The 71891-nt window shown below is 42.4% G+C and overlaps 1 protein-coding gene across 1 annotated transcript; it reads right to left on the bottom strand.

Annotated features, from left to right (window-relative positions):
- Window positions 1–7365: 7365 nt before the first annotated feature.
- MTFR1L (mitochondrial fission regulator 1 like) lies at window positions 7366–60502 on the bottom strand. The gene is made up of 6 exons (XM_073615452.1): window positions 60256–60502; window positions 52895–52999; window positions 16434–16543; window positions 14383–14591; window positions 11977–12280; window positions 7366–11521 (listed from the first exon to the last, which is right to left on the bottom strand). The coding sequence occupies exons 1-6, from the start codon at window positions 60352–60354 to the stop codon at window positions 11410–11412; spliced, it is 939 nt and encodes a 312-aa protein (XP_073471553.1). The 5' UTR covers window positions 60355–60502; the 3' UTR covers window positions 7366–11409.
- Window positions 60503–71891: the final 11389 nt, after the last annotated feature.

The following is a 71891-nucleotide window of genomic DNA, read 5'->3' on the forward strand; positions in this document are numbered from 1 at the left end:
TTCTTTGTAAGTGGGCAAACTTAAAAAATCTGCAGGGGATCAAATAATTCTTTTCCCCACTGTATATACTGGAAGTTTTATTTATTTTATACTACTTATGGCGTTGATCAGTGACTTATAATGGGACTGCGATCGTGCAGTGGACAATCTGACATTAACTTACGCTGGGGAGAACGGACTGCCACTGACATTAATACAGTGATAATACTATACACTGTCACTGTGCTAATTGCATTGGTTGGGGAGGAGTTAACATCTAGGACAATCAAGGGGTTAAATATGTGCCTGTGTGTAATGTGTGCTGCTTTTACTAATTGATCCCTAACCAGAGATTGTTCCATCTGTACAGAGCTCAGGTCTGTAAATGTACAAAGCCGATCAGCAGGTCCAAGCCGCGAATCATTGGCCGGCACAAAAAAAAAAGAAGATTTCAGGGTTGGGTTGGTAAGCCACCAGCTTCTGGATATCAGGCAGATTGGTAAGGGGCATGCAACCAGAATGTTGAGTTGCTATGGTGAGGAGTGAAACTGGGCAAATGGCACACTCTCAAAAAGGAGGCTACCATCAGCCCTTGTTCACACTGAACAGAGCTTTGAAATCGTGTGAGTTCACCTGAACTCGCACAATTTCAAAGCTGTATTTCAGTCCGACGTCAGGGGTGACTTGAAAGACATCTGTGCTGGTTCATGCACAGATGTCTATTGAGATCACCCCCGAAGTCGCCAAAAGTAGTGCAGGAACTACTTTTGGAAATCGGTGCGGCGCTGCAAAGTCGGCATCGCACCAATAGGGATGCTCCTATTGCCAGCAATAAGCTCCGATTTGACCCAGGTGCCCAAAAATGTGCGAAAAAGTATGAAAAAGCTCAAAGAAGCTTGAAAATGCACACAAAAAAAAAAATATAGGCAAAAAGAGCTATGGGGAGGGTTTGTGAAAAAGAAAAACAGTTATGCCCAAAAAAGCTCAAAGGAGCTCAAAAAAGCTCAATAAAAATGTGTAAAAGAGCCCAAAAAAGTACTAGCTTCTTCAAGCTGAAATAAAAGCAACTTTTTTACTTTTTTTTTGAGCTGCAGTGTGCACAAGCCCTTAGTCATCTATTATGGCAGAGATTTTGTTCATGAAACCCCACATAGCTGAAAAACACCTCCCTGGAAAGACCGAAGTGAACTCGGGACAGCTCGGGAAAATAACAAAAACTAAAAACGCACCTGGGTTTTTCACAACCAACTGTGGATGCAGGAGAGATTATAGGAGCAGAAGTGACTAAGTCACTAATAGAACTATTAAACGTAAGTAGTAGTGGGAAACTATCTCAATCTGACAGGAGGGAAGAGGCAGTGTGAAGGGGTACAGCACTTAATTCTCCAGCATGTTAATTTATGCAGGATATAAAGCAAGAAAACAGAGATAACATACTTTGCTTATGTGGGATTATACTCCAGACTTCCTATCATCACAGGTCTGGAAAATGTTTTGCAGCTAACAAGCTCAGTAACTAAGTACTAGAGGGTGCCCATGCAGACCCCAGTGAACATGTCACATTCCAGACAAACTTTGTCTCTACCACGGGAAAACTCCCAATAAAGTCTTCAGGAATCAGCACATTAGAACCTTTATGAATAACAAGCCAGTACACTGTGGGGTTGATTTACTAAAAATGAAGAGTGCAAAATCTGGTGCAGCTCTGCATGGAAACCAATCAGCTTCCAGGTTTAATTGAACAAGCTGAAGTTAGAATCCGATTGACTACCATACACAGCTGCACCAGATTTTTCACTCTTCAGTTTTAGTAAATCAACCATGTGTCTTGAGAACACCATAAGTAGAGCTCAGTGCCCACAATCCTCAGTCCAGCAGGTTCCAGTTACAACCTCCAAAGCAGCGCTGAGGATCAGCCAAAGCACAATGGAGTGAAAGACATACTTGGACAACCAACGGCTTTTTTGCTAGTAGCCAAATCCCCCTGAAATGCACAAGTATAACCCAGTGTTCGCGTATACCTTGATGAAGAAAATGCCTTAGATAGTATGGTAACTTCAGTCGGTACTAAGGCATTTTTTTCTTTAGGTTTTGGATCAAGGAGGGAATGGGTAAAAATCCCTCTTTTTTTTTTTTTGGCCCACTGGGGAGATGTCGCTTCACTTTCTGCCCCAGAGACACAACAGGAACCAAGTGAAAATCCCCTATTAGTTGTCACCAGAACAGATGTCCCCATCCCCGTGCATTGAAGAGGTATCAGTCCCAGCGCTCTCTGATGAATATAGTCAGCACAGATGTCCAAAACAATAAATAACTCGCTCACTCTTTGAAAATGTGGTTTATTTCAAATAAGTATTCTGTACAGCACCTATGTAACAGCAGCATGTAAAAAGTCTTCATACAAGCCACACTAGATGGCCAAGTAGCATCGTATTAGCTTATAATCCATGCTGCCTCCAGCACTATAGACAAAAAAAGCTTATATAATAAAGCAGTGCAAACAATAATGGTTTCAGGCACTAACTGATAGCAACTAATCAGATTTTAGATCAGAAAAAGTTTGGTCCCGATTGGTTGCTATGGGTTACTGCACTTTACCTTATTGAATAAACACAAAACAGGCAGGTTCCTCTGGTTGACAAAGCAATAATCTTCATATATAGCCTGAGTTTGGTAAAATGCACATATCTTCATCTGAATTCAATATAAAAGTACACAGCATAATATATTCTAAATGAAAACACATTTGTGAGGTACATAAAAGACACACTTACAAAATGTAACATTGGGATGTATAATGGTATGGGAAACCTTAATGACAAACACTGTGCCAAATGAAATTATACAGAAGTCCATGCAGCAATATTAGTAAAAACGTAACTTTAAAAATTAGGAATTAGATGGGTTTAAATCTGGGTGTAGCATGTTGCATTTTTTGTACTTTGAAAGCTATCAAAATATTTTTTTTCAGTTAAATACATTGTTGCTTTGTAAATTTATAAAGGCTTGTTAAGCATTACACTGCATTGGCATTTAGTGCACACAATCGGACGCATCAAACCCAAGACTGTAGCACATACAATATCATTCTATTCGTTGCTGCAATCAAACAAGCAGTGGAAGAGCTACAAGTGCACTGGAAATCAATTGCTTTGAACTGAAAAAAAAAAAAAATACAGTAGTGAAGCATTGAAAATGGGTAGTATAACTCAGACACTCATGTACCAGTGTTTATTATCCGAATATGGATTCTATGCACTTCAAAGTATAAGTGTGTCATGATGGTGAACAAAGCAAAGGAGCTGCATTCCTTTTAAAAGCAGAACTAGATTATTTTGAACGCAAACACTCCGAAATTCCAGGTTAGAAATAGTACATATGTCCACTTGCAAAACTATGTGCTTCCCAGCCCAGAGGTCATAGGCTTTCCATACCCCCCATCATTATGCTCCTATACGTATATGCCTAAAGGGCAGTGAAACTATCACAGCAGAGAACAGTGTGGCTCTTCCCAAAAAAAGGGAACAGGAGTTAGGGGGAATTGGGTGCGGTCAGAACTGCCCTAATGCATACCACCCAGTTTCCTACAGAGAACTTCCTGTGAGGGAACGATTACATCATTTTCCTCAGATGGTACTGCGCCATCAACTTCCACTAATGCTGATGAACTAGGCAAGATGGAATTTGGATTGGGCAAAGGGTAACAGATTTGTAATTATAGATGGCGGAGTATGTACCTAGAAAGGTTTTTGCATCAACAGGAGGATGGAATATGGATGAGTGTTGATATTTCTATTGACCAGCATGACTGAATATATAAAAAGGAGGAAATAAAGAAGTCCATGTACACAAGACCATTGTATATCATTAAATAAGGATATATTTAGATTTGTAACATACATGCATGCTTGGCATGTTTTCATTTACTTTTAAAATTGATTGCCACCTGTAAATTCTTAGATCTAGGATATTCCAGATGTTCTTGACAGATATTTGCTCCTTAGTATTTCTGCCATTAAATAAAACAATATGATATCAGATAGGTGAAACTGGGAACTGGAAAATGAACACCTACACATGGAACTCTCAAGTCATAAGTGGCTCTATAATCTGCTAGCATCCAAGCAAAACTGAAATAGATGTTTTCAGTGATCTCGCCTTTCCAAACAGCAAATAAACCATATACTGTATATTTTGAATGTTGTAACAGTTCTCCAATTTGTTCCATAATCAACAAAAACAACACACCTTTCCCATATAAACTGGCTTCTTAAGGGTTCAAGTTGATGGCCATTCTAGTCAAATGGTGTTTTCTATTCAAATGCATGCAGATGCATTCTAATGGAAATGCAGCATTTGATAAGAAAAGGCTGCATTTGACCTGCTTTGCCCGTAGTTTAATTGCACCTTTATAGGCCATACTGGATCCAAAGAATGCAGCACACTACAAAACAGGCCAAACATGGTCTCTGAAAGCCTCGTACACACAATGAGAAGATCTCGTCTGTTTTTTTTTTTTTTTTTGCACGCTAGTCTCATAACGAAAATGAAGAGGTTACTAAAGTTACCAAAATTCTTGTATGACAGAATACAACGTTCAAAGTGATGTAATGCATTGTATTCTTTCACCAAGACTGAGCATGCATGGTTTTGGTCTTACGATTTTTGTAAAAAATACCATAATAAATTAAAAGAAAATTGTTTGTTCCGGTATCGCAGAAAAAAAAAAAAAAAAAAGTTTTGCGTTTGTCCCTTTAGATAATTTCGGATGAACAGTCGCAGTTTTCGAAAGCTGTGTACCAACGATAAGATTATTGTACGATAACTTTGAAAGCGGTATTTTTGATCTGATTTTCTCATTGTGTATATTAGGAGAGGGAGAGAGACACCTCAAGAACCGTATTTCATGAAAAGTCCAGAAAAACATTTGAAGTTTGCAATTCTAATAAGTGCCTAGTACTGATGACAGCTAAGGGACCTGAAATGAATGAACACCAATATAATATATATTAAAAAAAAAAAATGCACCTGAAGTACATATAATTATAGCCCTAAAAAACAGGATTACCTGTTAACGCTCTTTTCCAGGAATCTTTCAGGATGGCTTAAGGAGAGAGAGGCTCCTCCCACCTAGCACAGCAAACACATGATCCACTTTATAAAAGACCGCCCATAGGCGATGGCCCCTCAGTATTAACAAATAACCGAAGGCACAGATAAAATAATAAACACTTCCATTAGTGCAACCAACTTGCTTTACATAATTATTCCTACGAAACAAGGGGGGGGGGGAGTGACGCTGTCCTAGAAGATTCCTGGAAAAGAGCGTTAACAGGTAATAACCCTGTTTTTTCCCAGTCACCCTCCAGGACGGCTTGCAGAGAGGGCAAAATAGAACTACCTGATCAGGGCAGGACCACAGCTTTAAGCACCTTCCACCCAACATCCTGTTTCTGGTTATAGAAAAGGCCTGGTCTTCATGTTCCACGAAGGTTTGGAAGCTGGATCTCTTAGATGTTTAGCAGATCTGGGAAGGAGAAGCGCTGACCTTTTTAGTCAAAGAAGTGGCCCCTGCTCGGTCAAAATGAGCTTTGAGGTTTTCTAGGAGGAGACAGCAATGATGCCTGGCAGGCTTCCATCATTGCATATTTCAATCACCTTGCGATAGTAATATTTTGACGCCCTCTTGCCTTTATATGGGACCCAGAACAGAACAAACTAACTAGAGGTTGATCTGCAAATCTTTAGATCTCACCCTACATAATCTTCAGTCAAGAGGTATCAATAGACATTGTATTTATCCAGCGAGATTTCTGCCACAATGCTATCCATACCCAAAATGCATATGCCCATACCTTTGACCTTTCTCCCTTCTAAATGCTGGTACAGCAACTATGGGTGTTTGGAAAAGAACTGGGTATGACAGGTGCTCTGCCCAAAGAAGAAAGTCTGACTTCCTATGGCACATTGTGATACTGGTGGTAAACTATGCCGATCAATACTTTAGGAGACTGATGTAGGAAAGATGATCCGCACTCCGGTTGTTGCTCTTAAAAAAAATCTTAATTCTATTGAAAAGCCATAGTGCACTAATGCAGATAAAAACAGTTGACGCATTTCAGCCTATAAGGCCTTAGTCATAACCACATTACAGACATGAAACTTTGAAATAAATAGTAGCTCTAAAGATCACAGGCTCCACCCATTAATTGTCTTTAGGCAGGCAATTATACACACATGCACAAGAAGAAAAACACCATAAAATTAAAAAAACAAAACAAACATTAAATAAAAAACTATTTACCTTTTTTTAATTTTTTTTTTCTTGTGTATGAAAATATATATATGTGTTTACATACATGTGCATACTATCACCACAAGGTGTGTGAAAATTAGTGGCATACACATGGATCACCCAGTACATATTGCAGCCGATTCTCTTTTTTTTATAAATTGCCTGCGGTCAATTAAGACAATTAATGGGTGGAGCCTGTGATCTTTAGAGCTACTATTTATTTCAAAGTTTCACGTCTGTAATATTGTTATGACTAAAGCCTTATAGGTTGAAACATGTCAACTGTTTTTATCTGCGTTTGTGCACTATGGCTTTTCAATAAAATGAAGATTTTTTTTAAGAGCAACAACCGGAGTGCGGATCATCTTTCCTACATTACTCATCGAGCACCCAGGAGCTCTGCTACATATATATATATATATATATATATATATATATATATATATATATATATATATATATATATATATATATATATATATATATATATATATACACACACACACACACACACACACATACATACATATACATATATATATATATATATATATATATATATATATATATATATATATATATATGTAAGTATGGGTAGTACCACTGACTTTTCTGTTTATATTTAGGAGACTGACCCTGTAGCAGTTACAGAACATTTTACATTGACTTGCTATACCTGTTCTCTTTTTACACAGCCACCCTAACAGATGTACTGATGTTTTTAACATATACAGAGTACTGATGATTTTAACATAGCCAGTTAGGTATAAGGGTCAGAGTGATAGCAAGATGTGATACCATGTCTAGAGGCCATATTCCTGCCCATTAGTGCTGTAAGGTACGCATCACAAGTGGCTGTCTGCACCTGCAGCAAAAATGGCCCATTATACCACCGGTCATACCAGAGTATACTACTGTATAAATCCTAAACCCTAGGAAAGATTATAGGGACCATACCACTCCAAATAAAGGGCTCAATGTTACAATCGATATAGCTTTACCTATTCAACTACAATGTTAATACCTCCCAGGAGGAAGAACCCCCCCAAAAAAATACGTAACCCATAAAAAAAATAAAGTACCTTGTAGAGTACACAAGGCTAGTATTAAAAGGTATATTCACACCACAAGAAAACTTAAAGAACCCTCTGCCAGGAGAACCAACACCAAAAAAACACTTGTTTTTTTATTACATATCACATATATAATAGTTTGTGGAATTTCTATGTCCGTATAGCCTGAGAGATTGCATAAAAGATACCCAGGTATGGTCTCAGCGACCAGATATTCTCTCTCTCTAAACCATTTACATACCTGGTGTCTTAACATGCATTAAGACAACCTATTGCTGATTGCACAAGACAATGTAAAGGTCAGGTAAAAGCCTCCTAATTCATACAGCCACATATACAAATAGGGCTAAACTTTAAGCAGGTCATTTGAACAATTAGGTTCCGTTTCTACTAGTTGCGACTCGCCATGCGACCCCGGACACAAAGTCGCATGACAAGTCACAGCCCATAGATTACAACAGCAGCCGTTCCAATCTATGCGACTCAAAGTTTCAGCGACCTAGAAAAGTTTCCTGCACTACACCGATGCAACTCCGACCCAGAGACTAAAGTTGGATCAAAGCTGCACCCAAAGTCACATCAAAGTCGCACTTCAAATCACACGACCTTGGGGTCACAACAATGGAAATGTAGCCTCAGAGAGTCAATATATTATATCGCATAGGAGGCATAAACCACCATGGTGCCAAAAGAATATGACCCAAAAAAACACAAGCATAAAACTTCAATGTTGTGTATTTAGATACATAGAGTTATAACATACTTGGAGAAGTACGAGGAAAGAGTTATTATCCAATACCCAAAACCCAGCAATTCTTATGCAATTAATGTCAATGCCACAAAGCCAACAATTCATATAATCACATGTCATAGATATAGCCTAGTCTCTGGCTACCAATCCATTATACATCTATATGGTGGAACCCAGGGAGCTCTGTGTGATAAAAGTCTAAGCACACAAACTGGAGCGCATAGCAAACACTGTTACCCCATAATAGGTACAGCTTCAGCTCCTAGACATAACCAAATATTTTATCTGGAACAGAAGCAAAAGCGAGTCTCCTTAAACTACATATTTAAACAATGTATATTAACAGCGATTGCTGTACACTTAGCTTGCTTTATATAGCGCACACTAAGGTGGGAGATAGACAAAGCTTCCCAGCTCATAAGTCCAAATCTAGTTATAAATGACACCTTCTGACACCTTTGGATAAGCCGTGAAGTGTGCAACTAAAGCAATCAGAAGGCCAACACCTGCAGGTATTAACGAGTAATCATTAAACCCGGGTTTGTCCATGCAGCCCTTGCATGGAGGTTACGCCCAGGAGCCTGCCAATTGAATGTTGCCGGATCTACATCTAATGTTTCCAGTTCAGCTTAGGAGTGGGTTTTTGGCCAAATCAAAGTACAGAAAGTCCTGATTAAACCACAGCAGACCCCACTAGGCTGTCACCTCCCTTTGCTGAAAACAAATGGTGTAATTGATGGTAAACATGGAGTAAGCAGAGCCCAGCACATGCACAAGCATGGTCTAAATGTAGGAAGGAGTTACCAGGTTGCAGCTTCTGCTGATCTCTGAGTTTGCCAGCACCAGCTCTGCAGATTGCAGGTGTAAGGGCCTCTGCTTTCAAATGACCACACTAATGGTGGACAGAACACAAAGCACATTCACCCTGTGTTTGTAGGAGGAGTGCAAACACCAACAGCAACCAATACCCAAAGAGAGGACATCCTCCTAAGGGTAACCACCTTGTGGCCATCTGACAAAATTATAGCAGGTAGCATGGTGGAACCTGAGTACATGTGCAGCTTTACAGACCAAATGAAATCTGCTGTAATACTCCTGGCAAGATCCAAGGTCCACCTACTGCATCATCCCTCACCTGATCGCGCTCCCTCCCTGGTGTCCATTGATGATGGCACCAGGGAATACTTACACAACCACCCTATAGCTGTCCATTCAGCGGGAGCTGCAGCATAGCAGGCTGCATTCTGTCCTGGCTTACCAACATAGTTCACCTGCCTCAGCAGACAAGCGTCCCTCCCCCCATCGGGAAGTAGTCAGGAGTGTTACAGCACTGGAGCTGGTGTCCAGGCAGTAGATAACCTGTACTTGCAGGCTGTGCATCTGTCCCTTAGGCGGTTTCCCTTTTGCTCCCATCCCTTGTCCTACAGGGAGCTGAAACAAGGTAGTATGAGCCTTTTACAAGGAGAGACAGGGTGCAGACGATCACCCTATGACCAGCAGCCAGCCACCTAGTGAGACCCAAATGAAGCCCCACCACCAGTTGGGAAAAGAGGAATACACACAGCCAGACTCCCCAGACCAGCCCTGCTGGTCTGAGGATAGCACAGAGAAACCACCCAAAACCCCTGGTGCCCCCTACACCAGGGCGTAAGAAAAGAGGAACCCCATTTCTTACGTTAGGGCCAGAGTCTGCAGGTGTCCCAGACCTGCTTCCCTGCATACAGTCTCCTCCCTGGTGACTTACCAGCACAGGACAAAATGGTTTCCACCATCTTCTCTGTAGCCCTGAAAGGTCAAGCAATGAGGATCCTGGGCTAGTGCTGTGGATCGGATGCCTCCCCTCGAACAGTGCATGGAGCTTGCAGCCCCGACCACCTGGTTAGTGTTTGCTACCAATAACATATCTGCCTGCAGCATCAGGACATGATGAGTCCGCACTGTCAACCGGAAGACTCACCCTAGTCAAAATCCCACACTTCCAGTGTACCTGAGCCTACAGGCATCTGCCGACAAGACTCCCATGGAGAGAGGGGGTCTCCTGGAGTAAAAATACAAGACTCCCTTTAAGGGCAGCCTGAACGAGCCCAAGCTACATGCCTCCCCAGGTTCACTGCCCCTGTTTTGGGATGCTGTAGCCGGGAGGCCCATGCCACCTAGCATGAAGGCTTAGATAGAAATAACAAACTTCTTCAGAGATCCTGTCTGGCCGCAGGAAACACATATACTGAGGGGCCATGGCTTATGGGAGGTCTTTTATAATGTGGATCGTGTGTTTCCTGTGCTAGGAGCCTCTCCCTCTTCATAAGCCGACCTGGAAGATGACTGGGAAAAATACTGTTTATTTTTTACAACCTTCCTCAGTTATCTCCATCAAGAGAGATATTAACTCAGATGCGGAGGGTACCTCTTTCTAAAAACAACCAGAAAACATGCTAGTCTCCCCACTGAAGTTTAGCGTTAAATATATTTAAAATAAAAAATAAAATAAGTCGGCCTATTTAAAACGTGTAAAGTTGATGCAATTTTATAACAGTTTTTTTTGTGTGACAGATGTCTTAACAGCCAGTGACATAGACTGATGTTGAAGTTCTCTAGCATTCACATTAGCACCTATCACATATTCTCAGCAAAGCTCCTGTATGCCTGGGGCTACAAAAATGTCCCTTTTGAGATTAACAGTTATAAAGCAATCCAAAACCGATGAACAGTGTGCTTCTATGTTTTGAGGATTGCCGTGCAGTACAGCACTTACGGCAGCTACTTGCAGTTTCAATCCATTTAACATCTAAAAGATGCCAAATGAAGGAAATCTAAAGTATGACTAATCCTGGAATAGAAATTTTAGATTACTACAAGAAGGCATTCAAGACTGGTTGTTATATATAGAACTTGCTGTAAAATGCCAAGGCAAGAGTACTTGAAACATTTCACATCCTTAACTGCAGCTAATAGAAATTAGTCATCCCTAGATTTGAAATAGAGCATTTAAAAACTGTGAAAAATGGCATAATTAAGATTTACATTCACAGCACAGGACACCAGTCACTGGCTTCTCTTTAGCGGTTTATAAATCTGTAGTTATAACTACTGGCTATTTAGCATATTACTGTGTACTAGTGACCTATATGTAGCAGCCGTCTGTTGATAGACAAAAACCCACTCAAATGGTTTATCTTCCAGATATACCAAGCTCATTTCAAATGTAATAAAACAAACACAAAAATAATATTTTGAACTCTTGACCTCTTTTTATAACAAAATAAGTGACCTTTATGGAATTTTACTACACGAAGAAAAATAATTTAACTTGATTAAATGTTCTTTTTGTCATCGTGATCACAAAGTGCAAACTTTTGCCTCAGGACCTCTGAAATGAGATTGATGGGATCATCTTCTTTGTGCAGACATTGGTTTCTATTAGACCTAAAAAAAACAAAACAAGTATTACTTTAAACATAACTAAATGATTCAAATACAGTATAAAATATTCACTGCAATGACAGATGAGTCAATAAGAGTCTTCTTGTACATTTTTTTACTCCAAATTTTTCACAGGACTACTTCCTCACATGATCAATTCATGTGGGTTCAAGTTTAAATAATAAAATGGCTTGTATTTAAACTACTAGCCATATCACCAGGAAATTATTTCCCCAATATTAGACAACTGAACCTAAATAAAAAGGGTTTTTTTTTCCCCAATGCCTGCCAATAGGCAAAACATATGTTGTGTAACGGGTTGACCATCTTGTTTTTACAATCATTGAGAGGTGACCCCATTGAGAACATGAAACTCTGGTTGTTTTACCAATATGTGCCAAGTCTGAGCAAGGCTGCTGATACTTCAGTAATGTGAATAAATGGCTCATAGAATTTACCAATCTCTGCTTGTTTTGATTTTGTGAATATCCTTCAGAATTCCCATCATATCTGCAAAACTGTTGGACTTTGAGAGACAAACGGAGTCTTCATCATCAGACATGTTAGCCTCTATTTGCCGCTGGTGAGTAAATGAAGATTCCATTATTGAGGAAGTGGAATATTCTGACACATCAAGCTCATCCTCCTCAGTAATGTCACTAATTACAAATGATGTGGTTGACTGAAAAGTGGGTGCATAGTCAACAAAAGGGGTACTTGTATCTACGTTGCCAGGTAAAGATTCTGTTGAGCCTGAAGTTCCTGAAAAGACAAGTTGTCAGATATCAGTATCAAGAATAAGATGTTGTGTGTAGCCAGCAACAACTGGCAAAAAAATACCATAGAACTATATTCAAGAGCATTTTCACCTTTAAGCTCCACAACAGGGCCTTTTTGGAAAGTTTAAATTAAAGTGGATGTAAACCCAATTCAAGAAATTTGACCTGGGCACATATCTGCAGTGTTTACTTATCTCTCTCCAAAGCCCTGAGTCTCATGTGTTTCTGTGTTTAATTTCATTGTTATCAGCATAACTTCTGACAAGTTTTCTGAAACAGGAGATAAAAGCAGTCTGAAGTTTGTGTTGTGGGAGGTTGCTATAAGTAGATTAGAAGAGAGCTTGTCCTGTCACAGCACAGCTCTGAAAGCCTTTCCTCCAATCAGCTGTCTCCCAGTGCAAGTCAAAACTAGAGGTCGACTGATATGAGTTTTTCTCTGGCCGATGCTGATATTTAGAAATCGGATCGGCCGATGGCTGATATATGATGACGATTTTTGCGGCCGATATTTTAAGCTGATTTTTCTTTTTTTGGCAGGTGGCACTGGTTGCCACTGGCGATTGGCAGGTGGCACTGGTTGGAACTGGCAGGTTTCACACTGAGCCGATTTGTCAGTTTCAGTTACACTATATGTAACTGAATGCAGAGAGCAGCTGTCAGAATTCAGCGTAATATCGGGGGTGGGCAGGACCCGGGGTGGGCAGGGCCCTGCAGCTATCAAACACCAGCCAATGATTGGGCTGCTTAAGAAAGTCGGCAGAGCCACATACAGGTAGCGGCCCGCCCAGATCCCATCCCATTGGCTGGTGTTTGATATCTGGGTCCTGCCCACCCCCGACATCACGCTGAATTCTGACAGCTCCTCTCTCTGCATTCAGTTGCAAATCAGTTTCACACACTGAGCACAGAGCCGCTCAGGGTGTGAAACTGTCAGTGAAGTGTGGGGAAGAGAGGTAATCGGCTGATTTTTGCAAATATCGGCCGATATATCAGTCGACCTCCAGCCAAAACTACACTAAAGCAGAGTTCAGCCAAAAAAAAAAAAAAAATTAAAAGTCAGCAGCTACAAATACTGCAGCTGCTGACTTTTAATATTAGGACACCTACCTGCCCAAGGTTGCCACGTTGAAGTGAACATCTGTCCCTTGGCTCCCGGGTGGAGGCGCCAGCATCTTCAGTAAGGGATTCAGGAAGTGAAGCCTTGCAGCTTCACAGCCTGGTTCCCTACTGCGCTGCGTGATCTCACTGGTCCCTGCTGTCCTTTGGGACCTGTGTGTCTCCCAGAAGACAGCGGGGGGGGGTTTTGGGGCGGTACAGAGGAGGCGCCGAACATGGCGTAGACTGATGCAGATACTACGGCGATCTATGCCTGGAAGTGGGAGCAAATAGCTGGATTATCCAGGTATTTGCTCCCCCCTGAAAAGGTGCCAAATGTGACACCGGAGGGGGGAATCCAAAAAGCGGAAGTTCCATTTTTGGGTGGAACTCGGCTTTAACTACTACTGGTTCAGCAATGTTAAATCTAAACCCCATTACTGAAGTTTCTACAAGTTTTAAGTCTAGTTAGCGTACAAGTCAAAATTTGCTTTCCATCTTTTGAAAACTGCAGCTTTCATTAAAAATACCACCTGGTAATCCTGCCATGAAGGTTCTTGTTCAGGTATTTCAGATTATGGGGTGACAACATTTTCCTAATTGTACCTCTGTGTGGTCACCCCATAACCTGAAATGCCGGAATAAGAACCTTCATGACAGGATTACCAGGTATTATTTTAATGAAAGCTGCAATTTTAAAAGGATTGAAAGCAACTTTTGACTTGTACATTGCCAAATTACAACTTGTAGAAAACTTCAGTAATGGGGTTTAGCTGTACCATTGCCAAACCAGTAGCTACACATAACTTTAACCATGGCACAAGACATTTATCCTCCACATCAGCTGGATAATTACATACACACACACACACACACACACACACACACTCCAAACCTGAAAAGGAAAATGTCAGTAAAATATTACATTGGGTCTACTAAATTTAATCCTGGCTCCTGAGGATTACTGTAAAGTGTGAAGCTCAACAATACCTGCATTTCCAACAACAATTCTAGCAATTTGAGTTCTTAGGAGGCTCAGCTCGTCTTGCAAGTCTGTAGATCTGTTTAGAGACATGCTTGGTTTTTTCAAAGAAAACATTTTCTCCTCTTTCAGTTTAAGATTGGGGACAGATGAATTTCTATGCATTACTAGAAGTGGGCTTGGTCTCCATTTGTGCTTCAGGGGTCTACTGTCACTCCTACATACAGAGAGAGAAAAAAAAAATAATCTTAGCAAATCCAGTCATAGGTTTATTTAAGGGATTAGTGCACTGTAAAACAAAGTACACTTATCCTTGCCCCCCACTGATGACCCCCACAGACTATGTAACCATCTCCGACCTCAAGACACAGCCCCATAGAAGTCTATGGAGAGGTAATGTACAGGCGTGGTCAGGACAGTGAAGACTTCATTGCTTGATGTAAACAAACAGCAGAGCTGTAGCCATCAGATCCAGGCTAGTATGAATCAATGGAGGGGGTAGAGAGGATAGTTGCACTTTGTTGAAACCCCCTTACTGTGGGATGACGTAACAAATATCACTGGCATGTAAAGAAAATTTACAGCTGCAATAGCAGCCATGAGTCTGCTTACTTTTTAACCACTTCAGCCCCGGAAGATTTTACCCCCTTAATGACCAGAGCATTTTTTGCATCATAACACTGCGTCGCTTTGACAATTGTGCGGTCGTGCGATGCTGGACCCAAACAAAATTGACTTCCTCTTTTTTCCCCACAAATAGAGCTTTCTTTTGTTCTTTTGGTGGTATTTGATCACCTCTGCGGTTTTTATTTTTTGCGCTATAAACAAAAAAAACAAAAAAGACAATTTTGGGGAAAAAAAAAAGCAAGATTTTTTACTTTTTGCTATAATAAATATCCCCCCCCCCCCCCCCCCAAAAAAAAAAATTTTTTTTTTTACATATACACTATATATATATATATATATATATATATAAAAAATTTCTTCCTCAGTTTAGGCCGATATGTATTATTCTTTTTTACCAAAATCGCAATAAGTGTATATTGACTGGTTTAAGTAAAAGTTATAGCGTCAACAAAATAGGGGATAGATTTATGGCATTTTTATTAATAATGACGATGATCTGAGATTTTTAATCGGAACTGCGACATTGCGGCGGACAGATCAGACACTTTTGACACTATTTTGGGACCATTGACATTTATACAGATCAGAGTTAAAAATAGCCACTGATTACTGTATAAATGTCACTGGCAGGGAAGGGGTTAAACACGAGGGGGTGATCAAGGGGTTAAGTGTGTTCCCTCAGCATGTTCTAACTGTAGGGGGGGATGGGCTACCACTGGCACGACAGAGATCCCTGTGAGCAGTAGATCCCTGTCATGTCACTAGGCAGAACAGGGAAATGTTTACAGGCATTTCCCCGTTCTGCATCTCCTCACTGAGATTGCGGGCCGCCGGCGGACATCGAGTCTGCGGGACCCGCTCCTGCGGCAGGCGCGCTGCTGCCAGCATGCTTGCGGCTGCTATCCTGCTTTTGCCAACCGACGTACAGGTATGTCAGTTTGCGCAGGAGTCCCATTCTGCCGAAGTATATCGGCGTGAGCTGGTCAGCAAGCGGTTAAGAAAAGCTTGCTGGCTATATACAAGATGTGATCCGGTGGCTATATAGACACCTCAGCACTTCTGCGGTGCATTTTCATGTGCCCCCCCCCCCCCCCCTCCAGAGGGTCCAACCCCTCAGATGACCTCTGATGTCTCCATTGAGAGTACTTAAAGCCCCCACCCATTCAGATATGCACATGACTGCACAGATGTACAAAAATTATGCCTGCGTATGCACAGTATGATCTAAAAGGAGAAGCTCTCACTTTAGAAATCCGATTACGTTCCAATATCTCCTGATATTATGTGCTTATTTTTTGAATAAATGTTTAAGACACATTTGAAATAGAACACGTCAGTAAAAAAAATAAAAAAAATAAATCATAATTGCTCCAGACCTTTTTCAAACAAGTTAATTTGAATTTAAGTTAAACATAAAAAGAATAATAAATACCTGACTCTAGCATAGGTTTCATCATCATCTGCAGCAATCCATTTAATATCAGCCAAAGTGGGCACAAGAGGTGTATCACTGAAATACAAGTCAGAGGTGCTCGGAATAGCCTACAGAAAGAGACACATACCAAATCAATTAAAAAAACAAAAACAAAAAAAACCCCACTAGAATTATTTTATATCTTTGGGACCACTCCGGATAGAAATATGGAAGATGCCATGGTTAACAAGTGTTAAAGGCACAAACTTCAGGATCACCACACTAACCCTTTTGCTGCCAGGCCCTGGGCTCCATTTTGTGCACTCAGGTGGCCAGACCATTTTTGCAATTTTTCCATTGCTTTTTATTTTTCACTTATAGCTTTAAAAGTTTGTAAAAGACCCCCCCCCCCCCCCCCCCCACCATATATTTTCTGAAAGCACATGATCAGTAGAATAAAAAGAAGGCGCTAATGATTTCTAAAGGTCCCATGATATTTGCGCAAATGTTTATCAAAACAATATTTTTGCTAAAAATCCACTAAAATCGTGATTAGCAGATAAATAAATACAGAGCAAATTTTACAAAAGTCCTACTAAATATAAAAGCCTAACCTGTATTGAGTTAATAAATAACAAATATTTGTAACTTTTAAATTGTGCCTTTTTGCAAAATAGTGAAAATTGAACAGACGCAAAAGTGTAAATATTTTTGAATTTCTCTAAAATGTGAAGGTTTTCATTTTTCCCTTTGTGAAAGACCCCCAAAACCACATTTTCTGAAAGCATATGACCTCTGGAATAAAAAGAAGAAGGTGTTACTGATTTTTTTTAGACCCCACGGTATTTGCGCAAACGTTTACCAATACAATCTTATTCACAAAAAATACACTAAAACCATTATTAGGAGATAAACACACAGCCAATTTTACAAAATTCCTGCTAAATCCCTACTAAATATAAAAGCTTAACCTCTATGGAGTTAACCACTTCAGCCCCGGAAAGATTTACCCCCCTCCTGATGAAGCCCTTTTTTGCAATACGGCACTGTCGCTTTAACTGACAATTGCGTGCAACGTTGTACCCAAACATAATTGACGTCCTTTTTCCCCCACAAATAGAGGTTTCTTTTGGTGGTATTTGATCACCTCTGCGGTTCATTTTTTGTGCTATAAACAAAAAACAAAAAAAAACAAAAAAAAGCGACAATTTTGAAAAAAAAAATAAAAAAAACAATAATTTTTTAGTTTTCGCTATAATAAATATCCCCAAAAAATATATTTAAAAAAAACAAAACAAAATTTCTTCCTCAGTTTAGGCAGATATGTATTCTTCTACATATTTTTGACATTTATACAGCGATCAGTGCTATAAAAAATAGGATTTTTATAACAGCTTACCTGTAAAATCCTTTTCTTGGGAGTACATCATGGGATACAGAGCCTTAAGTAATTACTTAATGGGTTATAGGCCACCTTCAGGTGATGGACACTGATTATACCCAATCCAGGAAGTTCACTCCCTATATAACCCATCCTCCTTCCAGGAGCACATCAGTTTTTGTAGCAATATATTTAAATCCCAAAAAAGAGGGGAGGGACCTCTGTGTACCATGATGTACTCCTAGAAAAGGATTTTTACAGGTAAGCTGTTATAAAAATCCTATTTTCTTTATCGTACATCATGGGACACAGAGCCTTAAGTAATTACTTAATGGGACGTCCCATAGCAATGCTACTTGAGAGGAGGGAGACATAACCCGGAGGGTACCCCCAAACTTGAAGATCTATACTGCTGCCTGCAGCACACTGCGCCCGAAGGCGATATCCTCATACCTCCTTACATCCAGCTGATAACATTTTGTGAATGTATGCACTGAAGACCAAGTTGCGGCCTTACAGATCTGAGCCATGGAGGCCTGATGACGCACTGCCCAAGAAGCACTAACCGCCCTGGTAAAGTGCGCCTTAACTTGAAAAGGGGGAATCTTACCCCTTAAATCATAAGTTTGAATTATCACTTGCTGAATCCACTTAGCGACAGTGGATTTCGACGCTGCCTGTCCTTTCTTAGAACCCTCTGGCAGAATAAATAAGATATCAGTCTTACAAATCTGAGCAGTTGCCTTTAAATAGATTTTCACTGCCCTCAACACATCAAGACAATGTAGTGACTTTTTTCCCTGCAACATGGTTTTGGAAAAAACGATGGCAAGAATATCTTGGTTCAGGTGAAAACCTGAAACCACTTTTGGCAAAAAGTCTGGACAAGGGCGCAACACCACTCTGTCCTCATGACAAATCAAATATGGCTCTTTACAAGAGCGAGCAGCCAATTCCGAAACCCTCCTTGCTGAGGATATAGCAACCAAAAATACCAACTTCCTTGTCAGAAGGACTAGGGGAATATGTTGTATTGGTTCAAACGGCTGTTTTTGTAACACAGACAAAACTAAGTTCAAGTCCCAAGGGTTCAAGGGAGGTTTGTCGGGCAGATTAAACCGCGTCACCCCTTGTACCCTGGACTAAAGAATGAGTAGCAAGTGGTCTTTGACATAAGACCAATAAAGCTGAGACTAAAGCTGGCCATACACTATACAATTTTCCTGTTCAACTTTCCTTTAGATTTACCAAAACCATATAATATGAGGTCAAACCTAAACCCTTTCAATTTGTATGCAATCAGACAGGCCCTTGCACTACATAGTTGAAGGTAAATCTAAAGGAAATTGAATCAGAAAATTGTATAGTGTATGGCCAGCCTTAGCCTTTAATAGTACTCAAGGCCAATTTCATTTATACCCCTAATTGTAGAAAGGCAAGAATTCTGCCTATGATATATCTCTGAGGGTGCCAACCCTTGGATTCACACCAGGAAACATAAGCCCTCCAGACTCTATAATATGTAGTTCTGGAAGCTGGTTTCCTTAGCATTAATCAGGGTAGAGATAACTATTGTCGGACTGAATCCTGAAAGGACAATCCCGTAACCTGAAAGTCCAGGCCTTTAGAGCCAGACGATATGTGGAAAAAAGAAAAGAAAAAAAGACGCGCTGTCTTAAAGTGATAAATAATAGCTGCCAGCACAACAGAAATCTGTGAATATGTGAACAAATGGGAAAGTGGTAAAGTGCAGCGCTAAAAGTGAAGGTGAGGAAAAAGGCTTACCAGACAAGTTGAACCCAACTAGGCATACGCCTGATGAGTCAACAGAGCTTGTGGTGTAACACACATCGGAAACCGTGTATGCTTTTTTTCTTTCCTGGGTGTGTTACACCACAAGCTCTGTTGACTCATCAGGCATATGCCTAATCGGGTTCAACTTGTCTGGTAAGCCCCTTTCCTTTTGGTGGTGGATTATCAACAGACAACTAGTTCACAGATTTATCTTGCAAGTCACTTTATATATTGGAGTCACTTTATGGACTTTCATTCTAATATATATATATGCACTGTTGGTTTATGTAAACATAATCATCATTGTTGTTTGTATATTAGAGTAATATTGTATGTATTTTAGCATTGTTTATGCACTTCAGTAATGGTTTGTTACTAGTTTGATTCCGTCAGGCGAATCTCACTTTCACCTTTACTTTTGGCGCTGCACATTACCATTTTCCCCCTTTAGAGCCAGACGTACTGCCCGAATTTCAAGGATATTGATGGGCAAAGTTCTTTCGGTTCTTGACCACCGTCCCTGGACAGTTGCCTTTTCTAGTACTGCTCCCCAGCCTGAAAGGCTGGCATCCGTCGTTACCACTTTCCAGATAATTGGACTGAAGGATTTTCCTTTCAGCAGATTCTGGTTTAGTAACCACCAAGTGAGGCTTTGGGACACTCTTGTGGACAGCTGCATTGGCAAGTCTAAAGCTTGAATTGTTTTGTTCCAAGCAGACATGATACTGTTTTGCAACAGTCTAGAATGAAACTGGGCATAGGGAACTGCTTAGAATGAAGCCACCATGGTTCCTAGCAACCTCATGCAAAGGCGAATGGAGGGATTGCCATTTGACCTGACCATCCGCACCAGCTCTCTTATGGAGTTGATCTTTGCCTGAGGCAAGAACAACTTTTCCAGGGCCGTGTCTATGATCAGACCCAAGTACTCCAGCCTTTTTAGTGGTATTAAGGAAGATTTCTCTAGGTTGAGAATCCAACCAAAACTTTGCAGATAGTTGGTTGTAGTGCGTACGCTTTGCTCCAAACAAGCCACCGACTGATCTATTAGTAATAGATCATCTAGGTACGCTATGACTGTTATGCTCTGTGCCCTTAACCTGGCTAGAGGTGGGGCCAGCACTTTTGTGAACACCTGGGGTGCTGTAGCTAGCCCGAAGGGCAGGGCTACAAACTGAAAATGCTGCTGTTCTAACTTGAACCGCAGAAACTTTTGTTGAGCGGGAAATATAGGGACATGCATCCCTGATGTCGATTGATGCCAGAAGTTCTCCTCCTGGAAGGATAGAAACTACTGACCTGATCGTCTCCATGCGAAAGGAGCGGATCTTCAGGAACTGATTTAGATTTTTTTAGATCTAGAATGGGTCTGAGATCCTCATTTGGTTTTGGTACCATAAAAAGATTTGAATAAAACCCCAGACCTTGCTCTTTTGTGGGGATCTGTACGATTATCCCTTGAGATATTAATCGGTCTAGTGCCTGAAACAGAGATTGTCTTTTCTCTGGATCTTTGGGAACGCTTGACCTCAGGAAGCGAGACGGTGGAAAGTCCCGAAATTCCAGCTTGTACCCCAGTGTTACCGTGGAGATGACCCACCAATTTCCTCTTTCCAGACTTCTGAAAACTGCAGAAGTCTTCCCCCCACCTTGGTGAGGGGGGTTGCCTCTTCATGATGAGGCTTTAGGATTCTGCTTTGCAGATTTCCAACCCCAGGACTTCTTTGGGGCCTGGGTCTGACCCTGAGATTTTCCTCTAGAGTCTGATGGCAGAGGCTGTCGCCACTGCCTAGAGGCGGAAGCCCCTAGCGCAGGGGAAAGAGCATGTTGCCTGTTTAGATGAAGGGCTTTTATATTTTCTTTTGACTGGCAAAAGAGTACTTTTCCCACTAGAAAGTGTTCGGATATATTTGTCCAAGTCTTCTCCAAATAGTCGCTCCCCATGAAAAGGGAACCCAGGTAGGAGGTTTTTACATGGTGCTTCAGCTGACCAATTTTTTAAACACAGGATTCTACGCATATGCACAAGCATAAGCTTAAGGCGGGATGCCTGGTGAATAGAATCTTTAATGGCATTTATGGCAAAGCATTGAGGAATGAGTACAGCACTGCGCCAGAGATATAACAGAAATGGTTATATAGTAAGCAGCTAAAACACCTCTTAGACACAGGTCGAAATAACTAATAGAAAATATATAGTGTAGCGCTATGTGCATAAATGATATAAAATCTTATAGAAAACTAAACAGTGAACTAGACTCTAGCCATCCCTTAAGGGCCAGACAATAGACTGAATGCTTCAGAATTACATATGAAATAAGTGAATGAAATCAAAAGTATACTGAGTGCTTCAAAATAACATTTGGGATATAGTGATTGTAAAAAAACAGTGATAAAAAACAGTGTAGTGTACATGAACGAGTCATAAATAAGTGACAAATCAACCAAAAGAGTCCATAAACGTTGACAATTGTATTCCTGATGGAAATAGAAAACCACCACCAAGAGTCTCTGAGGATTGGATATTGAGAAATGAAACTCCCAAGCTTCCTTTAAAACAAATTAAAAATAAAAAACTTCTGGCAGATGGATAGATAGAAAACCACAGATGAATGGAGGGTCTAGATAGGTGGCGGGACCATCACCGAAGCATCAAGGGAGGCTTACCGGAAACAGGTGACTTGAAAAGACCAACGTCTTACAAGTCTGAGAAAGCTTAATTAGCCACCAGGACTGGCAGGATGAATCGTCAGGTATGCTCGGCTTCAAATGGGGGGAGGGGTCTCACCACAGCTTCAAACGTCCCCAAACGTTCCAACAGGCCAACCGGATGTTTTAAATACCATGAGAGAAATAAAGCTCACATGGCATGATATCGTTTAAAAAACATCGATTTATTAAAATAGTAAAAGAAACACTCACATGATCGGAGAGGAGATCGTAACACAGCTCAAAAAAGATCAGTCGCGGTAATCGTGAGGGGTCCACCCAACATGTTTCGGCTGACGAGCCTTCATCTGGGGTGATGAAGGCTCGTCAGCCGAAACATGTTGGGTGGACCCCTCACGATTACCGCGACTGATCTTTTTTGAGCTGTGTTACGATCTCCTCTCCGATCATGTGAGTGTTTTTTACTATTTTAATAAATCGATGTTTTTTAAACGATATCATGCCATGTGAGCTTTATTTCTCTCATGGTATTTAAAACATCCGGTTGGCCTGTTGGAACGTTTGGGGACGTTTGAAGCTGTGGTGAGACCCCTCCCCCCATTTGAAGCCGAGCATACCTGACGATTCATCCTGCCAGTCCTGGTGGCTAATTAAGCTTTCTCAGACTTGTAAGACGTTGGTCTTTTCAAGTCACCTGTTTCCGGTAAGCCTCCCTTGATGCTTCGGTGATGGTCCCGCCACCTATCTAGACCCTCCATTCATCTGTGGTTTTCTATCTATCCATCTGCCAGAAGTTTATTTTTAATTTGTTTTAAAGGAAGCTTGGGAGTTTCATTTCTCAATATCCAATCCTCAGAGACTCTTGGTGGTGGTTTTCTATTTCCATCAGGAATACAATTGTCAACGTTTATGGACTCTTTTGGTTGATTTGTCACTTATTTATGACTCGTTCATGTACACTACACTGTTTTTTATCACTGATTTTTAACAATCACTATATCCCAAATGTTATTTTGAAGCACTCAGTATACTTTTGATTTCATTCACTTATTTCCTTGTCAAAAGAAGTTTATTGAGTATACAATGTTATAAAGATACATAAAGTAAGTTTACAAGGATCTATAAAGTAAGCTCATTGTTTTACAGTAGGGTTTATATAGGTAAATATCATGAAATTTCAAATATTAAACATTGGGTTCACGTAAACCTAAATTAAAGATATATATCATTTCCTTAGTTACTTTTGTAGGTATTTAAATGATTTATACCTACTATACATATTGTTTACAAGTAGCGTGTATATAGGTCAAATAAATTCTGATAATAAGCTTTAATCGTAAGGTGGAGAAAAGGAAAGAGAAAGAAGAAAAAGGGTTGAAAGGTAGAGGTATGGTCCACAAGGTTGTCCCGCTCGTCAGTTTATTATTCTTTTTAGTTCTCTTTGAAGCCTTAGAATGGGTGTCTCTGTAAGTCATTTAATCTGTTACCATGGCAACAGGACAGAGTAATTGAAGTTTGACAGGAACTGTTGTTTTATCCAAGGATGCCAAAGTTTTTCAAATTTTGGAATTTGATTTTGATCGATGGCTACCATCTTAGCATGGGACATTGTATTATTCATTCTGTGAATTGTTTCTGCTAGTACCAATGTAGGAGATTTCCATGCCTTGGCCACTGTTTGTTTTGCAGCCGATATTAGTTGGATCATAAGTTTGAATTGAGAGAGTGTTAACCATTCTGGTTTTAGATTAAGTAAAGTTAAATATGGATCTGGTTTTATTATTTTTTAAAATATTTTAGATGCAATCACGAAGACTTCCTTCCAGAAGGTTTGGATTACTGGGCACGTCCACCATATGTGTAAATATGTGCCTATTTCTGGGCATCCTCGAAAACAAAGAGCTGAGGTATTAGGTGAATATTTTGCCACTCTAGCGGGTACAAGGTACCAGCGAGTTAGGACTTTATAATTTGTCTCCAGTGCTAAGATGTTGGGTGAAGATGACTTAGATGTGAGCCATATGTTAGACCAGTCCGTGTCTTCTAAAGTTCGTCCCAGGTCCTCCTCCCACCTCTGAACGTAAGAGGGTCTATTAAGATTTGCTACTCCATATAATTGATTATAAAGTGATGAAATTGTACCTTTAGCAAATGGATCTTTTGTACAGATCGATTCAAAAATGGATAATTGGGATAATGGTGTATCCCCCTTTAGGAATGGTGTATAGAAATTTTTGATTTGGAGATATCTAAATATCTCAGAGTTTGGTAGATCATATTTTTCTCTAAGCGATGGGAATGAAAGGAATGATTTAGATGCTATGAAGTCATTTAGTGTCTGAATGCCTGATGTTGTCCAAGCTTTAAAAGAATTTGGGTAGATCCATGCCGGATAAAAGGCCGGATTTCTGATAAAAGAAAGGAGAGGATTGTGTGGAGATTGTAACTGATATTTGGTTTTTAGTTTATCCCAGAGAGATAAGAAGTGTTTAGTTATGGGATTATGAATTTTAAAGCGGTCTTTAGGATCAAGCCATAATACATTTGATATTAATAGAGGGTCAATTTCTGAAGCCTCTATAAATACCCATAATGGGATTTCCTGTTTTGCATGGTATTTGGACAGACTGGCCAAATGTGCTGCTCTGCAGTAGTTAGTAAAATTAGGGTATCCCAGGCCTCCTTTATTTTTGGGAAGATGTAGTGTGTGTATAGGTATACGTGGTTTAGAAGAGCCCCATATAAACGAAGTTGCTCTTTTTTTGTACTATTCTCAAAAAATAGGAAGGAATTGGAATAGGGAGGACTCTGAATAGATAAAGCAATTTGGGTAGAACAGTCATTTTGATTGCATTAATCTTCCCCATCCAAGATAAAGGAAGTTGCGACCATTGTTTTATTAGATTTGTGATCTGTCTTAATACAGGAGGATAATTGGTTGAGAATAAGTCAGAATGAGATGCTGTTAAATAAATTCCAAGATATGGAATTGATTTTTCTGCCCATGTAAATGGGAGTGCAGCCCTAGCCGGGATCAATTCCATGTTTGTGAGTGAAATATTAAGCACTAGGCATTTCTTAGGATTAATCATAAGGCCGGATAGGGCTGCAAATCCATCAAGAGCTGGTATTAAGTTAGGACCAGAGACCTGTGGTGATGATAGAAAAAGTAATATATCGTCTGCAAATATACATAATTTGTGTGTAATACCTCCTACTTCAATGCCAGTTATAGTTTGGTTTGTTCTGATGTATTGGGCCATGGGTTCGAGTATAAGGGCAAATAATAAGGGAGATAATGGGCAACCCTGTCGGGTACCTCTTTCAATATTAAAGGCTTCAGATTTGTATCCAGCATATTTTATATAGGCTTTGGGTTTATTATATAATGCTTTGATCCATGTTAAAAAGTGGGGTCCAAAACCCCATTTTTGTAATGAATATTGCATATATTGCCAGGATACTGTGTCAAATGCCCTCTTAATATCGAGAGATAGAAAACATAAAGGGATTTTCCGTTTTTTAGCAATATGTGCCAATAACACTGCCCTGCGTATATTATCGCCTGCCTGTCTATTTGGCATGAAGCCTACTTGATCTCTATGTATTAATTTTCCTATAATGCTATTGAGGCGTTTTGCTATTATTTTTGCTAATAATTTAATATCGAGGTTTAACAGAGAGATAGGCCGATAATTCACACAGGAAGTATCATCAGAAAGGGGTTTTGGGATCATACAAACAATTGCCATTAGTGTTTCTTGCCGAAAAGAATGTCCATCTAGAAGTTTGTTAAAAGTTTCAGTGAGAATGGGAGAGAGTATTTCTGAGAATGTTTTATAGTATAAAGCCGAGTAGCCGTCTGGGCCTGGTCTTTTGTTAAGTTTTAGGTCTTTTATGGCGTTAGCAACTTCATCTATAGTTATAGGCTCATCCAAACTGCTTTTTTGATTCTGAGATAACTCAGGTAAGGTTATTTTTGAGAAGAAGGATTCAGCCTCTGTAGGATTAAATTCATTGTTTGTCTTGTATAAAGTTGCGAGATGTGAGTGAAATTTATGGACTATTTTAACTGGATTACAAGTGTAAACATTTTTTGATAATTTCAAACGTATTGGTTTGAAAGATTTGTTAGTTGAATTTAATGCCCGAGCCAAATATGTACCTGGTTTGTTTGTATTCATGTAGAAATTGTGTTTGGAGCGTTTGAGGGATTTATCAACTGACTCAGTGAGAAATAGATCGTATTCCAATCTAGATTTTTCCAGATGAGATTTTGTACTCTGAGATGGATTATCTTGAAATGATATGTAGGCTGCATTAAAATTGAGTTCTAGTTTTTTTGCTAGATTTTTGCGTTCCCGTTTAAATAGTGCCATTTGTCTTTGTATTGTACCACGCAAGACAGGCTTATGAGCTTCCCTCAGTGTTATTGGGGAGATGTCTGTTGTATTATTAATTGATATGTATTCCTTTAAAGCTTGTTCAATGGCCATCTGATGTAGTGGGTGTTTGAGCATTATGTCCGGTAAGTACCACGTTGGGTCATGCGCTTTTGGTATGGCTGAGGCTATAGTAATGTATACTGCATTATGGTCAGACCACGGAATCGGAATTATATCTGATGCAATAATTTCTGGTATCATTCCTATTGTTAGAAAAATATGATCTATTCTGGTGAAGGTTTGATGAAGGTGCGAGAAATAAGTGAATTTCTTTTTCATTGGGTTACTTTCTCTCCATGAATCTACCAGATTGTATTTGGAAAGAAGTTGAGAAAAAGGTAATCTAGAGGTTATTTTGGATGGTGTAAAAGGTGATTTATCTAGAAATGGGAGGAGGACCTGGTTCGAATCCCCACACATTATCACTGTTCCTATTTTGTGTGTATTAATCACTTGTAATATATGTGAGAGGAATGGTGTAGGTTGTTTGTTAGGAGCGTAGTAGGAAATCACCGTGATTGCTGTATCCATTATATAACCCATGAGTATCAGGTATCTACCTTCTGGGTCTTTAATTTCTGATAAGGTGAATGGTGTGGATCGGTGAAATGCAATTAGAGTTCCCCTTTGCTTGGTACAGGCAGAAGCCGTGTAAATTTGTTGATAAAAAGGAGAAATGTATTTTGGAGTAGAATCTTTGGTGAAGTGTGTTTCTTGGAGGCATACTATGTGAGCCTTCTTGTTATGGAAAGTACGGAAGGCTTTGGTCCTTTTTTGAGGGACATTTATTCCCTGAACATTCAGGGAAAGTATATTCAGTGGTGCCATGGCAATAGATCAAATAGTTTTGACTTACTTTTTGTTATGCAGAGCTGACTGCGCAGATCAACCTGTGTGGACTGAAGAGATGAATAGATAGAAAAGAAACCAGTGAATTCTGGAGTAAAGAGTAAACAAAAAACATATGAGATTAGATGATACATTGTATAAATTATTTTTTTGCAAGTAATCACAATTTACCCGTGAAAGAGAATAAATATCTCTCTCAGGGGAATAAGTGCCTTCATCACACTCCCACATAATATGGTTGGGAGAATGAGGAGGGCTAATGGGGGTACACGGATCTTCCGCTTACAGGAGAGAAGTGCTATGTCAAAAGACATCAAAATGATGTTTCATTAATTGGAGTGCAGAATATAGTTTTTGTTGAAATTATTTATTCCAGGGTGGTTGTATATGGTTAGTCTTGCCCTAGGCTAAATAATTCAGTTAGAAAGGTACTGTTAATAACTTTGGTATTGATGAAGATAGTTTGAATTATTTTGGGATTTTAACCCTTTTAGAGTAAACAATTACATATTTTATTCATATGTAACTGTTTAGATATGTTAACTCATAAAATTGAGGTTGTATTGCTTCAGATTAGAATAAACAAAAACATAATTCTAGGAACTAGTTAGGTAATAATATATTTGTTTTAAGAAAAGAAAGAAAAAGCTTCCATTACTTCTGGATTATTGAACATATTTGTCCTAAAAAGTAATAAATCTATTGTTATTACCTGATAATATATAACTGAACAAGAATTTCCTTATTTCACTTATATATTCTAAGGCTATATGAATCAGAAGTAATAAGAAATATAACTGGAATGTAACATGATCCCACACAGTGTGTGACTATCAGAATGCAGTTACATTCAGTTATAAATATAGGTTTTTTATAGAGAACCATCTCTTAGTATAATAAATGAAGAGATATCAGGAATTAGGATGTCAGTCCATTGAATCTTCTTGGTCCATGGATGATGTGGCATAACGGCCTCTTTTGTGAGAATGATGATTCCCATTTTGTTCTGAAATTTTCTGGGTGCTGCCTGAAGGTGAAGATGATGCCATTCTTCTGCGTGTGGGAGTGTTGCTGCTTGTGGGTTCTGTCAGATTTAATTTTAAAAGGGTTTGTTGTAGTTCATCTGCTGATCTGCTTCTGTAAATTGTACCTTGGTAGTTAAATCTGACTGAAAAGGGGAAGCCCCATTGATACATAATGTTGTGGCGTTGCAGTTCCATTAGTTGGGGTTTCATGGATCGTCTTTTAGTAATAGTAAGTTGGGATAGGTCAGCAAAAATTTGATAATTGTGTCCTTGAAAATTAAGTTCCTTTTTTTCTCTTGCAGCAATTAGTATTTGTTCTTTCGTTCTGTAATAATGAAATTTTGTGATTATATCACGTGGGGGTCCATCTTTCTTTTTGGCTGTGAGGGCTCTGTGTACTCTGTCCAGTTCTAAACGTTAAATAGGGATATCTGGCTTTAGTTCTTGTAATAGAGCAGTAATAGTAGATTGCAGGTCTGTCACAGTTTCAGGTATTCCCCTTATGCGCAAGTTTGAACGTCTGGCTCTATTTTCGTAATCTTCGAGCTTAGTTTGAAGTATTAAATTCTCTTTTTTTAATAGTTCCAATTCTGTTATATTTTCTTGGGTTGTAATTTCAATTTCATCCATTTTTATTTCTAAGGCTGCGGTGCGGTTTCCCAGCTCTCTTATTTGTTTGGTTAGGCTATTTGTTATTTGGTCTGAGGTTTGTTTTAAAGCCTTATGAAGCATCTTTTCAAATTGTAATAATATTACTGGGGATACTGAGGAGGCTTGTGGAGAAGTTTGTGAGAGGATTTGTTCTGTATCTGACTCAAATGGAGAGTCTTGCTGTGACATTTTCTGTCTGTGAGAGCGCCCTGATGCTGTATCTTGTGAGGTGACTGGAGCTGCTTCAGCTGCAGTGAGTGCCTGTGAGCTCTTTGTGAGGTGATTTTTATTTCTGCCACGGTTTCCTCCCAGTACCATATTTCCTGCCCAAACTTTCACAGTTTGTTCCCTGGGGCAAAAAGGTTCAAATGGATACCTTTTGAGCCTGCAGGCTCCGCTTTGTCCTTCTCTTCTCTCCTCAGCGGTGTGGAGCTCTAACAATGCATGTCTGCTCCGCTAGGCTCCGCCTCCTGCCCCCCCTCATTCACTTATTTCATATGTAATTCTGAAGCATTCAGTCTATTGTCTGGCCCTTAAGGGATGGCTAGAGTCTAGTTCACTGTTTAGTTTTCTATAAGATTTTATATCATTTATGCACATAGCGCTACACTATATATTTTCTATTATTTATTGCAAAGCATAATGCTTTTGGTAGTTCAGCCAAATCCCAAGCTTGTTGTGCAGAAAGCTTACTAAAGGCCTGTTTAAATTCGTCCTTTAGGGATTGACAGACGCCTATTGCAGCGACTGCAGGCTGAGTAAGGACACCTGCCATGGAAAAAGTAGATTTTAACAGGGATTCCAACATTTTATCTGTTGGATCCTTAAGCATTTGTGCATTGTCTACAGGACAAGTTAGCCTTTATTCTCATTGGAAATCGCAGCGTCAACTGCTGGCATTTTCCATCTTTTGGAGAATTTCTCCTCCAGGGGATAGAGAATTGAAAAACTCTTAGGAGGAAGAAAATGCTTCTCCGGGTAATCCCATTCAGCAAAAATAAGCTGTTCTAGTAATGCATGTGCAGGAAACGCACGCAGTGGCTGAGAAGGTTTTAAGGAACCCAAGGCAGAAACTGAGCTTTCAGGAGACTGTGTTAGGGGCAGCATGAAAGTGGAACAAACCATCTCCGTAAGAGTTTGTATCAGCAATTTCTCAGATTGTGAGGCTGAAAAAGGTTCATCTACCGTTGTTTCCTCCACAGAGGAATCATCAGTTTGTTTTTCCTCCAGAATGACTGAATGTAACAGCTCATCCTGAGTAGAGGTCGACCGATATATCGGCCGATATTTGGCATTTTTAAATTAATCCGCATCGGCCGATTGTGCTGATAAAAAAGCCCGATTATAACTTCAGCGCGACTTGCAAATGATTTCTGTAATAGAAGTCAATGCAAGTTGCCTGAAGTCTTCTGTGAAGGGACTTCTCTCCTCTCTGGGCAGCCTGCCAAATCTGATAAAAGAAGCTGAAAAGATACAATGTTTAAACTTATCAATGGACTGAACTATGTGTGTAGAATCTCTCAGTTTAACCATGTAAAGACTAAATCTTTTCTGACACTTGTTGCTTACAAGTAAAAATCCTGTATTTTCCCATAGAAAATCACTTAGAACCCCCAAACATTATATATTTTTTTTAGCAGAGACCCTAGGGAATAAAATAGCGGTTGTTGCAATATTTTATGTCACATGGTATTTGCACAGCGGTCTTTCAAACGCAATTTTTTTTAAAAAAATACACTAATTAAAAAAAAAACTCCACGGTCATCTCCACAGTAACACTGGGGTACAAGCTGGAATTTCGGGACTTTCCACCGTCTCGCTTCCTGAGGTCAAGCTTTCCCAAAGATCCATAGATTTCTAAATATCGGCATCAGCATCGGCCAGAGAAAAACCCATATCGGTCGACCTCTAATCCTGAGCCCACTGTTCCCCTTGCAAAGGTTCTGAAGTGGGGGGGAGGGAGATCTAGCACGCTTCCTATCCATTTGAATGGAGAATGCGATTAAAGCCGCTAATCTTCCTTCCAGACCCTGCAGGGAGGAGGAAAGGACATCTTCAGTCACGTATACAGGGGCTGCGATGTGAGAAGCAGTTGCACCATCAATTTGTTCCAATGGCTCACCCTGGCTTGCCATAACTGGTAATTCAGGCGAGGATAACAGCGTGGAAATGTGACTCGAGATCCTAACGCCTGGGGGTGAAACCTTTACTTTTTTGTGGTGTCTTTTTTGATAGGCATAGTTCCAAGTACAAAAACAGAGGCACTATACAAATTGCACTTAATCGCTGAAAATAGTCATGACATTTAAAGACGCTATAAAGTTCAGCCTAGTGCTGGGAAAAGGGTGTCCTTCCTGTATCAGGAATGCCAGTTTGCAACCCATACGTGTCCCACAGCTCCTGTGTCCGTGTGTTGCAGGCTGCTTGTTTCCTCCTCATCACCCAAGGAGAGACTGTCACAGCTGTAGCTTTATCTGTTTTAGCCTGCCGTGCGTCCTCGTGGACGTTCACGGTGCCACGCTTAGGCCCCACCCCCTCAAATCCTTCAACAGAGATTTAAGTCTCTGAGTCCATCTTGGTGCAAAGCACTAGACCAAAACACGTTTTATCAGCAGTATATACGATTCTTATTGGAAAAAATCATCCCGAGCTCCCAGAATTTACAAATAAATGGGCACTGGATCTTAATGTTGAAATTGGAGCAGAAGAGTGGGAGAAGTCTTTTATCCTCACACATTGTTTGTCACTGGCAACTAAAGCCCAAGAGACAAGCTATAAGCTTGTTTCTCGTTGGTATCAATGCCCAACTTCATTACAGCATATTTTTCCAGACTCATTGGATAACTGTTGGCGATGCCATTCTGCTAAGGGCTCGTTGTTACACATATGGTGGGAATGCCCTCAAATTTGTAAATTCTGGGACAGTATTTTGCAGTTGTATACTATAGTTACAGGGGAGGTAATTTCCAATACACCACAAATTACGCTGTTGTCCATTTTACCAGGCTCATATAAAAATATCAAAAAGGGTTTTCTCAGACATTGGGCGATAGCTGCAAGATTAGTTATTCCGCGCCATTGGCGATCAACACATTCCCCTTCAGTGAATGAATGGGTAGTGGAAATGCATCTGATCATACTGAGAAGACGGAGACCCTCCTGGCATATGAATTGGACATACTTGAAAAATGTCGGCAGATATGGGCCCCCTGGAGGGCCTTCAGGGAATCAACAGGAAACTAAAAGTTTAAGCAGTAACTAGAATAGAACCTAAATATGATCTAATAGGGCTTCAATACAGGATGTATATATGTCAAGGAAAGGGAAAGGAAAGGAATATTTTTTTTTTGTGTTTCATTTTTTTTTTTTTTTGTTTGGGTTTGTTTATGTTAGTTTGTATAAATGTATTTGTAAGATGTTTTGGTGGTATGACAATACTATTAATATATCTATATATGTTATTTGTCTAATAAGTTTTCAATAAAACTAAGATTGAATATACATAAAACCCCCAATTATATATTTACTGAAAGCAGACACCCTAGGACAGTGGTGGTGAACCTCGGCGCCCCGCGTGTTTTGGGGCTGCATTTCCCATGATGCTCATGCACTCTGCAGTGTAGTTCAGCATCATGGGAGATGTGGTTCCGGGACGTCTGGGGTGCCAGGGTTTGCCACCACTGCACTAGAGGATAAAACAATGGTAATCCAATTTTTTTTTGTCACACAATATCACCAAAAAGGTCTAGGAAGCGCAAAATTTCAGTAAAGCTAATTTTAGGGCACATGTGTAGGTGCCCCAATACGTGTGTTTACATTCATACGTATGGATTACGTGAGGGTGGGGAACCTCAAAAATAGACAGACTGTCTAGTCTGTTTTTTCTATACTATTCTGTTATTGTCTATTCTATTGCATTCAAATTTGAATTGATTCTATTTGAATTTTGGGAAATTGTTATATTCAGATTTTCACTCTTTTCCTGTGCCATTGACAACATTTCCTTGAGAGGAAGTGGTGGAAGACTCCTCCAACAGAGGCCTGGATCAGTTTTAACCAGAGATTCAAGGCCTTCATCATTTTTGTCAAGTAGTAATGGGAAGGTGACACAGGAAGTAGTAAGATCCTCACAAAGCTACCTATTCCCACAACTATCCAATTTGTAAATTTCTAAAATCTAAAATTATGGAAGGGATTTTAAAGAAAAAAATAAAAGTAAAACTAAATGTAAAAAAATAAAAAGATAACATAAAATTACAAGTAAAAATAATTAATATAAATAATTCCCAAAAAGGAAGTATTACATTCTGAAAAAGAAAATAATAAAAGCTATACTGTATATGATAGCTCAAAATACATGATCAATAGAGATTTAGGCTCCGTTTCCACTACTGCGAGTTGTGCGACTTGACACATGTGAAGTCAAAATCTATGTATTTCAATGGTCCCGTTCTAGTTGGTGCAACTCAAAAAAGGTTTTTATACTTATTTGTTCCGACTTTTGGTGCGACTTGTTCTCCCATGGTTCTCACCAGTCGCATGACATTGCATCAAAAATTGCATTGCAATGTCGCTCTGGGGTCGCAATAGTGGAAACCTAGCCCAATAGTATTCATAAGACAAGACCAAATAAATTAATTCAATGATTCGTTGTGGGGGAGGGGGAGATAAGTAATTGGAAGCCATGTGGAAATGGACAGATGGTGCCCTAAGCATAACACCATGAGATAGACAGACAGACAGACAGACAGGCAGACATACATTATAATTCCCTCAGTATGTAACCAATAGGTTTACAGACTGAAAAAAAGATGTAGAATGATTGTAGCAAAACAATAAGGAACAATAACGGAGGGGATCTAGATGATACTATGAATCTCTAGACCTTCGTTCAACCCGTTGGGAGATAGAGAGGACAATTTGTAGATCCAGAATGATTCTCGTTTACATAATAAAGGAGAACCTCTCATTATCAGTCAGAGAACCACCCAGGATGCATTCAATGGCTACAACCTTTAGACCAGGGGTCTCAAACTGGTGGCCCGCCAGCTGTCGCGGAACTACAAGTCCCACCATGCCTCTGGGAGTCATGCTTGTAACTGTCAGCCTTGCAATGCCTCATGGGACTTGTAGTTTTGCAACAGCTGGAGGGCCGCCAGTTTGAGACCCCTGCTTTAGACAATGAATGTTTTTAGCACGATAAGTTTTGAAGTGGCGGGGAAAGCTGTGTTCCCATCGGATCTGCATGTCTGTTTTTCAGGCTGGCCCAATTGGACCACCCATTGTTCTCTATTTAGAGGCTGATGTAAATTGACATGTGTCTGTTTACACCCGCCTGCATCCGATCCAGTCCAGCCTGCTAAAAACAGAGGGATGGGGACAGGGCCGTCTTTTTGAGCGGGCACATAATAATAGGTGGAGGCGCAAAAACTTAAGACCATAAGTAACCCAATAAAAGGATCTGTAATAAGTCTGTATAAGATCTGTGAATAATCTGTAATAAATGCACAATCTGTATAAATCTATGTGCAAAAAGGTGGGAAGGGGTTAAAAGTCCAGAGCAAGCAGGGCTGCCATCATATTCGAACAGAAACCGGATTCCAGGAAGCTGCAGGAAAACAAGGAGAGAGGCGCCTCTGGGTGCAGACGTTTAAAACAAGCTTTAATGAATATATAGTAGTCAACTCACATTTTAGCAGAATGTGACAGGCATTATGGTATAAAGACTGTAATGTCAGGGTGGTGATCCTGGATCCTGTTTCCTGGCGATCCTGGATTCTGAGCCTTCTTTTCCTCCGTCAGAACCGTCTTGTCAATGAGACGTCCGCCGCTGAATTGATAAGCCGGCTCCGGAAGACACACTTAGGACGAGACGTGAGGCGCAGGGGATGAAGTCACCAGAAGTGGACGCGTTTCTTGAGCATGCGTGCTGCGATGTACTGGCAAGCCGCGCTCCTTTTTCAACAGACATGTCTGTTGAAAAAGGAGCGCGGCTTGCCAGTACATCGCAGCGCGCATGCTCAAGAAACGTGTCCACTTCTGGTGACGCCATCCTATGCGCCTCATCTCTCGTCCTGAGTTTGTCTTCTGGAGCTGGCTTATCCATCCAGCGGAGGACATCTCATCGACAAAATCATTCTGACAGAGGAAGAGAAGGCTCAGGATCCAGGATTGCCACCCTGACATTACAGTCTTTATACCATAATGCCTGTCACATTCTTTAATGTTCATTAAAGCTTGTTTTAAACGTCTGCACCCAGAGGCTCCGAGAGGGCACAGACCAGGGGCACCAGATGCACACGGGGCCCCATCAGGGCCGGTCGGAACCTCGGTGTGGTCCCAGCTCTCACCTGTGTCCTACTGTCCCCGGAGAACTCAGCACTGACAACGGCCACCAGCCGGAATCCAGACTGGAGCGTCGGAGCCAATCAAAGCAGTGTGGGGGCGAGACTCAAAACGGGGAGAGCGAATCAGGAGCAGACAGGGCGAGTATTTGTATACATGCAACGTATCACACGCAGGTAAATCTTCGGGAAGCCCAAGTCTGAGGATGCAGACCTGAGAGGCCGAAAACACCGCCCATTACTCCGCCTTACATTATAAACGCCCCCCATGACTCTACCCTACATTATAAACACCGCCCATTACTCCACCCTACATTATAAACACCGCCCATTACTCCGCCCTACATTATAAACACCGCCCATTACTCCGCCCTACATTATAAAAACACCACCCATTACTCCGCCCTACATTATAAAAACACCGCCCATTACTCCGCCCTACATTATAAAAACACTGCCCATTACTCCGCCCTACATTATAAAAACACTGCCCATTACTCCGCCCTACATTATAAAAACACTGCCCATTACTCCGCCCTACATTATAAAAACACTGCCCATTACTCCGCCCTACATTATAAAAACACTGCCCATTACTCCGTTCTACATTATAAAAACACTGCCCATTACTCCGTTCTACATTATAAAAACACTGCCCATTACTCCGTTCTACATTATAAAAACACTGCCCATTACTCCGTTCTACATTATAAAAACACTGCCCATTACTCCGTTCTACATTATAAAAACACTGCCCATTACTCCGTTCTACATTATAAAAACACTGCCCATTACTCCGTTCTACATTATAAACACTGCCCATTACTCCGTTCTACATTATAAACACCGCCTATTACTCCGCCCTACATTATAAACACTGCCCATTACTCCGTCCTACATTATAAACACCGCCCATTACTCCACTCTTCACTTTAATAGTTACTGACACGATCTAGAGCGAAGCTATTGGAATTGCCTCCGCTCCTCGCTGTCACACACAGCCCCGCCTCCACCTGACCCCGCGCCTGTGATAGACAGACTGCTGGTCCAATGCTGGGATGTATCCTGTCTATCACAGGCGCGGGGTCAGGAGGTGGGCCTGTGATGGCAAGCATAGCGGAGGAAAGTTCATGTAAGCTGTAACAACGGCTATCCGCTCTGTGATCTCCGGCTCTCCTCTTCCTTCCTCTCCCACAGTGAGGCTGCAATGTTGGGCACAGCGAGGCTGCAATTTTGGGCACAGTGAGGAATTATACTTTAATTCTTGAGAGTAGGTGCGGAAATTGGACAGGCTTGTAGGGGCCCCAGTGCATTACTTTGCCCAGGGGCCCATGATGCTGTTAAGATGGCCCTGGTTGGGGATCCCATTCCTCATCCATCCAGTTGATCGGATCAGATGGTATCCCATGGAACTGGACAGACGGTCCATTTCCATCCGACTGCCCCATAGAGAACAGCGGGCTGTGCAAGTGTCCTTTCTGCATCAGTGGAGTGTACACAGACCTGTCATCCACCTTCTCAGCGGGGATCAGCAGACAGATCCCCCGCTGAGCAGGCAGATCTGCTTGACAGAGTCCATGTAAAAGGGGTCTTACCAGGAGCAACCGGTCCATTAGGGGCGCCGGACTCATATGTTTGTATGATTTTCTTTTTTTTATTTAAGCCACATGATTAGAACCTAAGGCTCTAATTGGCTTGAAAAAGGTTGGACTTGGGGCACAGAGCATTGCACCCCAAACCCACCTACTTGTGACAACAGCAAATATTCGCTATCGGCTTCTCCCGAAGAAGCAGTGGAGGGGTGAGAGCGGGGGTAAACCATCACCGTGGAGGGGTGAGTGCGGGGGGCATCACCGTTGAGAGGCTATGTGCAGGCAGACCTGGGGGAGGGGGGTTGCCCCCCCATCTGGCTCCCTTCCAAGCCCCATGCAGAACCTAAAGTCAGATTATGATGGTAGCTGCGGGGGATCGAATTTGTGGGGGGGGGGTGTCAGATTGGGTGCGGGGGGGTACTCAGTGCTGGGTGTGAAGGGGATAGCAAAGGAGAGTGGGGGGGGGGGCAGTGGGGGGGATGGAGAGGCTTGGGACAGGGATGTGGCGGCATGGAGGGGGACAGTCACCTACCACCTTGGCCACCTGCAGGCACTTCTGGCAGTGAAAGGGTTAAAGCAGATCTCAACTCCCTAGAGTCCCTTTTCCTCCCTGCACTCTCTCTCTCTCCAACCCCCTCCTTCCACCATCCCCATACTGCAGTAAAAACAACAATTAATTTGGTTTGAAGTACAGTACACAGGCTGAATCTTCATAGACCCTGGGTTATAGGCTGCCACCTTCAGGTGACAAGGTTCCCCCTTGTGGGATTTTAAAGGCCCTAGTGGTGATATAGCACCGAAAACTAGTATAAATGATAAATATAGAAAAATAGAAATTGTAGTGTATACAGTAAACAATTTTAGCTCATAAAATGACAACAAACAATGAAGAAATTCATGAAAAAAGACTTGGCTGACACAGTTACAGATCAATACGATACACTTGTTAGATGCTGTAGGAGGTCAGAAGACGCCGCATGGAGTGTAGACTCCATACCCAACGCGTTTCAGAGATTATTTCGGAAGGGGGGGGGGCTGCAGGGGTTTTTTTTTTCCCTTGTGTGTCGTTTGTTTGATGGCTGGTTAGTTTGTTTGGTTGTTTGTTTGTTCTGTTAGGGATGTTAAATTGGTATTCTGGAGATTATCTGTAACTAGAGAGAGGTATTGTAAAGAAATAACGTGTATAATCTGCAGATAATGTAAATTGTTTTGGTGATCTGTTGTACTGTTTGAAAGCTTTAATAATTAAAGAAGATTCAAAAAAAAAATTCTATTTTTCTATATTTATCATTTATACTAGTTTTTGGTGCTATATCACCACTAATATTGCTCTCTCTATATTGTACACAGGGATGTTGGCCCAGCCCCTAGTCCTCTATATCACAACTTCTTTCTGTATACCGTCAGGTGACTGACACTAGCAAAAGCTTTGCTGGGCATGCCCTGAGCATACTCCTATAACTCAACCCCATCCCATGTGTCCTCAGGTTGCAATGCAGAGTAACACAGGAGCAGAGGGGAGGGTAGCCGGTGTTGTGTCCTGTACTCCATGTATGATATTACCAGGCAAGTCAAAATCCCTATTCTCTTAATCGTACAGTGCAGGACAGAGGCTGGATATTCATAGACTCTGGAATTTCCCCTATAAAAACAGAGAGGCGGGCAACAAGGCAGACATAACAGTGCAGACGAGCCCAACAAAACAAACAAGGTCCAAAGACTCAACTCAGAGTGCAGCTGAAGTACTTTGCAGCCAAAGACTGCATCTGCAGAGGGCTAGACATGCACCTGGTTAAACTTGGATAAAGTTTGATCCGAAGACCAGGTGTCTGCCTTACAAAGCTGGACAACAGATGCTTGATGTCGGAAAGCCCAAGAAACTTTAACCAATCAGGCTCCTGCAAGTCGCAAGAAACAGTATTAGCCACCTAGAAACAGTGGACTTAGAAGCAGGGTTTCCTTTATGGAGACCCCGTTGCCAATACAAAGTCAGGTTTTTCAGATAGATGCTATGGCTGTCATGATAGACCTTGACAGCTCTGACCATGGCCATTTCTTTGGGGTGCTTTGGAGCAGGGCACATAGGAGGAAGGACAATGTTTTCATTGGAAGGCTGGTATCACCTTAGGTAGAAAGTCTTGGATGCAAGATCACTTTATCCTTGTGAAAACTCAGAAAAGGCTCTTTACAAAAAGCCACTAATTCAGACACACCTGACAGATATGGCCACCAAGAAGACCACTTTGCAGGAGGTATAACCCAAGGGGAGTTCCCTAATGGGTCCAAAGTGTGGTTTCTGCAGAGCAGAGAGAACCAAGCTGAGATCTCAAGAAGGGTGATATAATGGGGAATTGATCCATGAGCCACGTTGAACAACAAGGGAAAGCAAATTCAATGGTTTATGGAATACAATGAATAAGGCTGAATGAAACCTGTCCTTTAGGAGAACTTAACGCTGGCAAGACCTGACTATAGGAAAACCAGAATGCAAGGTCCAGAGTAATCCATGGGGCTGTTTACCAGGCAAAAAATGAATTGCCGACGTTGCCCTCCTCTCTCTCCCCTAAAAAGGACCCTGCCAGCAGTCATCCAATCAGATGTGTCCACATTTCAGACTCTGATATGGGTACCCGAATTAGGACAGCTACAGGAAGTAAACATAAAAGAGGAGAAGACTTGCGCAGGGGCGGACTGACAACTCATGGGGCCCCCGGGCAATAGGAGATCCTGGGGCCCCCTGTCCCGGCTCATGTGTTCCCACCCACACTCAAGCCACACCCACACAAATCGCCACCTACATTTTGCACTGCCCACACTACATGCGTTTGTCACAGAATTACATTAAAGAAAGTGCAACAACGGTACCTTTCCAAAATTAAAGTGATTGTAAAGGCTCGTTTTTTTTTTTTTTTAAATAACAAACATATCATACTTACCTTCACTGTGCAGCTCGTTTCGCAGAGTGGCCCCGAACCTCGACATCTGGGGGTGGCTCTCGCGGCTCCTCCCCACATCAGATAACTCCCTAGGAGAAGCGCTCTCCCGGGGGGGGGGGGGTTACCTTGCAGGTGGGCTCCTGTGTCCAGCATTTGCGTCTACAGACACATGTTTACATACATGTGCTCATCCTACATAAAGCTTTTCATATAGAGCATGTGCGGGGATCATGGGGGTGCTTTACATTTTTTTTAAAATTATTTTTCTTAACTTTATATAATTTTCACTGATCACCAATGTAAGGAGCATTCTTCCCACTGATCACCAATGTAAGGAACATTCTTCCCACTGATCACCAATGTAAGGAACATTCTTCCCACTGATCACCAATGTAAGGAACATTCTTCCCACTGATCACCAATGTAAGGAACATTCTTCTCACTGACCACCATTGTAAGGAACATTCTTCTCACTGACCACCAATATAAGGAACATTCTTCTCACTGACCACCAATGTAAGGAACATTCTTCCCACTGATCACCAATGTAAGGAACATTCTTCTCACTGACCACCAATGTAAAGAACATTCTTCTCACTGATCACCAATGTAAGGAGCATTCTTCTCACTGACCACCAGTGTAAGGAACATTCTTCCCACTGATCACCAATGTAAGGAACATTCTTCTCACTGACCACCATTGTAAGGAACATTCTTCTCACTGACCACCAATATAAGGAACATTCTTCTCACTGACCACCAATGTAAGGAACATTCTTCCCACTGATCACCAATGTAAGGAACATTCTTCTCACTGACCACCAATGTAAAGAACATTCTTCTCACTGATCACCAATGTAAGGAGCATTCTTCTCACTGACCACCAATGTAAGGAACATTCTTCACACTGATCACCAATGTAAGGAACATTCTTCCCACTGACCACCAATGTAAGGAACATTCTTCCCACTGACCACCAATGTAAGGGGTATTCTTCCCACTGATCACCAATGTAAGGGGTATTCTTCCCACTGATCACCAATGTAAGGGGTATTCTTCCCACTGATCACCAATGTAAGGGGTATTCTTCCCACTGATCACCAATGTAAGGGGTATTCTTCCCACTGATCACCAATGTAAGGAACATTCTTCCCACTGATCACCAATGTAAGGAACATTCTTCCCACTGATCACCAATGTAAGGAACATTCTTCCCACTGATCACCAATGTAAGGAACATTCTTCCCACTGATCACCAATGTAAGGAACATTCTTCCCACTGATCACCAATGTAAGGAACATTCTTCCCACTGATCACCAATGTAAGGGACATTCTTCCCACTGATCACCAATGTAAGGAACATTCTTCCCACTGACCACCAATGTAAAGAACATTCTTCCCACTGACCACCAATGTAAGGGGCATTCTTCCCACTATTTATTTAATCCATATTGAGCACTATATTTGATTGGCTGCTTCTGCTTGGCACACACGCACAATCACAATCACGCACATGATGATGAAGTCATCATCATGTGCGATTGTGCGTGTTTGCCAGGCCTAAGCAGAAGCAAACAGCCAATCAAATATAGTGCTCAATATGGATTCAAGAAATATGCATAGCCATAGATATCATAAATGACTACTACAGATAAAAAGAGACTACGGATGCAACTACAGGAGATGAAACAGATAGGGGATGAGTACAGCGCTGCTACAAAGATGTTGAAAAATAATATTTACACAATAAGCAGCTAACACACCTCTAAGACAAAGAAGTAAAAAATCAACAAGTATATATATATAGTGTAGCGCTATGTGTATGAGTAAATAGGAATGAAATGTTAGAATCGAGCCATCTTGCAATGGCCAGAAAACAAACAAAAAATTTGTTTAGAAAAAGTGACTTAATGAAAAAATTAATAGCACTAATACAAAATCATATAAAGCATAATAGAAATGCACCAGTGAAAAAGTGAAAACAGGATCAAAATATAAATCAACCATAAATAAAGTCCATATGGATAAGATGTGTCCTTGATGAAAATCAAAAACCACCACCAACAGTCTCTGAGGATTAGCTGATGAGGACAACAACAGGGTGTCACTGGTGGGTGAGATGGAGAAACACCAAATCCAATGTGACGTCTATGTGTGTGTCAAAACCACCACCATAACATCTGAGGAGGCTTACCAGACGCAAAGGACTTGAAAAGACATACGTCTAACAAGTCACAAAAAGCTTGTTTAACCACGAGGCTAGCAGGATGAAAACATCGGGTATCCAAAACTTCAATTAGAGGGGAGGAAGGGTCTGTCGACAGCTTCAACCATCCAGACGTATCAGCAGACCAACCGGATGTGTGATTGGAACCATGAGAGAAAGAAGACTCACATGGCGTGATATCGTTTTAAAAGGCATGCATTTATTAAAACAGTAAAAAAGAAACACTCACATGGTATACGATCGTAAACAGCTTAAATAGTATCAAACGCGGTGATCATAGGAGGTCCACCCAACATGTTTCGGCTGATCAGCCTTCATCTGGGGTGTGGACCCCCCTATTTCACCGCTATTTAAAGTAGAAATGACCCCCACTGGGAGTGTCACAACCCCGGAAGTGACCAAATGATGTCACTTCCAGTTCTCAAATATGTATATATAAACTTTATGTAATGTGTTTTTTAAAACAATAATCGCGGTATATATATCACTAATCTACACCATCGGGGTCACAAGTGAGTATAAACTTAAAACTTAAAAGAATGCTGATATTGTAGCCGGACGATCCGGAAGTATTTAGAGTGGAGATCCAAGCCTCCTTCTCAGCATGGCCAGATTCCATAGGACGGAGCGTCATCTCGCTCCGTCATACGACGTTGTGAATGAGAGGCTTGGCTTTGTTTTATTTGAGCAGAGATGTGGGCGGACTCTGGGTGCGGCCACACTCTCGACAAGAGCTATCAAGGTGACACCAGGGGGCGGAGTATAGTGCCCCAACCCGTAGGATTCACTGTTCAAAACGAGGCTTGGTGCGGTGGCGGACTTCCTCTTTATGATTTCCGCTACTGCGCACGTCCTCAATACCCGGTCGATTAGAGGGGGCGGAGCGAGATGACGCTCCGTCCTATGGAATCTGGCCATGCTGAGAAGGAGGCTTGGATCTCCACTCTAAATACTTCCGGATCGTCCGGCTACAATATCAGCATTCTTTTAAGTTTTAAGTTTATACTCACTTGTGACCCCGATGGTGTAGATTAGTGATATATATACCGCGATTATTGTTTTAAAAAACACATTACATAAAGTTTATATATACATATTTGAGAACCGGAAGTGACATCATTTGGTCACTTCCGGGGTTGTGACACTCCCAGTGGGGGTCATTTCTACTTTAAATAGCGGTGAAATAGGGGGGTCCACACCCCAGATGAAGGCTGATCAGCCGAAACATGTTGGGTGGACCTCCTATGATCACCGCGTTTGATACTATTTAAGCTGTTTACGATCGTATACCATGTGAGTGTTTCTTTTTTACTGTTTTAATAAATGCATGCCTTTTAAAACGATATCACGCCATGTGAGTCTTCTTTCTCTCATGGTTCCAATCACACATCCGGTTGGTCTGCTGATACGTCTGGATGGTTGAAGCTGTCGACAGACCCTTCCTCCCCTCTAATTGAAGTTTTGGATACCCGATGTTTTCATCCTGCTAGCCTCGTGGTTAAACAAGCTTTTTGTGACTTGTTAGACGTATGTCTTTTCAAGTCCTTTGCGTCTGGTAAGCCTCCTCAGATGTTATGGTGGTGGTTTTGACACACACATAGACGTCACATTGGATTTGGTGTTTCTCCATCTCACCCACCAGTGACACCCTGTTGTTGTCCTCATCAGCTAATCCTCAGAGACTGTTGGTGGTGGTTTTTGATTTTCATCAAGGACACATCTTATCCATATGGACTTTATTTATGGTTGATTTATATTTTGATCCTGTTTTCACTTTTTCACTGGTGCATTTCTATTATGCTTTATATGATTTTGTATTAGTGCTATTAATTTTTTCATTAAGTCACTTTTTCTAAACAAATTTTTTGTTTGTTTTCTGGCCATTGCAAGATGGCTCGATTCTAACATTTCATTCCTATTTACTCATACACATAGCGCTACACTATATATATACTTGTTAACTACAGGAGATGACCAAAGACTGCGAATGCGACTACAGGAAATAACCAGAGACTGGGGATGCGACTACAGGAGACAACCAGAGACTGCGAATGCGACTACAGGAAATAACCAGACTGCGAATGCGACTACAGGAAATAACCAGAGACTGGGGATGCGACTACAGGAAATAACCAGAGACTGCAAATGCGACTACAGGAAATGACCAGACTGCGAATGCGGCTACAGGAAATGACCAGACTGCGAATGTGACTACAGGAGATAACCAGAGACTGTGAATGCGACTACAGGAAATGATCAGACTGCGAATGCGACTACAGGAGATAACCAGAGACTGGGGATGCGACTACAGGTAATGACCAGACTGGGGATGCGACTACAGGAAATGACCAGACTGGGGATGCGACTACAGGAAATAACCAGAGACTGCGAATGCGACTACGGGAAATGACCAGACTGCGAATGCGACTACGGGAGATAACCAGAGACTGGGGATGCGACTACAGGAAATGACCAGACTGGGGATGCGACTACAGGAAATGACCAGACTGGGGATGCGACTACAGGAAATGACCAGACTGGGGATGCGACTACAGGAAATGACCAGACTGGGGATGCGACTACAGGAAATGACCAGACTGGGGATGCGACTACAGGAAATAACCAGAGACTGCGAATGCGACTACGGGAAATGACCAGACTGCGAATGCGACTACAGGAGATAACCAGAGACTGGGGATGCGACTACAGGAGATAACCAGAGACTGGGGATGCGACTACAGGAGATAACCAGAGACTGGGGATGCGACTACAGGAGACAACCAGAGACTGCGAATGCGACTACAGGAAATAACCAGACTGCGAATGCGACTACAGGAAATAACCAGAGACTGGGGATGCGACTACAGGAAATAACCAGAGACTGCGAATGCGACTACAGGAAATGACCAGACTGCGAATGCGACTACAGGAGATAACCAGAGACTGGGCATGCGACTTCAGGAAATAACCAGAGACTGCGAATGCGACTACAGGAAATAACCAGAGACTTGGGATGCGACTACAGGAGATAACCAGAGACTGCGAATGCGACTACAGGAAATAACCAGACTGCGAATGCGACTACAGGAGATGACCAGAGACTGCGAATGCGACTACAGGAGATGACCAGAGACTGTGAATGCGACTACAGGAAATAACCAGAGACTGGGGATGCGACTACAGGAAATGACCAGACTGGGGATGCAACTACAGGAGATAACCAGAGACTGCAAATGCGACTACAGGAAATGACCAGACTGCGAATGCGACTACAGGAAATGACCAGACTGCGAATGCGACTACAGGAAATGACCAGACAGCGAATGCAACTACAGGAAATGACCAGACAGCGAATGCAACTACAGGAAATGACCAGACAGCGAATGCGACTACAGGAAATGACCAGACAGCGAATGCGACTACAGGAAATGACCAGACTGCGAATGTGACTACAGGAGATAACCAGAGACTGCGAATGCGACTACAGGAAATGACCAGACTGCGAATGCGACTACAGGAGATAACCAGAGACTGGGGATGCGACTACAGGTAATGACCAGACTGGGGATGCGACTACAGGAAATGACCAGACTGGGGATGCGACTACAGGAAATAACCAGAGACTGCGAATGCGACTACGGGAAATGACCAGACTGCGAATGCGACTACAGGAGATAACCAGAGACTGGGGATGCGACTACAGGAGATAACCAGAGACTGGGGATGCGACTACAGGAGATAACCAGAGACTGGGGATGCGACTACAGGAGATAACCAGAGACTGGGGATGCGACTACAGGAGATAACCAGAGACTGGGGATGCGACTACAGGAGACAACCAGAGACTGGGGATGCGACTACAGGAGACAACCAGAGACTGCGAATGCGACTACAGGAAATAACCAGACTGCGAATGCGACTACAGGAAATAACCAGAGACTGGGGATGCGACTACAGGAAATAACCAGAGACTGCGAATGCGACTACAGGAAATAACCAGAGACTGCGAATGCGACTACAGGAAATGACCAGACTGCGAATGCGACTACAGGAGATAACCAGAGACTGGGCATGCGACTACAGGAAATAACCAGAGACTGCGAATGCGACTACAGGAAATAACCAGACTGCGAATGCGACTACAGGAAATAACCAGAGACTGCGAATGCGACTACGGGAAATGACCAGACTGCGAATGCGACTACAGGAGATAACCAGAGACTGGGGATGCGACTACAGGAGATAACCAGAGACTGGGGATGCGACTACAGGAGATAACCAGAGACTGGGGATGCGACTACAGGAAATGACCAGGTAGCCAGTTTTAAAATTTAAACTTTCAGCAATGCACAGCTATACAGGGGGGGTAAACAACATTTCCAGGGATGGTTTAGGGAAAAAAGGGGTCTACAGGCCGTGTATATAATGTAGGCAGAAGGACCTACCTGACCAGTCGGGCTCACCTCCCGCTCTCAGAGGTCCAGGGGCGGAGCTTTCGTCTGTAGGGGGCGGGGCTTTCGTCTGTAGGGGGCGGGGCTTCAGTCGGTAGGGGGCGGGGCTTCAGTCGGTAGGGGGCGGGGCTTTCGTCGGTAGGGGCGGTGATCTTTGTCGTCCAGAGCGGAGCTCTCAGAAGTGAAGGAGAGACGCTCTAATTAGGAACAGACTGAGACTACATAAGGAGGGGCGGGGCAGGGCAGGGTCAGAGCGTCAGTGGAGCTCTCTGCCCCGCCCCTCCCTGCTGACAGAGCCTCTCTGAGCCTAAGCCGAGGTCTGCTCGGGCAGCGGGCTGGCCGCGGTGCTGGGAGCTGAAATAATCCGGGAGGACGGGGTTTTCGTGCGGTGCGGCGGGCGGCTTTTTTCCGCTGCTGACTGAGCCGCTCATGGGGCCCCTCCTGACGTCGGGCCCTCGGTCGGCGACCGAGTGACCGAATGGTCAGTCCGCCCCTGGACTTGCGCCTGCGGTATCACTTATGCTGCTTCAGGCAAGTTTAAAAAGAGGATTTAACTATTTTTTTTTTAGTTGTTTTTAGGTTCGCTAACTGGATCAGTTGGGGGGGGGATGGTAGGAATTGAAAGACATCTCAGTGTGGGGGCATTAAATATATATTTTTGCAACTTTGAAACACTCACTAAATTTATATACTAACCTCACTTTACATATGTGACATGGTTACGGTGAGGCTAGCATCTGCTGTCACTTTCCATAAGTGTAGAAGAAACGACTTTCCCCATTTCCAAAGCTGGGTGGGAGATCCACTCAGCTATGGAGTTTCTTGCTTGACTGGCTATGGAGTTTCTTGCTTGACTGGAGAGAAGCACAGGAAGATCAAGAGAAGGATTGAGTGTGTTCAGGGGCACCCGGTTTTGAAAAGTCTTGAATGGAATGAGTGGAATTAAGTAAAAAAGAACAGCCTCAAGTGAGGCTTCCATTAGATACAGGACGCTCATAGAAAATGTCATTGGGGGTTGTCTCTTTGATCTAAAGATCCGAGCATGGGATCTTAGACAGGAAAGTTTGTTAGCATGGAAGGAAATTTTTTTCCTGGACAGTGTCTTGAACAAAGACCTACGTATTCCAGACAAAGGGAAGAATAGGGAGCAGACTTTTCAAAGTTTTTTGAAAGACACTTGAAAGAGGAAGGCCTGAGCCTTCTATCACCTAACCATCACAAAACGGTTATCTAGGTACCCTGTGACTTGAATGCCAGGAGTTCTTAAGAGGGTGAGGAGAGGGGCGCAAATACCTTTGTGAATACCCTGGGACAGAGGACAGGCTAAATGGCAATTCAGCAATATGAAAGTGTTTATCCCCTACTATGAAGTGCAGAAAGTGTGAATAAGGTGGGTAAATGAGAATGCATATATAGGCATCTTGAATGTTTACGGATGCCAGATATTACACCTTGTCTCAAAGTCAATTGGGAACCCTGAGGATTCCATAATAACTTGTTCTGAAATTTTAAGTCCATAGGACAAATAACCCATTGGGGAAGGAGGGGGGGGCGGGGGGGGGGGGGGCGGTTGGTGGAGGGGCATTTGGAGTCTTTCACAGTGGAAGAAGGACTTGAGGGTAGGGACTGATGTGAATGTACAATGTATATGTAAAGCGCTGCGTAAATTGACGGCGCTATACAAGTACCTGAAATAAATAATAAAATAAATGTTGATTGTTCATTGCCCTAGACAAATTAGCTGCAGTTTGACAAACAGAAATTGCAGCAATAGCCGGCTGCAGGGCTGAACCTGCAAGAGTAAAAGCCTTTAGGGAGTATCCTAAATTTTCTGTCCGCAGTAACCTTAACTGAAGGAACATCTGCTATAGCAGCATGCCATGTCTAGCAAAGCTTTTGCCAGTGTTCGGTCTCCTGAAGATAGCCTCCTACAACCCAGGACCTATGCATATTTAGCGTCTTGTACTATACGATTAAGATATAAAAATTGCAGCAGGAGGTTGGGGGAGAGAAGTTTCTCTTTAACTACCTGTTTAGGAATTGGTCTGGAAATATGTTGTGTGCACCATATGTCAGGACACACAATATGCACTTGCTTGTTCTGGATATAAGCCCTCACCCATTAAAAGAGAAGTAAAGGATTTTTATAGGATCCATATCCTGTTTACAGCATATCAAATTGTAATTTAATTCTGTTCAATACTGAGTTGGTTGTCAGATTGTAAAACCATACCAAATGGAAATATACTGTAAATATAGTTAGAATAACTGGCATGAAAGAAGTTTCTGCTAAAGCATAATAAAACTTTGACGACCCTTTGATTGGCTGTGTTAATTCTGTAAATAGCTTCTTAAAAGGGGTTGTAAAGTTAATTTTTTTTTTTTTTTTTTAAATAACAAACATGTTATACTTACCTTCACTGTGCAGCTCGTTCTGCACAGAGTGGCCCCGAACCTGGTCTTCTGGGGTCCCTCGGCGGCTGTTTCAGCTCCTCCCCGCATGCATTCACCACCTTAATGCGAGCTCCCTCGCATGGTGGTGAGTGCTTTCGGGCGCGCTCCCGTGATATAGCCGCTCGCTGTATCACTCGGCCCCGCCCCCCAGCGCGCCGCGTCATCGGATGTGATTGACAGCAGCGCGAGCCAATGGCTGCGCTGCTTTCAATCCATCCACTGCAGCCAATCAGCGACCAGGCTGAGCTGCAATGAAGATGACGAGAACGAGCAGCGAAGATTCGAGGCGTCAGGTAAGTAAAACGGGGGGGCTGGGGGCGGCGGTATTGTCAAAAGTTTTTTCACCTTTACAACCCCTTTAACATCTTCTTCAGGGACAAAAAAAAAAAAAAAAAAAAAAAAAAAAAAAAAAAAAGAGAGATGGTGGCAATTGGGAGCTATAGATCTTTATTCCATAGAGCCAGTGGCCCAGATACAAAAAAATTGGACTTATTTTGCAACTGGTATGCACATGGCATTAAAGCAATAGTAAAAACGCTTGGTGACTTCTGCCTACAGGTAAGCTTATAATAAAGCTTACCTGTAGGCATAAGAAATACTTCCTAAACGTGCACCATTTAGGAGATATTCGCTGTTTCTGCAGCCGGTGAGTTCACCGGTGCATTGGGCACTGTGCTCTAAAGTATGTTGTCCCTTCAAAGCGCTGTGCCACGATTATGGCTCCTGTGCGCATGTGCAGGAGTGATATCATCACGGTTCGGCCATTCAAATGCCCGGTGACCACAAACCCAGAAGGAAGGCCTGTTGAATATGGAAGCCCTGTCAGCAGTGACAGTGCACCGCTGGAGCGCTTCATTTTAAGGCAAGTCTTTCATAATATGCTAGAGTGCCATGCATACTAGCACATTATGCTCCTAAAGCAAAACTTCACTTCATCTGTGAGCACTAGAAAACCAAAACACACTAATTTATTTTGTAATATTCAAAGCAAACTCCCCCATCCATCCCTGGCTTTTGGTTTGCACAAAAGTTATAGCGTCTACAAACTTTGGCATAGATTCATGGACTTTTTTTTTTTTTTAAACTCTCTTTACTAGTAATGGCGGCAATCAGTGATTTTTAGCAGGACTGCAACATTGCAGCAGACAAATCTGACACCAAGTGACACCAACACAATGATAAGTGCTTAAAAAAAAAAAAAAAAAGCATTCTTACTGTATAAATGACACTGGAAGGAAAGAGGTTAACATCAGGGGTGATCAAAGGGTTAAGTGTGCTCCTAGGGAGTTCTAACTGGGGGGGATGCTGATTGGAGGTAAACAGAGATCGGTGTTTATGCTTAGTAGAAACACAAGATCTCCGTTTTCCTCCCTCACAGAATGGCGGTCTGTCTCTCCTGTGAACGATTGCAGGTGATCGTTGGCTTCTGCTGTGTCCAATCACAGCGAGAGTGGGGCTCCGGCGGCGTGCGCCCCATCGGAGGAAAGGAATCACGTACCTGTCTGATTTTGCACTCAAGGGCCTCCCTGCCACAGTATATGTATGTGTGGCGATCCTTAAGCGGTTAAAGACCAATTTAATTTGGCCAATTATCACTTTTAATTCTGTTTAGTTTACTGGTAATTATTGGTTGTTTTATAATATATTTTTCTGATTTTTTTGCCACAGTTTTTTCCTATAATTAAACAAAATTGATGAAAATACTTCCAGCCTTCTTGTATTTTTTATATAACTCACCCATTTGGATTCTGCACTCCTATTTTCCATCGGGTCCATGGCATGTTTGGTTCTTTCATATGGGGGAACTCCCCTCCTAGAATTGGCCTCATGACATTCCAGAAGCCCTGGGGACAAGGGGGTCTGGCGCTTCCTGATATGTTTAAATATTTCTTAGCTGGCCAGGGAGTTTTTGCACAGAGATGGCCTCTTGGGGATGACAGGGATTCTGCTACGATCTTAGAGGTTGCGGTGATGGGTTCTTATGAGAGCCTGCGTCTCCTTGTTTACAGGGGCTCTGTATCCACTGACGGGCACAATGCGAGCCACTGTTAAGGCTTGGGATTGTGTTCAGCGGTTGCTGGCACCTGCATCTACTGCCATATTGCCGGCCTCACCTTTGCAGAGAAAAACCCGTTTTCCTCATCTACTTACTATCCCAGATCCAATGTTATGGGCGTCAAGAGGGATTAAAACTTCGGGTGATGTCACCAGGGGAGGCGAGCTGCTACAGTTCTCAGATCTAAAAACAGAAGTTTGCACTTCCGAACCCCCATCTTTTTTGTTACCTCCAATTGCGTCACACATTTGTGTCTCAATTTGGCTCCACTAAGCTGGATCTTAGGTCTACAGCTCTGGAGAATATTCTATTGGATGACTCAATGAAAAAAACACTATCTGAATTATATAAGGAGCTGTTTCCTTTCTCCCTCCTTCAGTGATCAAATGTAGGGAGCAGTGGGTGGAGGAGGTCCCAGATTTGGGTGGAGAGGAGTAGGATGATATGTGGAGCGATCCTTTCACTCACCTAGTATCTGCTAGAGATCACTTGATTCAATTTAAAAATTCCTGCACAGGATATATTAGACCCCAGCAAAGTTATCTAGAATCTACTTGGGTGCATCAGCTGAATGTTGGCATTGCTCACACACCCCAGCTAATTTTAGCCACGTCTTTTGGCGCTGTATAACAGAGATTACGTCTATACCAGTGTCCTTGACTGTAGCAACATGCTTAGTTGGCTAGGTGGAGGGCTTGGCACTTAGTAGGGCCCAGCGTACCTTGCTTAGCTTATTAGTGTTTTACGCGCGCAAGGCACTGATCATACTGGAAGGGGTTTGTAAATAGAGTGATTCCGTTCTATAAATCAACATATCTGAGCAGAGGGTGTCCAAAGAAATTTGACAAAGTATGCAAGATTTGGTTGGACAGTGATCTATCAATAGCCTAATTTCTTTATAGATTCCTTTGGGAGGGGTTATCTACATGGTGGTGAGGTATGGATCTATAGGGCTCTCTCATACCTGCACTACCATTGGGGCTTTTTGGGGATTGCCTGTTGCTTCGAAAGATGTATATGGAGATGATTGTTGGCGTTACTACTATAAAACTGTGAAGTCTTTACATTAATGTCTGTGCTATGATGTTCAGATATTTACCCCCTTTTTTGTTTGAGGGGATTTGCATCCGAGAGGGTGGATTTGTCAACGGGGTGGTAAACCTTGATGGGGGGGGGGGTATGCAGGATGTGTACTTATTTTTTTATGATTCCCGCCCTGCGTAGCAGGGTTGTTTTCTGTTTTCCTTTTTGTACTATGCAAACATTAATAAAAAGTAATTTCAAAAAAGAAAAAAGAAAAAACAAAAATTGAATGAAACTCTGAATGCTCTAATCAGAAAATAAAAACTTTTTGCCTGTTTGACGAAAGCTACCATAGTGTAAACTCTGTCTGGGTGTGGCACCAAGTGATACTCTGCTTTAATGCATAGAATGCATGAAGGTAAAAAAACCTGTAGACTTTACAACCCCTTTAAGCTTTCTATATGATTAGTCACATGAAACATAATGCTCTTTGTTGCACAGATAACAAGGATAGAACATTCTGTACTAAAGTCTCTGATACATATATTTTTAGATTTAAGTGGTCATTCCAAAAGATTACCTCAAAACATGCTCTTGGACACGGCTTCAGAGGCAGGTGTGATCCGATTTTTCTAACTAAACTGCGGGAGGAACCACATGCCTTGTTTTCCCATACCGGAATGATCTGAAAAACAAATAAAATGTGTAAGCACCATAAGTCTGATAATATTTGAGATTTTTTGTTAATTCCACGTATAATTTGTAGCTAATTTGTAGTGCAGAGGCTTTATGAGCCTGCCAAGTTGCACAAATAGTTTATTTATATGTAAAGATTTTAAAACCTAAACAATAGGCAGATTTAGACCTAAACAAATCGGCAGAGACACATTTATTTACTACCGGTACTTCTATAGCGCTGTCAATTTATGCAGCGCTTTACATATATAATGTAGATTCACATCAGTCCATTCCTTCAAAAGAGTTTAGACTCTATGTCCATTAAGTCACATTCATACATACAACACACTAGGGCCAATTTAGACAGGAACCAATTAACCTACCAGCGTGTCTTTGGGAAGTGGAAGGAAACCAGAGTACCCGGAGGAAACCCACGCAGGCACAGGGAGAACGTGCAAACTCCAGGCAGGTAGTGCCGTGGTTGGGATTTGAACCCTGGTGCCGACATGCTAACCACTTAGCCACCGTGCTGCCCAATAATATATTTATTAGGAAGAGGTTTTTTTTTTTCAGAATTCAATGACACTTTAAATAAATTTTGCTTTTACTTATTGTCCCTTTACCTAACAGCATTTGGAGGGGGTTGTACACCTGCCACATCAAAAATGAAACCCCTTGTCCTGTTTGGCAGGCAGCACTATCAGCAAATGCAACCTATTTAAGTAAACTGGGCCATGTCCCAAGCTTGTGCATTGCACGGGATAGTGTGAGCTTTTCAGGATTAAAACAGACAGTGAGGAGACAACATAACACCCAATGTTTTTAGCTATTAGACGGTTCTTTAAATTCTTTGTACTTTTATTTTAAATTTAAATACTTTTATTTTATACCATTAGCATTGTAATAGCAACTCAAACAATAGTTGTTTGGACAATCCATTATAAGCTCTCCTTTCATTATGCAAGTTCTCACTGTCTGCTGGCCATCTCTTTCCACAACTCCCTGGAGTCCCTGCATTACCTGCAGCTTCTCCTCTGCTGTTTACTTTCAATTTCTAAGGACTACATAATTCCTTACTGCCTGTAAGCAGTGATTCCAATACTGACTCCGCCTTTTGAAATGCCTCCTCCTAGTTCAGAAGGCAGGCTCTGTGAAATGTGCGACACAGTAGTGCCCACTTCACAGTAGGCTTAGTGAATAATACACATCACAAAATTCAAGGAAGTAAATGTGTGGGGATCTTCACAAAGTAAGTTTACAACCTTCAAGATCATGTAAAAATAGGAGTGGCCTAGAAATAACTGGAATACAATGTAAAAACGAATATGTGAATTTAAACTTTAATCATAGGCATACTTTAACGTTGCTTCATGCAATCTCACACCATTAAAATGGTTATAAAGCCTAACTTTTACCGTTATGCATTCTATGCATGAAAGTAAGAATAGGGGAGAATGGACCCTCCATTCTCCCCTATAGAGCAGCGGATGTCAGCGGACACATGCCGCCATCCGATCCTGCAAAAAACAGATGGAAGGTTGTCTTAGGCCTCTTTCACATGAACGATCCGTTCAGGTCCGCCTGTCAGTTTTTTAGGCGGACCTGAACGGACCCTCCATAGACCTCTATGGAGCGTCGGATGTCAGCGGTGACATGTCCACTGACATCCGACCCGCTCCGAAAAAGTGTAACGGAGGAAAAACCTACTTTTCCATCTGTTTTCGAATCGGATGACGACGGACTCTACGGTCCGTCATCATCCGATCCCCCATAGGGGAGAGCGGCACTCTGACAGGTCCGTTGCTGCACAGCATGCAGCGACGGACCTGTCGTCTGCCTGCTCAGCGGGGATCCATGGAGCAATCCCCGCTGAGCAAGCGGATGTTCACGAGGCAGATCATCACGGATCCGTTCCATGTGAAAGGACCCTTATTCTCCATCTGTACGGCATACTGGATTGAATGGAAATAGACAGGTGGACCGTTTGCATCCAATTTCCCCATACAGGAGAGCGGGACTGTGTCTGCTCTGCACAGCGGAGCAGACAAGGACCAGTCATCTGCCTGCTCAATCTCCTGTTGAGCAAGCAGAATCCGCTACACGGAGGCGCCCTTATGATGGGTCAAGTCTTTGAGTCAGCGCGAGTCTTTTTGGATATATGAGATGCAAACATTACAGCCATTAATTGCTTTATAAACGATTTTTAAGGTCATATTTTTTTAAAAGAAATTACCAGCATTTCTAATATCGGTATTTTTAGATTTTCCTCTCTGTTAAGATGTATATATGTTTTTTTCACCTGCATATTATCCTGCTTTTTTATTATAATTGATTCCCTAGAGACAAAGGACATTTTATTATAGGGATTATGGTAGGGCTGCAACTAACGATTATTTTCATAATCGATTAGTTGGCCGATTATTGTTTCGATTAATAACCTTAAAAAAAACTGTGGTGTATAATTTAGTTTAATATCTAAAGTTTAAAAAAAAAAAAAAGGAAATGTATTCCTAAATATCTCAATGCAGTGGTAAATATAAATTACCAACTTCATGGTTAGGGAGCAAAAGCTCTAATCCACTTTGAGAATAAGACAGAGGAGATATACTGTATATACAATTAGAAGAGATATACTGTATATACAATTAGAGGAGTTCTACTGTATATACTATTAGAAGAGATATACTGTATATACTATTAGAGAAGATATACTGTATATACAATTAGAAGAGATATACTGTATATACTATTAGAGGAGATATACTATTAAAGGGTGAATCTGGTAAATATCATCAGACTCAGAGATCAATTTTTTTCATTCTTTCATTCAGCGAATGTACAAAGATTTTTTGTCTGAATATTCTCGTCTGAAAATTGATCCGTGTGGCCAGCATAAGGCTCGGTACACACTTATGCAGTTTGGTTTTGATCCGTTTCTGCAGTGCTTTTTGCTGTGCGTTTTGATTTTTGCACATGTGATTTTGCTGCGATTTGCGTTTTTGCATTTTTTTTGGACAATTTGTTGTTGGGCAAATTTAAAAACACAAATTGCTGCAAAAACGCATTACGTGCTTTTTAGCAGCTTCTCCATTTAAGTATATTGAACCAAAAAAAGCACCGATTTGCGTTAAAAAAAAAAAAAAAGTCCCTGACACTTTCCAAATACGCAGCGGCTGAAAAAAGCATAGATGTGAACGTGTCCCATAGGAAGCCATGTAAATGAACTGTAGTGTGTTTCTGCAAAAAGCACCAAAAAACACATAGGTGTGAAGCAGGTCTAAGACGTTTAGTAATATAATGGGGTTAAAAAAAAAAAAAATTAGCCCTTTAGATAATCACCACAGGGGTTCATTTTTTAACTGTAGAACTGTGAAAGTAATATTTACAGCAACAATTATTTGCTCTTTTTGTGCTATAAAGGGCTCATTTTATTTTATTTTTTTAACCCCATTATGTTACTGTCCGATTAATCGATTATGAAAATAGTAATCGATTAATTTCATAATCGATTAGTTGTCGATTAAGCGATTAGTTGTTTCAGCCCTAGATTATGGACATTTTCAATTGGTGATCCTATTATATATTATGATCATATTACTAGATGCAATGTTTATTATTTTTAGCCATTGATGATGCTAAGCATACTTTATTGCTATTGTCTATGTTTTTTTAGAATTATCTGGTAAGTTTTATATTCCATTGAAGGTTTTTCCTCTACTTTTGATTTTTATGTCCCCTAAATTTAGCCATTTTGTTGAAGCCCTTGTGTGTATTCAATTTGTGACCGGAAGTAGTTGCATTATGACCACTTCCGGTTTAACCTGGAAGTGTGTCATAATAGCGCAACGTAAGTTTTTCAATGAGCAGTGCTAACATGAGGCTTTACACTGAGCATGTGCGGGCGTCTTTTAAACGCTGCAGCTGTATTCAAACAAGGTAAATTTTTTTATATTTGACACTATAAATGAATCCCGCCATAGCCGCAGGGCTCATTCCTCCAGATAAAGCCACATGGGAGGTGGTGAAACTAGTAGAGGTGGAGCCTGGCGGTGGACTACTACTGAGTGAGACTGTCATGTCATTTTTAATGCTTTTAAAATTTCATTAAATGCGTGTTCAATGCTAGCTGGGGTGGAGTGGTTTCATTTTTAACCCCTCGGATACTGCACTATAGGAGGCACTTTCTCTTGTTTTTTTTCATGTGTTGTTGAACTTCCCGGTAGTCATTGTGGATTTAAAATTTGAAGCAGCACAGTGGAAGGAGCACCTACCTGCTTTTGATTACTTTCATCCTTTGAGCCACCAAGATACTCTGATGATCCCTGGGAGAAAACATTTGCACAGGGTGCAAGGCGTGTTTGACTCCTTACAGGGTCGTTTAAAGGAGGTGAGCAAGCATTGCATGAGTTGGCGGGAGCACTTTGTTCATGGAGGTTGTCTGAAGAATCACACAAGCTTGTTTTTGTTTTGTTTTTTTCTTGCACAATGTGGATTCATTCATTTCATGTTTTTGGACTTTTTTCATATTATTGCAATATCAGTGTTTATCACCATAATTGTTTATTTCACTTTCACAGCGCTGTTACACCTATAGTTTTTTACTGATTTCTGTGGGAGCACATTAGTGACAGCTGCAGTAAAAAGTTATCAATATTATATGTTTTTCTAAGTTTCACATTTCATACCATATTAGCGTGCAACTACCTCAATTTTCATTTGCCCTTGTGAAAGGGGCATAAAGGAGCGTTATAACCTTGTCAGGTTTTGCCATCTGTGTCCTATTGAGATTTGCCTTCACTTCCTGCCCCATAGCCAAAACAGCAAACCAACAAAAAGAAGGAATCACTGGTTGTCACCAGAACTAGTGTCCCCATTGGAAGATTTCCCCTCTATTCCTGTTCTGGTGACAGCCCAAAATTTGGGATTTCCTTTCACTCTCAGTGAGAATAGTCACCAGGACAAATAGAGAGTGTGAATCTTTCTAATGAGGACACAGACGGCAATAAAAACCTGACAGGTTTTCTAATCCCTTAGTACTCCATCTTGCCTATAGTGAACAGCAAGGTACCCATCCCTTAAAGCAGAACTAAAGGGTGTGAAATTTAGGCCCCTTCCACACAGGGCGAGCTGTTCTGATCAGCAGTGGAACAGCTCACAGATCTCCTACTGATCTGAGCAGAGCGGGCAGATGACAGGTCCCACTCTGCTCTGTGGGTGGCCGTGAGTAAAAGGATTCTGCTATCTGTTTACACCTGACTACCTCCGATCCACCCCCCAAGGAAAACAATGGATCTCTTTTCGTTTGTTGTTAGCGGACTGGATCGGAGGTAGGTGGATGTAAAACAGACAAGTCCGTTTACACCCGCTGGTCCACAAGCATAAATCTGAAAGTCTGACCGGAAACCATGATCAGAACAGTCATGTGAAAGGGGCCTAATATCTTTTCCAACTGTTCCTGTCCCTCCCCGGCATCTTCGTTAGTGTGCCGTTCTTCACTGGGCAGTGTGGGAAGACTTCACTCCGACACATGCGTAGGAGCTAGTCATCTCTGCACACAGGGTTTAGGCTGGCATCATAAGCTGAGTACGACTTCACTCCAACACATGCGCAAGTCATCCAACACACAGGGATCAGGCTGGCACTGTAAGTGGAGTACGACTTCACGCCAACGCATTGCACAAGTCATCCCGGCACACAGGGATCAGGCTGGCACTTTAAGCAGAGTATGACTTCACTCCTAAACCTGCGCAGGAGCTAGTCAACACGACGCACAGCTAGTCATGCTGGCACACTGGGATCAGGCTGGCACTGTAAGTCGAGTATGACTTCACTCCGAAACACATGCAGGAGCTAGTCATCCCCGCACACAGGGATTAGGTTGGCACTGTAAGCTGAGTTTGACTTCACTCCGACACAAGCGCAGGAGCTAGTCATCCCAGCACACTGGGATCAGGCTGGCACTGTAAGTGGAGTACGACTTCACTCCAACACATGCACAAGTCATCCAGACATACAGGGATCGGGCTGGCACTGTAAGCGGAGTAGGACTTCACTCCAACACATGCGCAAGTCATCCAGACATACAGGGATCGGGCTGGCACTGTAAGTGAAGTACGACTTCACGCCAACGCATTGCGCAAGTCATCCCGGCACACAGGGATCAGGCTGGCACTGTAAGCGGAGTATGACTTCACTCTGAAACATGCGCAGGAGCTAGTCATCCCGGCACACAGGGATCAGACTGGCACTGTAAGCCGAGTATGATGTCACTCCGACACATGCGCAGGAGCTAGTCATCCCGGCACACAGGGATCAGGCTGGCACTATAAGCCGAGTATGATGTCACTCCGACACATGCGCAGGAGCTAGTCATCCCGGCACACAGGGATCAGACTGGCACTGTAAGCCGAGTATAATGTCACTCTGACACGTGCGCAGGAGCTAGTCATATTGGCACACTGGGATCAGGCTGGCACTGTAAGTGGAGTATGGCTTCACTCCGACACATGCGTAGGAGCTAGTCATCCCGGCACACAGGGGTTACGCATGTGCAGCTCAGTTTCAATGCTGGATTATAAGGATGAGCTCAGACGTGTTCGCAAATTCCACCTACCCGCCAGGAAGCTGACACTTGGCAGTGCTGACAGGTAGTGAGACATTTCCCGATCTGTGCAGCCGCGGATTGGGAAACGTCTCACTGTGATTAGCGCTGCGGAGTACCAGCTTCCTGGCGGGCACACGGAGTTGCGAACAAACCCGAGCTCATCCTTACTGGAGAACGCGGTGAGCAGGCAGGTGAATTTTATTACAGAAAAGGTATTGCATGTCTCTTCACGCCTACCTGCCCACAGTGAGTGACAGCAGGACTTTAGTTCTTCTTTAAAGGACTCCCATACACAAGGTAAAATAAAGAGAAACGTGGACAGCGGTTATCTAATCTTCCTGATAGCTGATGGGCAATCCAAGAACTACTGCGGTGATGATGTCAGATGGACAGCCAGGAAACTAGCATTTTTCAGCAACGATCTTATGTTACTCTCAGCTAAAAGAAAAATCCTTATTACATGGCAGAAACTGGAAGTATGGACCCTGTAGTGTAAAAACCTGGTGTACCTGGCCTGTCAGCCCTATCACATGAAGGCAGTCCAATGCTAGGACACTGTAAATGCCATTGTGAATAGGAGCCGTGTCCGTCTTCATAGGAGCCCGGCACACATAGGAAGGACACCGTGCTGGACGGAGCGGCCCAAGCCGCCTTCTCACCTTGGAGCGCTTCCTCCGGTCATTCCGCCACTCTTCCACATCCTCCTCAGAATCCTCACAGGCCTCGGCTCCATTGCTGCGTACATCTACAGAGGCCATAACCAGATATGAAGCGCAGGCCGTACGGGAGGGGGCGAGAGAGCTCCGTCTGCCTCCAAACTATACACTACCCCCTCCCTCACAAGCTCCGTTATACCGGTGTTCCGTCAGATTCGGCGACCTGTCAGAATGTGTAACGGAAGTGACGTTTCGCCGCCACCATCTTGCTACATCCCTCACTTCTCCACAGTAAGGATATACTGAGAAGGGGACAAGCGGACATCTTTTTACACCCACCGGAGTTTTGCATTTTACACTTATTTTAACAGTAAACTGAGGCTATATAGTGCAATACAGTGCTTAGAACTCTGTATGAATGTTTAGATGTTAAATTTTAAAAGCGGCAGCAAGCCTGCTCATCGCTCAGGTTTTCTAATCTGACAGAAGTTGGCTGCTTTTAAAATTCATCATCTAAACATTCACACAGAGATCTAAGTATTGTCTTTCACTATATAAGCTCAGTGTACTGTTATAAATAAGTGTAAAATGCAAAACTCCGGTGGGTGTAACAATATGTCCGCTTGCCCCCTTCTAACTGCACCCTTACTGTGGACAGGTGCGGGGTGTAGCAAGATGGCGGCGACGAAACGTCACTTCTGTTACACATTCTGACCGGTCGCCGAATCTGACGGAACATCGGCTGCACACATATACACACAAACGATAGCAGCCGTAGGGATGGCCGAGGATATTTAATCCAATCAAAGCTTGTCCAACGATTTCCTAACCAATCATTAAGATGTGTAACCTCACATAGTAACCAGTAGAGAGTAGAGAGTAGAGAAATAGTCCCAGCCAATGTGAGAAGAAGGCAGCCTATGCATACTTGCGTCTATGTAGTACTGTGACTGCTATTCACAGACACAGCAGAGGCGTAATTCTTATCTGCACCTGGTGCCCAGTGTGCTCATGTGTGGATTTGACGCACAACGACTAGGCAGACCTTTTCTAAAGTGATATTAACCACTTCAGCACCGGAAGGATTTGCCCCCTTCCTGACCAGGCCATTTTTTGCGATACGGCACTGCGTTGCTTTAACTGACACTTCCACAGTCGTGCATAGCTGTACCCAAACAAAATTGATGTCCTATTTTTTTTCCACAAATAGAGCTTTCTTTTGGTGCTATTTGATCACCTCTGCAGTGTAGCGCTGGTAGACTTTCAATCTACTACTTATAGGTAAATTTAGTGGGTTATCCGTTCATACATGGTCAGATTTGCCTCTGTTCCAACTTGACAGAGTTGCGTGTAGTTTCACACTGTGCCTGTGGGTGTCGTTGTCGCCATGGGTCGGTGTTGGAAAGGCAACATGTTGAAGCGTATGGGTGCTCCTCTGTCCCAGAGATAACTCAGTGGAGGTGGTCCTCCGAGTTGCATTCTGGGAGAGGGTATTTATGGGACAGAAGCCATGTTTTAGGGTTCGTCTTTCGTTCAACCTGCTGGCCCTCCTGGCCAACAGGTATGTGTTAGGAGTACTACCGCGTGGTCCTCCGATCGGGAGGCACACGTTGCTGCAGCGTGTGGGTGGGCCCAGAAGCCTGTCTGGGGCCTACTACAGCGGCAGGGCTGTCTGTCCTACGGGAAGAAGCTGGACAACTGAGAAGATCCCAGGGGAGGACCCGTCGTGGAAGGATCATGCAGAGTGCTGGTTTGGAGAGGGGCCTGGTGACTCAGTTGGAGGACGTATCCTAAAGTTATCCTACCGCACAGTACTGCCAGGTCGGCTTAAAGGGGTTGTAAAGGTAAAATTTTTTTCACCTTAATGCATTCTATGCATTAAGGTGAAAAAACTTTTGACAGTACCGCCGCCCCCAGGCCCCCCGTTTTACTTACCTGACGCCTCGAATCTTCGCTCCTCGTCCTCGTCAGCTTCATTGCAGCTCAGCCTGGTCGCTGATTGGCTGCAGTGGATGGATTGAAAGCAGCGCAGCCATTGGCTCGCGCTGCTGTCAATCACATCCGATGACGCGGCGCGCCGGGGGGCGGGGCCGAGTGATACAGCGAGCCCGCAAGCACTCACCACCGTGCGAGGGAGCTCGCATGAAGGTGGTAAATGCTTGCGGGGAGGAGCTGAAACAGCCGCCGAGGGACCCCAGAAGACCAGGTTCGGGGCCACTCTGTGCAGAACGAGCTGCACAGTGAAGGTAAGTATAACATGTTTGTTATTTTTAAAAAAAAAAAAAAAATAATAATAACTTTACAACCCCTTTAACCACTTAAGGACCGCCTAACGCCGATTTACGTCGGCAAGGCGGCACGGGCAGGCAAAATCACGTACATGTACGTGATTTGCCTCTAGCGGGTGGGGGGTCCGATCGGACCCCCCCCTGGTGCCCGAAGCGGTCCCGTTCTGTTCCCCGGCGATCCGAGATGAGGGGGAGGCCATCCGTTCGTGGCCCCCCCCTCGCGATCGCCGCCGGCCAATGGGAACATTCCTTTGCTGCTGTATGCTAAACAGCACCAAAGGAAATGATGTCATCTCCCCTCGGCTCGGTAGTTTCCGTTCCAGCGCCGAGGGGAGAAGACATCAATGTGAGTGCACAACACACACACACACACACACACACACACACACACACACACACACAGTAGAACATGCCAGGCATACAAAACACCCCGATCCCCCCCCCCCCCCCCCCCCGATCGCCCCCCGATCCCCCCCCAATCACCCCCCCCCCCCCGTCACAAACTGACACCAGCAGGTTTTTTTTTTTTTTTTTTTTTTTTTTTTTTCTGATTACTGCATAGTGTCAGTTTGTGACAGTTACAGTGTTGGGACAGTGAGTATTACCCCCCTTTAGGTCTAGGGTACCCCCCTAACCCCCCCTAATAAAGTTTTAACCCCTTGATCACCCCCTGTCACCAGTGTCGCTAAGCGATCATTTTTCTGATCGCTGTATTAGTGTCGCTGGTGACGCTAGTTAGTGAGGTAAATATTTAGGTTCGCCGTCAGCGTTTTATAGTGACAGGGACCCCCATATACTACCTAATAAATGTTTTAACCCCTTGATTGCCCCCTAGTTAACCCTTTCACCACTGATCACCGTATAACCGTTACGGGTGACGCAGGTTAGTTCGTTTATTTTTTATAGTGTCAGGGCACCCGCCGTTTATTACCTAATAAAGGTTTAGCCCCCTGATCGCCCGGCGGTGATATGCGTCGCCCCAGGCAGCGTCAGATTAGCGCCAGTACCGCTAACACCCACGCACGCAGCATGCGCCTCCCTTAGTGGTATAGTATCTGATCGGATCAATATCTGATCTGATCAGATCTATACTAGCGTCCCCAGCAGTTTAGGGTTCCCAAAAACACAGTGTTAGCGGGATCAGCCCAGATACCCGCTAGCACCTGCGTTTTGCCCCTCCGCCCAGCCCACCCAAGTGCAGTATCGATCGATCACTGTCACTTACAAAACACTAAACGCATAACTGCAGCGTTCGCAGAGTCAGGCCTGATCCCTGCGATCGCTAACGGTTTTTTTGGTAGCATTTTGGTGAACTGGCAAGCAAGCACCAGGCAGCGTCAGGTTAGCGCCAGTACCGCTAACACCCATGCACGCACCGTACACCTCCCTTAGTGGTATAGTATCTGATCGGATCAATATCTGATCCGATCAGATCTATACTAGCGTCCCCAGCAGTTTAGGGTTCCCAAAAACGCAGTGTTAGCGGGATCAGCCCAGATACCTGCTAGCACCTGCGTTGTGCCCCTCCGCCCGGCCCAGCCCAGCCCACCCAAGTGCAGTATCGATCGATCACTGTCACTTACAAAACACTAAATGCATAACTGCAGCGTTCGCAGAGTCAGGCCTGATCCCTGCGATCGCTAACAGTTTTTTTGGTAGCATTTTGGTGAACTAGCAAGCACCGGCCCCAGGCAGCGTCAGGTTAGCGCCAGTACCACTAACACCCACGCACGCAGCATACGCCTCCTTTAGTGGTATAGTATCTGAACGCATCAATATCTGATCCGATCAGATCTATACTAGCGTCCCCAGCAGTTTAGGGTTCCCAAAAACGCAGTGTTAGCGGGATCAACCCAGATACCTGCTAGCACCTGCGTTTTGCCCCTCCGCCCGGCCCAGTCCAGCCCACCCAAGTGCAGTATCGATCGATCACTGACACTTACAAAACACTAAACGCATAACTGCAGTGTTCGCAGAGTCAGGCCTGATCCCTGCGATCGCCAACAGTTTTTTTGGAAGCTTTTTTTTGAACTGGCAAGCACCAGCGGCCTAGTATACCCCGGTCGTAGTCAAACCAGCGCTGCAGTAACACTTGGTGACGTGGCGAGTCCCATAAGTGTAGTTCAAGCTGGTGAGGTGACAAGCACAAGTAGTGTCCCGCTGCCACCAAAAAGACAAACACAGGCCCGTCGTGCCCATAGTGCCCTTCCTGCTGCATTCGCCAATCCTAATTGGGAACCCACCGCTTCTGCAGCGCCCGTACTTCCCCCATTCACATCCCCAACCAAATGCAGTCGGCTGCATGAGAGGCATTTTTATGTGCTCCCGAGTACCCCTACCCAACGAACCCCCCCAAAAAGATGTTGTGTCTGCAGCAAACGCGGATATAGGCGTGACACCCGCTATTATTGTCCCTCCTGTCCTGACAATCCTGGTCTTTGCATTGGTGAATGTTTTGAACGCTACCATTCATTAGTTGAGTATTAGCGTAGGGTACAGCATTGCACAGACTAGGCACACTTTCACAGGGTCTCCCAAGATGCCATCGCATTTTGAGAGACCCGAACCTGGAACCGGTTACAGTTATAAAAGTTAGTTACAAAAAAAGTGTAAAAAAAAAAAAAATATATATATAAAATAAAAAAAAATAGTTGTCGTTTTATTGTTCTCTCTCTCTATTCTCTCTCTCTATTGTTCTGCTCTTTTTTTACTGTATTCTATTCTGCAGTGTTTTATTGTTATTGTTATTATGTTTTATCATGTTTGTTTTTCAGGTATGTAATTATTTATACTTTACTGTTTACTGTGCTTTATTGTTAACCATTTTTTTGTCTTCAGGTATGCCATTCACGACTTTGAGTGGTTATACCAGAATGATGCCTGCAGGTTTAGGTATCATCTTGGTATCATTCTTTTCAGCCAGCGGTCGGCTTTCATGTAAAAGCAATCCTAGCGGCTAATTAGCCTCTAGACTGCCTTTACAAGCCGTGGGAGGGAATGCCCCCCCCCCCCACCGTCTTCCGTGTTTTTCTCTGGCTCTCCTGTCTCAACAGGGAACCTGAGAATGCAGCCGGTGATTCAGCCAGCTGACCATAGAGCTGATCAGAGACAAGAGTGGCTCCAAACATCTCTATGGCCTAAGAAACCGGAAGCTACGAGCATTTTATGACTTCGATTTCGCCGGATGTAAATAGCGCCATTGGGAAATTGGGGAAGCATTTTATCACACCGATCTTGGTGTGGTCAGATGCTTTGAGGGCAGAGGAGAGATCTAGGGTCTAATAGACCCCAATTTTTTCAAAAAAGAGTACCTGTCACTACCTATTGCTATCATAGGGGATATTTACATTCCCCGAGATAACAATAAAAATGATTTAAAAAAAAAAAAAAAAAATGAAAGGAACAGTTTAAAAATAAGATAAAAAAGCAAAAAAATAATAAAGAAAAAAAAAAAAAAAAAAGCACCCCTGTCGCCCCCTGCTCTTGCGCTAAGGCGAACGCAAGCGGCGGTCTGTCGTCAAACGTAAACAGCAATTGCACCATGCATGTGAGGTATCGCCGCGAAGGTCAGATCGAGGGCAGTAATTTTTGCAGTAGACCTCCTCTGCAAATCTAAAGTGGTAACCTGTAAAGGCTTTTAAAGGCTTTTAAAAATGTATTTATTTTGTTGCCACTGCACGTTTGTGCGCAATTGTAAAGCATGTCATGTTTGGTATCCATGTACTCGGTCTAAGATCATCTTTTTTATTTCATCAAACATTTGGGCAATATAGTGTGTTTTAGTGCATTAAAATTTAAAAAAGTGTGTTTTTTCCCCAAAAAATGCGTTTGAAAAATCGCTGCGCAAATACTGTGTGAAAAAAAAAAATGAAACACCCACCATTTTAATCTGTAGGGCATTTGCTTTAAAAAAATATATAATGTTTGGGGGTTCAAAGTAATTTTCTTGCAAAAAAAAAAAAACTTTTTCATGTAAAAAATAAGTGTCAGAAAGGGCTTTGTCTTCAAGTGGTTAGAAGAGTGGGTGATGTGTGACATAAGCTTCTAAATGTTGTGCATAAAATGCCAGGACAGTTCAAAACCCCCCCAAATGACCCCATTTTGGAAAGTAGACACCCCAAGCTATTTGCTGAGAGGCATGTCGAGTCCATGGAATATTTTATATTGCGACACAAGTTGCGGGAAAGAGACAAAATTTTTTTTTTTTTTTTGCACAAAGTTGTCACTAAATGATATATTGCTCAAACATGCCATGGGAATATGTGAAATTACACCCCAAAATACATTCTGCTGCTTCTCCTGAGTACGGGGATACCACATGTGTGAGACTTTTTGGGAGCCTAGCCGTGTACGGGACCCCGAAAACCAAGCACCGCCTTCAGGCTTTCTAAGGGGCGTGAATTTTTGATTTCACTCTTCACTGCCTATCACAGTTTCGGAGGCCATGGAATGCCCAGGTGGCACAAAACCCCCCCAAATGACCCCATTTTGGAAAGTAGACACCCCAAGCTATTTGCTGAGAGGTATAGTGAGTATTTTGCAGACCTCGCTTTTTGTCACAAAGTTTTGAAATTTGAAAAAAGAAAAAAAAAAAAAAGTTTTTTCTTGTCTTTCTTCATTTTCAAAAACAAATGAGAGCTGCAAAATACTCACCATGCCTCTCAGCAAATAGCTTGGGGTGTCTACTTTCCAAAATGGGGTCATTTGGGGGGGTTTTGTGCCACCTGGGCATTCCATGGCCTCCGAAACGGTGTTAGGCAGTGAAGAGTAAAATCAAAAATTCACGCCCTTAAAAACGCTGAAGGCGGTGATTGGTTTTCGGGGCCCCGTACGCGGCTAGGCTCCCAAAAAGTCCCACACATGTGGTATCCCTATACTCAGGAGAAGCAGCTAAATGTATTTTGGGGTGCAATTCCACATAGGCCCATGGCCTGTGTGAGCAATATATCATTTAGTGACAACTTTGTGCAAAAAAAAAAAAAAAAGTGTCACTTTCCCGCAACTTGTGTCAAAATATAAAATATTCCATGGACTCAATATGCCTCTCAGCAAATAGCTTGGGGTGTCTACTTTCCAAAATGGGGTCATTTGGGGGGGGGGGGGTTGTGCCACCTGGGCATTCCATGGCCTCCGAAACTGTGATAGGCAGTGAAGAGTGAAATCAAAAAGTTACACCCTTAGAAATCCTGAAGGCGGTGATTGGTTTTCGGGGTCCCATACGCGGCTAGGCTCCCAAAAAGTCCCACACATGTGGTATCCCCGTACTCAGGAGAAGTAGCTGAATATATTTTGGGGTGCAATTCCACATAGGCCCATGGCCTGTGTGAGCAATATATCATTTAGTGACAACTTTTTGTAAATATTTTTTTTTTTTTTGTCATTATTCAATCACTTGGGACAAAAAAAATAAATATTCAATGGGTTCAACATGCCTATCAGCAATTTCCTTGGGGTGTCTACTTTCCAAAATGGGGTCATTTGGGGGGGGGTTTGTACTGCCCTGCCATTTTAGCACCTCAAGAAATGACATAGGCAGTCATAAACTAAAAGCTGTGTAAATTCCAGAAAATGTACCCTAGTTTGTAGACGCTATAACTTTTGCGCAAACCAATAAATATACGCTTATTGACATTTTTTTTACCAAAGACATGTGGCCGAATACATTTTGGCCTAAATGTATGACTAAAATTGAGTTTATTGGATTTTTTTTATAACAAAAAGTAGAAAATATCATTTTTTTTCAAAATTTTCGGTCTTTTTCCGTTTATAGCGCAAAAAATAAAAACTGCAGAGGTGATCAAATACCATCAAAAGAAAGCTCTATTTGTGGGAAGAAAAGGACGCAAATTTCGTTTGGGTACAGCATTGCATAACCGCGCAATTAGCAGTTAAAGCGACGCAGTGCCAAATTGGAAAAAGACCTCTGGTCCTTAGGCAGCATAATGGTCCGGGGCTCAAGTGGTTAAAGGTTCTAGTGCTGTGTTTGCTATTCATCGTAAACCATTACATCCTGTGGCAGAGGATCGTACAGGTTTTGTTCTATTCAAGTCTGTGGCAGAGACTTTTGTTCGTGCTGCGTACTGGTTGCTAGGTTAGTGAGAGAAACCTATCCAGGCAGGCAAAGATTCAACTCTAAGAGGAAAGTACATTCACCTACAAGATTTCAATTCCTAATAATACACTAAGAAAAGGTATTTGAACTTCCCTGCAACTCTTTTTCTACCTCTTTCCTGCTACTTCCTACAGTTACGTTTATTAAAGCATTGGAAAAGATACTCAAGTGTCCGGAGCCTACATTGTCTGGTATTAAACTCAATGGGACCCTAGACCTGGTTCTGTTGAAATAGAGGTAACGAAGGTGACGGTAACAGCCCGCTTTAAACCAGCAGCTCCACCGTTATTGCTACAGCAGTTTTTGCGGTATAAACAAAAAAAGAGCGACAATTTTGAAAAAAAAAACCTACATTTTTTACTTTCTGCTATAAAACATTTCCAAAAAAAAAATATATTAAAAAAATCTAATTTTTTCATCAGTTTAGGCCAATATATATTCTTCTACATATTTTTGGTAAAAAAATCCTAATAAGTTTATGTTGATTGGTCTGTGCAAACGTTATCGCGTCTACAAAATAGGGAATCGATTTATGGCATATTTTTTTTTACTAGTAATGGTGGCAATCAGTGTTTTTTTTTTTTTTTTAGCAGGACTACAACATTGCGGTGGACAGATCGGCCACCTAACTGAAATTTCTGACAGTTTTTGGGGAACCAGTGACATTATTACAGTAATCAGTGCTAAAAATATACACTGCTATTGTACTAATGACACTGGCAGGGAAGGGGTTAACATCAGGGGCAATCAATGGGTTAAATGTGTTCCCTCTCTGTGTTCTAACTGTATGGGGGACTGGGGAAACACAGATCCATCTTCCTGCATAGCAGAAAGACAGGATCTGTGTGGTCTCCCCTGTCAGAACGGAGATTTGCCTTGTTTACACAGGCAGATCCCCATTCTGTCACTGCGACGTACACCTACGGCAATTTGCAGGATCGTGCCACCTTATAATGACAGTGGCTGGTCAGCAAGCACTTAAACTAGAGCTATAGGCAACTTTTTTTTTTTTTTGGACATGGAAAGGGATGGTCAGGTTTTCTTTTTTTGCCATCCATGTCCCATAGGGGAGATTTCCCTTCACTTCCTGTCCCGTAGTCAAAAAAGGGATTGGGAGCAAATCCCTCCAAAGGGACAGGGGCGGATCCAGAGCCTAGTCTCGGGAGGGGCACTGCCAGGAAATAAGGTTTTTTCACGGGCAATTTATCAGGGCAATGGCTGGTGTTGGCGCTTCAATCATCCTGGCGCCATGGTAGATATGGTGCCAGGATGATTGAAGTGCATTATTTCTATCATTACATTGTAATATAAAATGAAATAGTTCAACTCACCATTATGCAGAATCAGTGGGAACCCTGAGTGTGTCACTTGCCACATCACCTGCCACCAGATGCAGCGTGTCAGTTGCCACCAGATGCGGATTGTCACTTGCCACATCACCTACCTTCAGATGCAGCTTGTCACTTGCCACATCACCTGCCTTCAGATGCGGATTGTCACTTGCTACGTTGCCTGTCACCAGATGCGGATTGTCACCTGCCTGTCACAAGATATGGATTGTCACTTGCCATGTCATTTGCCACAAGGTGCGGATTGTCACTTGCCTGCCACAAGGTGCGGATTGTCACTTGCCCGCCACATGGTGCGGATTGTCACTTGACAAGTCAGTTGCCCACAACAAGATGTGGATTGTCACTTGACACGTCACTTGCCTGCTACAAGATGTGGATTGTCACCTGACACGTCACTTGCCTGCTACAAGATGTGGATTGTCACTTGACACGTCACTTGCCTGCTACAAGATGTGGATTGTCACTTGACACGTCACTTGCCTGCTACAAGATGTGGATTGTCACTTGCCAGCCACTAGATGCAGATTGCCGTTTGAATATACGGGTAAAATTAATCTGAATCCAATTTAATTAAATGGTTTTAATTAAACTAGTAATAGGATGTTACTAATTCGTCGGTTAGGATGGGATACCTCCAAAGCAAATAAATCACTGGAATATAGGAAAGGGGGTTTGGGATAAAGAGATATCCCAAGAAAGCAATAAGGAGAATCTACCACAGTATATCATTGGAAATATCTAACAAGCTTTATTGATCTTCAAATAGTATGTTAAAAACCATTAAAAAAAAAAAAAAAAAAGACAGAAATAGCATTAATGTGTAGTAAATTTACCCAAATACCCAACAATAAAAAGAAACACATACAACTGGACAACGTTGTCACAAAATGGTGTCAGAACTTGAAGCCCCATGCACACTGCACATGCACACCCAGTACACAATGTTATTCTATGGTGCTGCTTTGGTATCAAGCCAAAAATGTCATATGCATTATATATATATATATATATATATATATATATATATATATATATATATATATATAAAAATAAATAAAATCTCACATGGATAATATGGAACCTACATATGCTAGCATGCTCATAGATAGATATCCATTGGAGACCAGTAGCGGCTGGTGCTCCATTTTTTTTAGGGGGGGGCGCAAACAAAATCCCAACCCCCCCCCCCCAACTTCACTCGCCCGTGATGGGGCCTATAGCCAGACAGAGGGATAGAATGGATAAAATAGATAGACAGAGATATACAGAGAGAGATGGATAGATGGATAGATAGATAGATAGATAGATAGATAGATAGATAGATAGATAGATAGATAGATAGATAGATAGATAGATATTGAGAGATGGATAGATAGATACAGATAGATATATATATATATATATATATATATAGATATAGATATATATATCTATATATATTATATATATACAGTGGGGACAGAAAGTATTCAGACCCCCTTAAATTTGTCACTCTGTTATATTGCAGCCATTTGCTAAAATCATTTAAGTTCATTTGTTTTCCTCAGTAATGTACACACAGCACCCCATATTGACAGAAAAACACAGAATTGTTGACATTTTTGCAGATTTAATAAAAAAGAAAAACTGAAATATCACATGATCCTAAGTATTCAGACCCTTTGCTCAGTATTTAGTAGAAGCACCCTTTTGATCTAATACAGCCATGAGTCTTTTTGGGAAAGATGCAACAAGTTTTTCACACCTGGATTTGGCGATCCTCTGCCATTCCTCCTTGCAGATCCTCTCCAGTTCTGTCAGGTTGGATGGCAAACGTTGATGGACAGCCATTTTTAGGTCTCTCCACAGATGTTCAATTGGGTTTAAGTCAGGGCTCTGGCTGGGCCA

Source organism: Aquarana catesbeiana, linkage group LG02 (genome assembly GCF_042186555.1).
Source record: "Aquarana catesbeiana isolate 2022-GZ linkage group LG02, ASM4218655v1, whole genome shotgun sequence".
Taxonomy (NCBI): domain Eukaryota; kingdom Metazoa; phylum Chordata; class Amphibia; order Anura; family Ranidae; genus Aquarana; species Aquarana catesbeiana.

Excerpts from the sequence above, each read along its gene's own strand:
- MTFR1L (XM_073615452.1), bottom strand. The coding sequence starts at position 60,354 with ATGGCCTCTGTAGATGTACGCAGCAATGGAGCCGAGGCCTGTGAGGAT. Across the intron at positions 14,592-16,433 it reads GAAACCTATGCTAGAGTCAG|GAGTGACAGTAGACCCCTGA; the intron begins GTATTTATTATT and ends CTCTGTATGTAG. Across the intron at positions 11,522-11,976 it reads ATCAAAACAAGCAGAGATTG|GTCTAATAGAAACCAATGTC; the intron begins GTAAATTCTATG and ends TGTTTTTTTTAG.